Source organism: Rhinoderma darwinii, chromosome 2 (assembly GCF_050947455.1).
Source record: "Rhinoderma darwinii isolate aRhiDar2 chromosome 2, aRhiDar2.hap1, whole genome shotgun sequence".
Lineage (NCBI taxonomy): Eukaryota > Metazoa > Chordata > Amphibia > Anura > Rhinodermatidae > Rhinoderma > Rhinoderma darwinii.
Window position 1 is genome coordinate 206,942,761 of NC_134688.1, and position 72,089 is coordinate 207,014,849.

General features: G+C 42.9%; 1 long non-coding RNA gene across 1 annotated transcript; it reads left to right on the plus strand.

Annotated features, from left to right (window-relative positions):
* Positions 1-17,508: 17,508 nt before the first annotated feature.
* LOC142740949 (uncharacterized) lies at positions 17,509-40,698 on the plus strand. Its single transcript, XR_012880934.1, has 3 exons — positions 17,509-17,586; positions 37,050-37,286; positions 37,569-40,698. It is a non-coding gene; the product is annotated as an uncharacterized LOC142740949 (long non-coding RNA).
* The last annotated feature ends 31,391 nt before the right edge of the window (positions 40,699-72,089 follow it).

The window sequence follows — 72,089 nt, forward strand, 5'->3', positions numbered from 1 at the left end:
CGGCTGACAGATTTTACATTAGTTTAAAGTTAGGCTGGGTTTATTATTCTGCGGAGATCCAATTGCAAGTTATTGTACACCTAACTTACATACAGTGATTTTTATATAGTATGTGATTCCTTGATAACTTTGATCACAGTCTGACTTTGGGAGGTCATTCAGTTGTTCCTGTGCTAATGACTGAAAGAGAATTTCGTTTACTGTACATGCGATCCCCACAGTTTAATTTGTCTGACTACACAAATTGTTAATATACCAAATTAATATACAATGTTACGATGGCAGAAATTATCATCAATTGAAATTGATAGCGTCATTTACACAATGATTATTGTAAGAGATTGTCTGGATTTGAAACCCCTCATTTAAATACCTTAAAAGGGAATTCTGAATTATTAGAGCGGTATATTATTCAAGGCCCTCAACGCGATGCGAGAGCAGCTACAGGGAATGTTCCTCTGTCAGGAGGACCTGGTACATTCATGCTTTACACAGGGAGAGCATTGATTTCAGTGGTTCATTATCTCCCGAGTTGTGGCACTGCAGGGGAATTGAACCCTTTCTGATAGATTCCCCCACAATTTAGAACTGAACAATGTGATCATCAGGCAAACCCTTCAAACAAAAACGGATTGTTCAAAGAGGACAACCCCTTTAATTGCATTGCATTAAAAATCCTAACAGGCTTATACAAACATGAATATTTTTTTAGAGGTTGTAACAATTTTTTTATTTTTTTTATTTTTCACAATGCGGGTCCCGCTGCAAAATCCGTTGCAGAATTACTACTCCCATTCACTTCAATGAGAGGTCTGGGTAGAATCCACCTGAAGATCAGGCAGGATGCTTCTTTTGTCTGCTAGCTGAAAAAAAATCATAATTTTTATTTTTTTAAGACATTAAAAGTGTTATAAGTTTTGCAGCAATTTTTCACATTTTCAAGACAATTTCCAAAACAAAATTTAGGGACCAATGCAGTTCTGAAGTGGCTCTGAGGGGGAATATATATTAGAAATCCCTATAAATCACCCCATTTTAAAAACGGTATACTTTTAAGTATTCAAAACAGCATTTGATAAGCTTATTAACCCTTTACGCGTTCCAAAGAAGTTAAAGTTAAAGTGGAGGTGAAAGGTAAAAATTTCCCTTTTTTTTGCAGATATTTAGATTTAATATTTTATTTCTGTAACACAGAAGGTGTTAACAAAGAAACACAACTCAATATTTATTAACCAGATTCTGTAGTTTTTATATATATATGTGATTTGTGGCCCTAGTGTAATACCTGACTGAAACAGGCCTCAGAAATGAAGTAGTGCCTTGTGGATTTTAGGAGAATCACTTGAAAAAAAAAAAAAGCACACAACAGCGCAGACATAGGGCATTATCCCACGTTTGAATGTCATAAAATAAAACGTGTCAAATAGTGCTACCTGGGGATGTCATGCTAGGTGAATAACATCCCTGTAGACATGGTCATGGTACTGTAGAAATCCAGAGAACTGCAAGCTACATGTCTATCCGGATACAAAGCACTTGTCCGGATTCAATTGGTAGCGGTATTGTAGTATTACACCTATTGCCATGCATAACACTGAAAACAAGAGAAAGGTTTGAACCAGAAACAAAGGACTGTTTTTAGCTATTTTCACCTGGCAATAGATGTAATACTACAATACCACTACCTTGTGGAATTTTTGGGCTTCCTGTTTGTTAGGTTGTTATCTAGGCACGATTATCCGTTTGCAAAGGCCTTGAGGGGACAAAATATAAGAAACACACCCAAAAACCTTTTTTGGAAATTATACTCCTTTGGTATTTCACAGATTTTATTAGAATTGGGCCATGAAAATGATAAATTACCTTTTTTTTCCAAGAAGACGTAGTTTTTGTTTAAAATTTTCCCTTTTTACAAGGGACTCTGGAGAAAAAAACAACCTAAAAATTGTTACGCAATTTCTTCCGAGTATGGAAATACCTTATATGTGTTTGTAAACTACTGTTTAGCGACACGGCAGTGCTTAGAAAGAAAGGAGTGCCATTTGGCTTTTGGAGCACAGATTTTGCTCTATTGGCTTCTGGTCACCACATCTTATTGGCAGAGACCCTGAGGCACCAGCGCAGTGGAAACCTCCCCAGAAATGACCCCATTTTCAAAACTACACCCCTCAAGGCATTCATTAAAGGGTGTAGTAAGCATTTTGACCCGACTGGTGTTTTCTAGGAATGCACGGGCCGCAGAGGGCGCAAAATATAAATTGCAATTTTTCCACAGATATGCCATTTCAGTGCCCAATATGTCTTGTCCAGCTTGTGCCATTGTGAAGACAGCTCTCTAATTATTAGGCTGTGTTTCCTGGTTTCGAAACACCCAACATCTGGCGCTAATCTTTTTCCTGAACATACAACAGGGCTCAGGAGCACTATGCACATTTGAGGCCTAATTTGGTGATTTACACAGCGTTTCCCACAATTGCAGAAGCTCTGAGGTCAAATAGTAATAGGAAACCCCAAGAAGTGACCTAATGTTGAAATCTACACCCTCAAGGTATTTATCAGGGGGTGTAGTGAGCTTTTTGACCCCACATATGTTTTCCAGAAATAAATGCGCAGTGGATGGTGCAAAACTAAAACTGCCTTTTTTCCAAAGAAATTCCACTTCAGTGCCAAACATGTTATGTATGGCGTGTGCCACTGGAGACGCATATCCCACGAATTGTTAAGCAGTTTGTTTGTTAAGCAGATGTGAGTTTACGTCCATATATGTGGACGTAAACAGCTTTTGGGCACTCTGCAGGTCTCAGAAGAGAAGGAGCGCCATTCGGCTTTTGGAGCACAGATTTAGCTTGTTAATAGTTTTGTTTAGGGTTTTACTGGTATTTTAATTTATAATGTGAGGGAATATGTAATCCGTGGGGGGGGGGGGGCTCATCAGGACATAGTAAGTTGGTATAATAATGGGGTAAATAATTAAAATATGAACCCCTTTCCAACATTTGTTGTAACTGTACGTCATGAACGGCAAGGTGTTGCCGCAATATGTCATACAGTTATGACAAGCTGATTGCGCAGGCTCAGAAGCTGAGACCACGCCATCAGCCGCAGGTGTCAGCTGTATATTACAGCTGACACACTGCTGTTACGGCAGGGACCTGAGCTAGCGCCAAGCCCCATCATTAACCCCTTAGATGCCGATGGCTGCTGTGGCAGTCGAAGACCTAACAATGGCCTCCAGGTCTGCTATGTATGGAGGCCTAGTAGGCCCTACGAGAGGCAGAGCCTAATAGGCTTGCTGTCAGTGTAAAACAGTCAGTTCTAAGGCAATGTATTAAAATAGAGATCAGAAGTTTAGTGGGACTACATTTTTTCTTTTTTTAAAGTAAAAAAAAATTATTAGAAAAGTAAAAAAATGTTTAAAAACAAGCCCTTATACAGTTCCATTGACAGAGAAGCAAAAAAGTTATGGTCTCAGAAATTGCTGCTAAAATAACAAGCCTTATTACATCCTATAAAAATAAAAGGATGTTCAAATAATGATGCCAATATAAAGTAGCCATATGAGAAATGTTAATTAGTAACTATTTTGTGTGGTATAAATATCTGTCTTACAAGCAGATACATTCAAATTTAGAAAAATTTCCAAATTCTTTAAAATGTTCTCAAAATTTGGTGTTTTTCACAAAAAACAATGAATTCATCAACCAAATTTTACCCCTGACATAAAGTACAATGTGTCACGAGAAAAAAATCTCAGAATCGCTTGGATAGGTGAAGGCATTACACAGTTATTACCATATAAAGTAACACATGTCAGATTTGAAAAATGAGGCTCTGTCAGGAAGGTCAAAACTGGCAGCAGCGGAAAGATGTTAATAATCCATAGATGTGTTGTACAATTTAAAGCAATCCTTTATGCACAGGTCAAGTTTTTCTGGGGCAGGTGTCCTACTGATAAATGGTAACGATTCTAATACCCCTTTTGTTACACACTCTGCACATTTGCAGTTTGGGAAATTTTGCTGGGGAAGTGTTGTCCTGGTACAACACGGACGCCCTCACTTCCAGCAGATGTGCTAGGGCCCCCCACCCCCTGCCTTGATAACCAACTCTTGAAGCAGATTTTTTTTTTCTTTCTGGCCAGTACAGGGATGTTTTTTCATCACTGCCTGAAGGGAACCATAACTTTGTTTTATTTTTTTCATAGACGTAGTCATATGAGGGCTATTTTTCGCAGGACAAGCCTTACTTGTTAGGGTATGTTCACACGATGAGAGGCATTTACGTGTGAAAAGACAGACTGTTAACAGCTGCCTCGTTTCACACGTAAATGCTCCTCCTCGCATTTTGCGAGCCGTCTGTGACGCTCGTAAATCTTGAGCTGTGCTTCATTGAGTTCAATGAAGAACAGATCAAATTACGTGGCAAAGAAGTGCCCTGCACTTCTTTGCCGAGGCAGTCCATTTACTCGTCGTCGTTTGACAGCTGTCAAACGACGACGCGTAAATTACAGGTTGTCTGCACAATACGTCGGCAAACCCATTCAAATGAATGGGCAGATGTTTGCCGACGTATTGTAGCCCTATTTTCAGGCGTAAAAGGAGGCATAATACGCCTCGTTTACGCCTGAAAATAGGTCGTGTGAACCCAGCCTTATTGGTACTATTTTGGATATATGTGACTTTTTTTGGGAGGCAATGTGATAAAAAACAGCAATTGTGGCATAGTTTCTTTTTCGTTTTTTTTTTTATGCAGAATTTACTGTGCAGTATAAATAACATAATATTTTTTATAATACAGGTCGTTACGGAAGTGATAATACCAATTATGTATAGTTTATTTAGTTTTTTCTATGGGAAAAATGAAGATTTTTTAAATTTTATTACTTTAAATCTTATTTTTCTAAAACATTTAGTCCCACTAGGAGACTTGAAAGTCTGAACCGCAAATCGCTGTTATAACACACTTACGTAGTGCAGTGTATTATAACTGTCAGTTTTACACTGCTTCTGGCAGGGCCTAATTGGCTTCCGTCCGTACATGGCAGATCAAGAGGCCATTGTTAGGCATCCGGTTGCCATAACAACCCCGTCCACACATCACAATCGCATCCCGGGGGCTGAGTGGGTATGAACCACTTAGATGCTGCGGTCAGAATTGGGTGATTTCTCCAGGATCGGAGCTAGCTCTGATCTCGGCTGTTACAGAGTGTCTGCTGTAGAATATAACGGAAACCCACTGTTAAGGCCTCACTCACACGAGCGTGGCGTTTTTGCGCATGCAAAAACGTGGCATTTTGCGTGCGCAAAAAACACTTAACAGCTCCGTGTGGCAGCAGCATATGATGCGTGGCTGCGTGCTTTTCGCGCAGCCGCCATCATTATGACACTCCATTTGGATGTTTGTAAACAGAAAAGCACGTGGTGCTTTTCTGTTTACATTCATCCTTTTGACAGCTGTTGCGCGAATCACGCAGTTCGCACGGAAGTGCTCCGTGCGGCATGCATGGTTTTCACGCACCCATTGACTTCAATGGGTGCGTGATTCGCGCAAAACGCCGAAAGAACGGACATGTCGTGACTTTTTTTCAGCGGACTCACGCTGATTAAAAATCACGCACATGTCCGCACGGCCCCATAGACTAATATAGGTCCGTGCGACGCGCGTGAAAAGCACGCGCGTTGCACGGACGTGATTCCCGTTCGTCTGAATAAAGCCTAATGGTGAGGGCTGTACTTGTTGTGTGGCATGAAGCCTTTATTATTACAAAAGAGTAATTACATAATTACAGACAATAACAGAAAATCACTGAGTGCTGAGGTACACAATTTAAAATAGCTGAATGTACCACATATTTTAAATTCTAAAAGTAAAACACTGTATTCATGTGAGAAGAGCCCAAGAGAACCAAATTTAAAGAAGTTTTAACTGCTGATTCATCACATTCTACTCCAAGTGTAAGGCCTTGTTCACATCAGCGCCGGGTACCGTTTGGGGTTTCCGTTTATCCATTCCATCAGAGGAACAGATGAACAGAAAGCCAAATGGAAACTAAAGCTTCCGTTTGCATTACCATTGACTTCAATGGTAATGCTTCCCTTTCAATTGGTTTCCGTTTGTGTCTGTTCCGTAAGTTTTTTTGAATGGAAACAATAGCGTAGTCGACGACGCTATTGTTTCCACTAAAAAAATATGGAATCCCTATGGAATGGAAACAAATGGAAACCATTTGCAATGGAAGCATTACCATTGAAGTCAATGGTAATGCAAAGAGAAACTTTAGTTTCTGTTTGGCTTTCCGTTCATCCCGACGCTGATGTGAACAAGGCCTAAGAGGTAGATCCCCATTAGCTAAATTGTATGGTAAAACAGCTATTTATTGTATGTACAGATGTAGCCATCTTTAGCTTGACTTTTAACGCACTTAATACACTTTGTCAAGAAACTTTAACTTGACCTTTTCCATGGCTTTTGTTGTGTGATTTCACGCTGCAGCAAGTTATCATAGTCAAGATAAACTTGGCTACATCTGTATGGGTATTTATAAAGGCATTTGTTCTGTTGATGGGCCACTGGACTCCCGTTACTATGGTATCTGTGACACAGAGGCAGTTCAAAATGGAGTCAGATCTCTTGGTCAATCAACACGGTGGTATTGAAAAATAACCAGTCCTGTGGTGGCAGGTCACAGAGAGGTGTGGCTCTCTGAGCACATTGTTATACGTATTTGATTTAGTGACCAGTCCTGCGTTGCCACATCATGAATGACATCATAACCTCACCCCCTGGCTGGGTTAAAAAACCCAGTGCCCAGAACCAGAAAGGGCAGTCCTTCGGCGGTGAGACCAGGAGGCCCGAAGATGCCAGAAGACCTGAGGAGGGCCAAAAGAAAGCCAGAAGAGCCAGAGGACCTGAGGAGGGCCAGAAGAGATCCAGAGGAGGCATAAGAGGCATGGAGACGATGGTAATAGGACCGAAGCAACAGCTCCAGCAGAAGAAGGCCAAGATATAGAGAGCCATTTGAGACAGGAAACTCGGTCCCCCAGAAAACCCCCTGGCCAATAGGAGAGCTGCCTACAGAAAGTTCCACCCCCAAGCAGAGGAGGCAAGGGAAATTCTTTCTGTTATGATGAAATTGTAAGAGGACCTAAAAGAGCACTATGGCTTAGGAGTTGAGTTGCGACCGAAGCCTGTGTCCAGGCTAATAATAGCCTATACATAAACTGCCAGTGAGATGGAACTGCAGTCATTACCTGCCTGTGGATGACAGTTGGAGCCATTGGGAGTCAACCAAATTACCTGTGGATGACAGTTGGAGCCATTGGGAGTCAACCAAATTTCCTGTGGATGACAGTTGGAGCCATTGAGAGTCTACCTATCTTTGTGTGAATTACATTTAAACCTGTGTGATGACCTCTGTGCGGGCTGGCGTGGTGATTGGCAAACAGTGAGGAAATATCTGCCTGCTACTTGTGGATTATAAACCCGTGAGGATCCATCTGTGGTATTACCTGTGGATTATAAGGAGACCTCCATATTGGATTGTGAATCACTTGTGAGTATATACTGTATGTGAAGATGAGAAGAAGATAGATAGATAGATAGATAGATAGATAGATAGATAGATGATAGATAGATAGATAGATAGATAGATAGATAGATAGATAGATAGATAGATAGATAGATAGATAGATAGATAGATAGATAGATAGATAGATAGATAGATAGATAGATAGATAGATAGACTTTATTTATCCCCGCAGGGAAATTAGTTGATTATTCGCAACTCCAAAATTTACAAATACACAATCACACATGTACAAACATTACCATTACAAAAACAACAAATGACACATATAAATAACGAATAAAATATTATAAAAATAAATAACTATTACCCTTTTAGCAAGGATATATTGTAAACTACAATTGCAGTAGGCATAAAGGAGCATCTGAATCTCTCCTTACTACACCTAAATGAAATAGAAGACGATGACTAAAACAACTGCGCTGCTCATCCAGAATATTATGTAACGGATGTGACACGGCCAACATAATCGCACAAATCTTCCCCAAAGTTCTTTTCCTCAATACCTCTTCAAACAACCGTGCCCCGCCAACCATGATAGATCTTTCTTTTTTAATCACCTTATCAAAAATAGACACCGACTCCACTATCTCCGGTTTCCTACATAGGTCAATAATTGTTTGCTTAGTTTTGGGGATATTTAGTTCCAATCCGTTTCGAGTTCTCCAATTTACAAAATCTGATATCAAATACCTATATTCTTTTTCTGTGCCATCGTTTATGGCCCCCATATCTACAGTTTCATCAGAGAACTTCTGTAGATGACAATTTTCGGAACGATACCTAAAATCTGCCGTATATAACGCAAATAAAAATGGCGATAGAATAATTCCCTGAGTCGCCCCAATATCACTTATCTCTATCTGTGACATACAAGAGCCACAATGCACATACTGAGGGCGCCCCCTCAAATAATCAAATATACAATTTGACACTCAGTGATTAATGCGCACGCTCGCCATTTTATTTTTTATTAGTTCCGCGTCTTATTAAATTAAAGGCACTTAAAAAAAATCAAAAAACATTACTCTAATTACCACCCCATTAATTTCTAAATGTATCTATATCATATATATATATATATATATATATATATATGTATATATATATATATATATATGGTTGTGTATTTATTATAGGTGAACGTGAGTTAAAGTTGTCTACTAATGATATGTGGTCATTTACATGAATTCTGTTCAATGATATGTTATAATACTTGTACAGCTATACATTAATCTTGGTATTTTTAATTAGTTTAATTAAAAATATATTTATTCAACCATTCTATACATTTAGAATAAAAAAGTTTGTATTGGTTCATCCTCCATCTCTAGTGTCGTAATTTATTTGACTCTGCGTTTTCGTTTTTTATGCAAGTATTTCGAAAACCATTTACGTGCAGAAGTAGTAGAGGTAAGCTTGTCATTTAGCATAGCAATGATTAAAGGGGTTGTCCAGGAATATAAAAACAAGTTTGCTTTCTTATAAAAATAGCACCATGCCTGTTCTCAAGTGTGCCATATTCACAACTCAGACCTAGTCAGTACAATGGAGCTCAACTGCGATACCAGATAAAACCCATAGAAAGATGTGGCGCTGTTTTTCTAATCATTTACAATCCCTTTAAGGATCCTGTGTAAATTGAAATTTGTAACCTATATCAACTAAATCATGTATTTATATTTTGGAACCTTTAGGCTCTATGCACACGATGTGTATTATGTGCGACCTTGCCGCGCAGATTTGCTTGCTGCAAATCTGCAGCGTAATACAGTACCAGGATAGTCAATGAGATTCCAGGAAATCTCATGTACACTCTGCAGTATTTTTCGGGATGGAAATTGTCCTGCGGTGCGTTTTTTAGAATCCACAGCATGTCAATTTGTCTTGCATTTCTGCCTTCTAATTGTATCTGCCTAGGGCAGTGAAAAATTGCTCCAAAACACGCAGCATGAAAACACGCCGAAAAATGTATCAAAACTTAAAAAACGCTCCAAAAAATGCATAGAAAAATGCATAATTAGGTGCGGTTTTTACCTGCGAATTTCCTGCGTATTGCTGCTGTTTTGCTGGGTATTTTCCGCAGCAAAATACGCAACGTGTGCATGTAGCCTTAGGCTACATTCACACGACAGTGAAAAACGGCCGCGTGACGGACGATTTTTTTTTTAACGGCCGTCACACAGTCGTTTTTAGAACAATGATGTTCTATGGGTGTATTCACACTGGCATTTTTTTAACGGACCGTGAATATTGGCCATCAAAAAATAGGACATGTCCTATTTTTGGCCGTTTTCACAGCTAGGCGGCACCCTTAGAAGTTGATGGATCTGTTTTTAACGGCTGTCAATACATGTAACAACAGTTAAAAACATATCTGTGACATGGGGGTTCAAGAGGCAAGGGAACTATTGGTTCCCTTGCTGGCTATCGGCGGCGCGATGACACATACTCACCGATGCAGCACCGTCCTCTTCAGGTGTGGTCTCTAGTCTCACTGGTTCTGCAAAGGCATCTGTGTGGCATCATATACAGGGGGTCTGTGTGGCATCATATACAGGGGGTCTGTGTGCCATCATCTACATGGGGGCTGTGAAACAATCATGGCATTGACCTTCCTTTGGGTGTTTTCAGGGGGTTGGGACAAAAAAAGTCTGACAAATGAAATTCATCAGTTTTTTTATCGGCCATGAAAAACTGATGCAAAATGGATGTCAAACAGCCATTAAAAACGGACTGGAAATGGATGAAAATTTGGGCACTCACTGATGCAAAATGGCCATGTAAAGGTCGTGTTCATGTAGCCGACCTAAATGACATATCAGCAACTCAGAATCATCTTCTCTTTCTGAAAAAGAAATAGGGTTATTGTTGTCCAGTGAAATATGTTTTTGAGAAGTCTTGAGATTCGATGTTTTACCATAGTTTGTATTGTATGGCTGTTATTTATGCAACAAGCTAGCGGTAAACACGGTAAAGTTCCTGCAGAATTTTCTCCTAACAGCTTGTGAATGTTTCATTTTTAAATGCAAGTAGATTAACCTTTCCATTTACAGAACAGATAATACCATCTTAGACTGTGCTGCCAGAATTAACCTTTCCTGTTGATGCTGCATTACTCGCAATGTTAAAGGAAAATCCACATGCAAATAAAGAAGACTTTTTGTTTTTTTTGGAAGACTTTATTTTTGGGATTTTGTTATAATAATAATAATAATACAGACTAAGCATTCCTCTAATGACTTATCACTAGTAAGAATTGAGGAGTTTTGAAAACAATTACTTTGTCTGCAAATCGTACATGTCTTGGGAAAACGCCTTGACCAGATGTCATTCCATGTGTGTCCATCATCAGGGGCGGATATACAATATGTGCAACCTGAGCGCTGCACAAGGGCCCTGCTGGCAAGGGAGCCCATAGCTACCTTAAAAGAAAAAAAATAGTGGTTTCCACTGTGCTCCTTTCTATACATATCACAATTACTGGTGAGGGATTTTCTGGAAAACCATGAATGAGGTGGTCTATGGCTAGCAACCTGCCATAAAATTAGCAGTTGTAATCTTGCACAGGGGCTCTCTCTGTTTGGGATTTTACATGTGGATTTCCAACAGGTGAGATACTGTGACATCACATCTGTGTTTCTGTCAGTTGAGCTGCTGTGACATCACAACTGTGTTTCTGTCAGTTGAGCTGCTGTGACATCACATCTGTGTTTTCATCAGGTACGCACGCTACTGTGGCATCACAAGTGTGTTTCAGCTGATATGGTATCACAAGTGGGTTACTGTCAGGTTAGCAGCTGTGAGATCACAAATGTCTTTCTGTCAGGTTGCAAAGTTACATAGGTTGAAAAAAGATACCGATCCATCAAGTTGAGACCTGTTGTTGCAGGACAGACTATACTGTCAGAATGTCAATATTCTCAGACTGACAGCCCGGAAGTTGACAGGCCCATATTAAATTAACTCGGACTGCCAGCCTTCGTGGTAGGAACCTTAATGCAGTCCAGGGGACTTGCGACTAACAGGATCTACAAAAGAGTAGTGGAAACCTTCAAGAAGTGGGCGATAAATCAGGGGAAACTGAGCATGAACCTTCAGTGGCTGATATTCTTTCATTTTTTCAGGCCGGATTTGACCTGGGGTTAAAACCAGGCTCTCTAGCAGTCCAGATATCAGCTTTGTCAGCCTGGTCAGGAAAGTCTTGGGCTAAAGAATCGCTAGTGAAAAGATTTATGAGAGTGACTAGAAGACTCAGACCAAAGGTTTTAGAATCATATCCTAGTTGGAACCTTCCTTTGAGCCTTTACTGGATCTGGATCTGAAGATGCTAACATACAATGTGTTATTACATCTGCGAAAAGAATAAGCAACATCCAAGCGTTGGCATGTAAAGAACCGTATATTTACTTTTTTCCAGTAACAGTTGTATTAAGGACTCTACCAACTTTTCGCCCGAAAGTGCCATCAATGGCAAATATTAATCAAGAAATATGTTTACCATCATTTTTGACAGAAGAGCCAGAAACTTCACTGCACAATCTACCCACCTTGGACGTAGGTGGAGCGCTACAATGATATGTTGAAAGGACTAGGTCCTTTAGGAAGGTGGAGAATTTATTTGTGATGTTTTTTCCAAAGAAGAAAAGATTGAAAGCGTCAAAAGCTACATTAGCCAGATGGCTAAGGGAGACTATTATCCTTTCTTATAAATTAGGAGGAGAGCCACCGCCTTAGAAAGTTTGCGCTTATTCAACTCGTGTTATGGTAGCTTCGTGGGTGACGAGAGGAAGGTTTCCGTTGGAGAGGATTTATGCAGCAGCTTCATGGTCCCAACCAAACACCTTCATGAAGCATTATAAACTGGACATTGGGGCTTCAGAGGAAGCAGCCTTTGGACGAACAGTTTTGACTTCATGTTGCCCACCCATATAATCTTGCTATATCCCATTGGTGTCTGTGCTGCTGCATAGGACGACCAGGAAAGAAGGAATTATACTTATGCTATTCTTCTTTTCTTTAGTCCAAGCACCAGCACAGCCTTTTTTTGTTCCCTCCCATTACATTTTTTTCTTGTGTAACCTAAAATTCTGGTATTCTTTTAAAAGACACAATGAGGTGGGGCTTAGGTCCCATGATATAGTTAGTTTAATTAATTATTTTATTGTTTTCTTGTCACCTGTCCTGCCAGCTGTGGGGAATTAACCCATTGGTTTCTGTGCTGCTTGAACGTAAGGAAAGAAGAATTGCTAAGAATAATTCCTTCTTTTTTAACTTTTATTTTTGTCCCACTAGGGGACTTGAAGACTTGCAGCACTGATTGCTTTAGAATACATTACACTACCTAGGTCCGTTTGACACTGGCAGTGACGTAATAAGAACCCTATCCGGACCAGCCGGAGGCACATGTACTTGCAACTGGGGATTCAGTTGCCACTGATCCTCCATGGACCCCTTAGCCCCAGCATCACTTGTGTTATAATACATATCTCCAAGCAGAAAGACAAAACGACAAATAATTGCTTAGACTGCTGGTCTTAAATGACATTTCGGCTATTTAGGGGATTTTTGTCCTGTCAAGCCAGTCGCCAGCGTCCTTAAGGGATGTAAAAAATGAAATTTTCTGTTGGTCAATAACGCGTAATTTTGCAGGGAGAATTTAGTATCAGCGTTTTTAAGCCTTTTCTTGATATCCTGGAATTTTTCACTTTGTTTTTGTGTAACTACTGAATAATCTAAATATATGGAGATTTCAGAACCATTCATTCTTGTTAACTACAAAGTTGGACATTTTCTCATCAACATCTCCTTATCCCTGTAACAGAGTATTTTAGCTATAAACGTATCGGATGTCCCCCGACTACTGGAGGCCAAGTAGATATACTGTGTGCTCGTTCCACGCAGAATAATTGTGATACCGTCTCACTTCCAACAGTGTCCAGCAACCATTTATCGACAGAACTAACACAGTCACTTCCTTCTGTTCCCTACGGTATTCCTATAATCCTAATATTGCCTCGGCGGTCCTGATCCTCAATGTCCACCACCTTTTTATTAAGTCTTGCACACTCAGATTTTGTTTCTTTGATCTCCATCATAGTTTTAGCAAGATTATCCTCTACATCACTAATCCTTTTTTCAGCCTCTCTCACCTGATCTTATTCATATCGTCCTGTATAAGACTGATACTGTCACTTTTTATATCAGCTATTTGTGGCGTTATATTAGTTAACGCTTCTTGACAACTATTCACAGCAATTAATATCTCAGCCCAAATAGGGTTACACTCCTCTGTGTCCCCCTGAGACCCACCCAACGCCCCACTTCTCTTGGCGCCATTTTGCTTTTGAATTCCTGCAGAATTTAGGAATTTTTCCATTCTCCCCGCGTTCTTCTCAGCTCAGAGTGGAGCCTCAACCTCCGGATTTTGTTTTGTCCCAGCTAGTTCCTCTCGTTTCATCACCATCATAACAAATTTTCCTTAAAACAAATTTCCAGTACTCTTAAATTATTACGGTGTATACGATGGACACATAGGTGCTTGATGTATAGATATACTTTATAACATCCAAAATATGGACTGTGCAGAGTCTTTATATGATTTGTCGCTCACACACTGTACGCAATCTAAGCAATGCTTGATATAATGTATAATTCCCAGCGTATGCATTATGCACTGTTTCCAGACTTGAGGTATTAATTCAGAGCGGCCAGAATAAAGATCATGCAGTCACTTGATATATAGTATTACTTTAGAGCATCCAAAATATCCAATTTATGAGAACTTGTCCACAAACGGACAACTGATGACCAATTCACATGATTGGTGGGAGTCTGACACCCAGAGCCCACACTGATCAGCTGCTCCAGCTGCCTCCTGACGCCGAATTTATGAAGGATATTCAGTAGCCGGATCCGGAAACTGATAGCTTCAACTACTGCAGCTCGGTCGCTATTCTGTGACCGGAGCCACCTGCTTCCGGCATGGATATCCGGTGCTTGGAGGCAGCCGGAGCAGCTTAACAGTGCAGAGTCCAAGTGTTGGACCCCCACCGATCAAATACTGATGACCTATCCTATTTTATTGATTTTACATGTCCACAGCATCCGCTGAGTAGTACATGAAGTATCGTATTACTTTAAAGCACCCAAAATATAGAATGGTCTCACCCAGTCAGTAGCCGTGTGAAGGGTGTTCAGTGGTATTCTTCTTGGGTGCTCACAAATGAAACCTGGCAGCTCTCATGGCAATTGTTCCACTCCTCCTCTTAAACTGACAGGGCACTGCACAGGGTCTTGGTATTCAGCCTCGTGAAAAAAAATATGCCGCCATTCATCCACTCTGCTGAAGCGTCAGAGGCTTGCTGTAGGGGGCCTTATTAGGGTGTGCAGACACTACTTCATCCACGGCATTTACCTGCTTGGCACTCTGAACTCAGTGTCCAGGATTCAGCGTCTGTTCCTCCCATACTCTGTGACGCGGGTGTTCTGGGTGAAATTACGTCACACGCGTCTACGTCATCACGCTACAATGCTCCCCCATACTGAGGGTATGGGTGACAATGAATTTAATAACATATATAAATAGGGAAGCACTGTTCTCCTTATAAAGTAAATAATTCTATCTGCATGCCGCCACTACTAGGGGGAGCTAGCTACATATAGATTTATAAATTAGTATTGAATTTAATGGGATGAGATGTATAAATGTGTATGTGTAAGGTGGGGACGTGGGAGGTGTATGGCCCCTGCAGGTGTATCGTGTCAAAGCTGGAATGTTGCATGAGATTGTTTGCAAAACTCAATTTTACTCAGGCCGGATTTATGAGCACTACCGGCCACAGCAGGAAAATACAACAGTTCATCTCACTATGAGAGGCTCACAATTTAGACATGGCTCGGGCAAATGGATGATGGCTTGCTGCTTGTGTGTCGCGGACAGAAACAAGAACGCCCCTCCCTGATTTAGGGTTGGTCTGTCAATAGATGGCCTAGTAGGTTGTAAATGTCTGAGTACTCTCTCTCTCGCAAAGCAGCCCAGGACACAGTGACAGGACACTGTTAGCGGGAACACGGCCATGTTATATATTATGAACCGCCTCAGCATTACGATGTGGAATAGTCACGCTGCATGTCATCACCCAGGCGCATTGCTGGAGAGGGTAGGCGGGGCATGTGCCCCGGGCGCAACTAGCAGGGTAGGCCGGGGGGTGCCGACGCTCTGGAAAGGGCTCCTCCAGGAGCAAAATCACCGGCCAGAGAGTTGGCAAAGCTCTGGCTGGGGATCTCACTCCTACAGGGACCTCTAATGGTGCTATATACAGGGAGGGGGAGTGTAGCGCTATCTACAGGTGGGGAGTGTGGCGCTATCACTGGGGAGGAGTGTGACACTCTACTGGGCGTAAGTGTGGCAATATCTACAGGGGGGCTGTGGGGCTTTATCTACTAGGGGGAGTGTGGCACTATATACAGGGTGTGTGTGTGTGTGTGTGTGTGTGTGTGTGGCACCATCTACAAGGGGGGGTTGTGGCACTATCTAGTGGGGGTGAGTGTGGCACTATCTACAGGGGGTGTCTGGCACTTTCTACTAGAGGGGGAGTATGGCAGTATCTACAAGGGGGGATGTGTGGCACTATCTATAAGGGGGGTCTTGCACTATCCACTGGGGTGAGTGTCGCAATATCTACAGGGGGGCTGTGTGGCACTATCTACAAGGGGGTCTGTGTGGCACTATCTACAAGGGGGTTGTATGGCAGTATCTACAAGGGGTGTGTGTAGCACTATCTACAGGAGGGCTGTGTGGCACTATCTACAAGGGGGGCGTGGCACTATCTACAAGAGGAGGCTGTTCATTATGTCACCATATAGTCTCACTAGCCTCAGTTATACAATTTGTGAGTCAGACTCTTTAATTTATTTTCTTTTAATTTATTGTTATCAGAAATACAATAAGTCCCCTTTAAAGGTGGGAATTCTCTCACCACATGTTACACCTGCAGGTAGCTGCAGATAAAACTATGACGGGATCACAGCGAGTCTAGGAAGCAGTCACTTATTATTTGGCAATCACTTCTTCTGCCAGAGCCCTTCATACAGCGCCGCCCATAGACACATGGCTACCATGGGGGGAACAAGATATGTATTACATTATCAGTACATGCTTTAATACTATAGACTAACATGGGAGAACCTCTCCAGGACTTACTAGACCCAATGACATGTGTCTCCTGAGGAATTCCTAAAGAAGAGCTTACCAACGTAGAAGTACCAATTCTGAACAGATTACTACCCACAGTTAAAACTGGGAGAGACAAAACCAAAATTATTTATAATCCAATTACATTTCTGAAGCCAGTGATCTCACTAACACTGACTGACATTGCTCCCTTGAATCTGGCAATTGGTACATTAAAAAAAAAAACAGCTCTAGATATGGGACCCCTCACCTAAAACGTCCCCCACCCCAAAGAGCACTAGATCATAGACCTGCCCCAATGTCACGTTGACACCTGTGTCGTACAGCATTATGGTCTTGGCTTCAAAAGCAACAAGGGCAACATCTACATGAAGCCTGTATGTTCTTCCCAGTCTTTACTTGGGTTTCTTCCGACATGCCAAAAACATACTGGTAAATGATTTGGTTTCATATGAAATTTGCACTGGTATAGTGTGTGATACGGGGTACAGAAAGTGATGCGGGTGACTATATTCTCTGTACATCACTGCGTAATATGTTGGCACCAAATACACACGAAAAATAATAGATTATATAAATCTACATTATTTTCTATCACTTCTACACAGAACCCGCACAGGATCAGTAACGGTGCTTTAATTTGACCTCATAATGCTAGTGACTGTGCGGGATTCTCATGTATCACTCATCCCCATAGCAACTATAGAACAACCCCAACCAACCGGCAGCTGGAAGCATCTGGAGAGGGGCGCTCCTTATCTATTCCTTCTCATATAATATCCCCATCATTTCTCTATTATGGCGGGTAAGATCTATAATATCTATTGCCTTGACAGGGCAAGTCATAGTGCCCTGCCAATAAGTGCCTTTCATAGATACAAGCGGTGCGATGACGCCTATTAAAGTGAGTGACATTATCTACAGGGGGGCTCTATCTACAGGGGTCGGCTCTATCTACAGAGGGGGCTATGTACAGGGGTGGGTTATATGTGGAGCACTATAGGATAGGGGGAGATATATGTGAGGCACTATATACAGTGGGGCTATATACAGAGGTGGGCTATATGTGGAGCACTATAGAGGGAGCTATATGTGAGGCACTATATACAGGGGTGGGCTATATGTGTAGCACTATTTATAGGGGGAGATATATACAGGGCACTATCTACAGATGTGGGCTAAAAGAAGACCACCTCCAACATCCAGAAGTTACCACCCAACACAGAGAAGGAGATCCTGGCTAGCAGCTAGAAGAAGATTCTAGCATACACCTAGAAGAAGAGACATTGTGAATTCTGCTGTGTCCATAATACCAGAAAACCCATGATGACTGAACAGTGAGGAGAGAGCTTATATGTTACTACTGGCTATATGCTACCAGGGTAAAGGAGCAGTAGTGGCTCCAGATAATACTAAGACATATGCAGAGAAGTGTGGTTGGATCCAGCGCTGGCAGAGGTAAAAGGAATCTTTTTCCAAGTTTTATTCGTTCTTGATTAAAAAAGGGTATTCAATGGCGTATATAGTATATCTTGCAATGAAAAAAATGTGAAGGTAGGTAGCCTACGCGTTTCGGATGGTGTCTCCGTCCTTATTCATGGCTTAGAATTCTAAGGTGCTTTGGGACACCTCAAGGTTCTTCTGAACCTGTGCCCAGACTGTGCACAGTTCCCGATGAACGACATCTACCTCGGAATTGTTGGAACTACCAGGTGAAACGGAGGAGAACTGTGGATTAAACCCAAAATTACAGAAAAAGGGGGAGACCCCCGACGAGTTACTGACCGGCTTAATAAGGGAAAATTCGGCAAGGGGAATGAAGGAGACCCAATCATCTTGACAGTCAGAGATAAAACACCTTAAATATTGTTCTAGAGACTGATTAGTCCTCTCAGTTTGGCCATTAGTTTCAGGCTGGAAGGCCGAGGAGAAGGACAGATCAATCTCCAACTTTTTACAGAAGGCTCTCCACAACAATGAAACAAATTGTATCCCTCTGTCAGAAACAATATTGACAGGAACCCCATGGAGACGCAGGATGTGTTTGACAAACAAGGTAGCTAACATCTTGGCATTGGGTAGTTTCTTGAGGGGTACAAAGTGGGACATCTTGCTGAAGCGGTCTACTACAACCCACACCACCGACTTGACTTGGGATGGAGGCATATCTGTGATAAAATCCATGGAGATATGGGTCCAAGGTCTCTGGGGAATGGGCAAAGAACATAGTAAGCCCGCAGGTCGGGACCTGGGAGTCTTGGACCTAGCACAAGTTTTACAATCGGCCTTAACGTCTTTAAGCAACCCAGGCCACCAATAGGTTCTAGAAATGAGGTGTTTGGTACCCAGGATGCCTGGATAGTGCAGAGTCATGATTCTCCCTGAGTAGCCTTAGGCGGAATTGCAGGGGAACAAACAGCTTGTTCTCAGGAAGGTTCTCGGGAGCAGAACCTTGATCAGCCGCAATTTCGGAGGCTAAGTCAGAATCAACAGAGGATATGATTATACCTGGGGGCAAAACATAAGCAGGATCCTCCTCAGGAGGAGGGCTGGCCATGAAGCTAAGCGACAGTGCATCAGCTTTAATATTTTTAGACCCAGCCCTATAGGTGACCACAGAGTTGAATCTAGTAAAAAAACAACGCCCATCGAGCTTGTCTCGGGTTTAGCCTCCGGGCAGATTCTAGGAAAACCAGATTCTTGTGGTCGGTAAGGACCCTTACCTGGTGCCTAGCCCCCTCCAGGAAATGGCGCCACTCTTGAAAAGCCCATTTAATGGCTAAGAGTTCGCGGTTGCCAACGTCAAAGTTACTCTCAGTGAGGGAGAACTTCCTGGAGAAGTAGGCACAGGGACGGAGATGGGTAAGACCCCTGGTACACTGGGAGAAGACAGCACCCACTCCCACCTCGGAGGCGTCAACCTCCACGATGAATGGCTCCATTTGGTTAGGCTGAATCAGCACAGGGGCAGAGACAAAGCACCTCTTTAGGACCTCAAAAGCCTGAACCGCCTCCGGAGGCCAGTGGCGGAGATCAGCACCCTTGCGAGTAAGGTCCGTAAGAGGCTTAGCGATGACCGAGAAGTTAGCAATAAATCTCCTGTAATAATTAGCAAACCCCAGGAAGCACTGTAAAGCCTTCAGGGAGGCAGGTTGGACCCATTCCGCCACAGCCTGAACCTTGGCAGGGTCCATGCGGAATTCGTTAGGAGTGAGGATTTGACCCAAAAATGGCATCTCCTGCACCCCAAACACACATTTTTCAGTATTAGCAAAGAGTTTGTTTTCCCTAAGGGCCTGGAGCACCTTCCTGACATGCTCAATGTGGGAGGACCAGTCCTTGGATAACACAAGTATATCATCAAGGTACACTACAAGAAATACCCCCAGGTAGTCTCTTAAAACCTCATTTATGAAATTCTGGAAGACCGCGGGAGCATTACACAACCCAAAGGGCATGACGAGGTATTCGAAATGATGTTCGGGCGTGTTAAACGCAGTCTTCCACTCATCTTCTTCCCTGATTCTGGTAAGGTTATAAGCCCCCCGAAGATCAAACTAAGAGAACGATTGGGCCCCCTGAACCTGATTGAAGAGATCAGGAATCAAAGGAAGGGGATATTGTTTCCTTACAGTGACCTTATTCAAGTTCCGGTAATCGATGCACGGCCAAAGACCACAATCCTTCTTCCCTACGAAGAAGAAGCCAGCACCTACCGGAGAAGTAGAGGGGCAGATGTAACCCTTGGCCAGGCTTTCCTGGATATATTCTCTCACGGCTTCACATTCAGGACAAGAGAGATTAAATATCCTACCTTTAGGGAGCTTAGCTCCAGGTACCAAATCGATTGCGCAATCGTACTCTCTATGAGGAGGTAACTCTTCGGAGGCTTTTTTAGAAAAAACATCAGCGAAGTCCTGAATAAACTCAGGTAGAGTGTTCACCTCCTCAGCGAAAGAAACCAAATTAATAGAAAAACAGGAAGTCATGCATTCATTACCCCATTTAGTAAGATCCCCAGTATTCCAGTTAAACGTGGGATTATGCATCTGCAACCAAGGAAGGCCTAAAACCAAATCGGACGATAATCCCTGCATCACCAACACAGAACACTGCTCCAAATGCATGGAGCCAACCGTGAGTTCAAATACAGGGGTATGCTGTGTAAAATAACTATTAGCAAGTGGAGTGGAGTCGATACCCACTACCGGGACAGGTTTAGGCAAATCAATTAAAGGCATAGCTAGAGACATAGCAAATTCCACAGACATAATATTAGCAGAAGACCCTGGGTCCACGAAGGCACTGCCGGTGGCAGACCTACCCTCAAAAGAGACCTGAAAGGGAAGCAAGATTTTATTAGGCTTCATATTTACGGGAAATACCTGTGCGCCCAAGCGACCTCCCCGATGGTCACTTAGGCACGGAAGTTTTCCGGCTGCTTATTCTTACGCCTAGGACAGTCGTTCACTTGATGCTTGTCATTCCCACAGTAGAAGCAGAGACGATTCTTCCTGCGGAACTCTCTACGTTGTTGGGGAGACACGGAGGCCCCCGAGTTGCATAGGTTCATCCGAGTTTTCCGTGGAAGTTTGAAGCAACGGAACCTCTGGAGCCATCATAGGGGAGTCAGAGGAAAAGGCACAAAATTGCTCGAGTCGTCATTCCCTGAGACGTCGGTTAAGATGTACCGCTAAAGCCATAACCTGATTTAGAGAGTCCGAAGAGGGATAACTAACTAACAGGTCTTTCAGGGCGTTCGACAGACCCAATCTAAACTGACACCTCAGGGCAGGGTCATTCCACCGAGAAGCTACACACCACTTCCTAAAGTCAGAGCACTACTCCTCAACGGGTCTCTTACCCTGACGTAAGGTCACCAGATGACTCTCGGCAAAGGCAGTCTTGTCAGTTTCGTCATAGATGAGCCCGAGAGCGGAAAAAAAAAATCAACAGACGAAAGTTCAGGGGCGTCAGGAGCCAAGGAGAAGGCCCATTCCTGGGGGCCGTCCTGGAGCGGGGACATAATTATACCCACACGCTGGTTCTCAGAACCTGAGGAGTGGGGCCTTAAACGGAAATAGAGCCTACACTTCTCCCGGAAGGAGAAAAAAGTCTTCCGGTCCCCTGAGAACCGGTCAGGCAACTTGAGGTGGGGTTCTAGAGGTGAGGTGGGGGGCACTACCAGGGTAGCATCACGCTGGTTGCACCTCTGAGCCAGGTCTTGGACCTGTAGGGAAAGACCCTGCATTTGCTGAGCCAGGGCCTCAAGGGGGTCCATAGTGTGTCAGGGACCAGGGTAGAAAAGGTATATGGGCCTGTGATTATGTAATGATGGGGTAGGGAGACAGACAGGTGAGCCCTAATCTACCTGCCACTCAGTCCCTGCCTACTTGCACGGCCCGTCCTAGGCGACGGCGTACAACTGGACGACGGTCCATACGCTCAATAAGTGCACGACAGACCAACAGACAAGGGTACACAGAAGCTAAGGGAAATGGGGCAGTTGCCCACGGCAACACCGTGAGCAACAAGAGTAGTGAACGAGCCGAGTCAAACCAGGAGTGAACGAGGTACCAAAAGCAGAGCAGGAGAGTAGTCCGTAAAGCCAGGTTCAATTTGAAGCAGAGGTCAATAGTATTAGCAGGAGCAGCAGAGCCAGGAAACCAGACAGAATCACAGGCAAAGGAGGAGCAGGAAATGAAGGTATAAATAGACAGAGGGCGGGAGCTAGCTCCGTCTGGCCAGGCTGTGATAGGTTCTTCCACTCCTCAGCCTCAGTGGTAGCAGATCGAGTTACTCTAACAGACCTAGGCACAGATGCAGGCTGATTAACCACGGGCGTCGACAAAGAAGCTGTGTCAGGCAAATCCATTACAAATTGTCCCTTGTTTGTAGTCAGTCCCCTTCCAGGCTTTAGATGTGTTCTATAGTCCTATTCTGATAGGGGTCTCATATGTGGCGCTGCCAGAGCCGTCAGCCGATACGGCGTTCAAATTAAGTACAGAGTTGTAATCTTCAGTAGCAGCAGCCAGTCCACAGCTATCCTACACTCCACCTCCTCCTCACATGTATGACTAAGCGGCAATTAGATACCGGAGCACTCTCCCGACATCTCTCTCCAGTGAGTATACCTCCTCCTCTTTGCACAGATGATTGAGCCACTGTAAATAAAAAAGAAATATTATACATAATAGCCAGCACAGTTTTTCTAAGGACAGAAGTTGTCAGGCCTGGACAGAGGGGCAGATGAGGATTTAGTGTTTTTGGGCTTTGCAAAGGCATTTGACGTTGTCCCTCATAGACACCTAATGGGTAAAATAAGGTCTATTGGTTTAGAAAGTAAAGTTTGTAATTGGCTTGGAAGGACCGCATCTTGAGGGCTGGGATCGCTATTATACAACTTATTTATTAATGATATAGAGGATGGGATTAATAGCACTGTTAATACAATATTTTTGCAGTTGACACCAGGCTATGTAGTATAGTTCAGTCTATGGAAGATTTTCATAAATTACAAGCCGACTTGGACACACTTTTTCGAGCATCCACTTGACAAATTAGATTCAATGTCTATAAGTGTAAATTATGTCTTTTAGTCATGGAAAGAGATGTCTAATGGTGACATAATAAATAAAGTATATAAATGGCCCGTACAAAAAAATTATGGTGAAAACCTGTTCCATGTAAAATCCCCTTAGAAGACAAGGGGCACTCCCTCCATCTGAAAAACAGATTCAGGCTTAGATAATTTCTTACAGCAAACAAAATCCACACTTACCTTATCTATAGAATTCTTGTATGAACCTTTATCCAGTCTGATCACCACATGGGATCCGGAGGGGAATGTTTCCTTTTTGGGCAGATATGAGTTTGTTTTTTTCCTTCCTCTTCAGTGGCGTAGCTATAGGGGTCGCAGCGGTCGCAATTGCGACCGGGCCTCGAAGCCTGGGGGGCCCACGGCCCCCCCCACCACATTTTCGTGAGGTTACTTATGTAAAAACGCTGCATAAAGGACCTTTAATGACGTCATGCCCATGTGACCTGATTCGCCTTTGAGGAACAGAAGCCACGCCCACCGATCAGGTCCTTCTACAACAGTATAGCAGCAGCAGAGTCGGCAGAAGAGAAAGCACGTCCACCTCTCAGGTCCTGGTGAGCGCTTCCTTAACCCCCTCTCTCCCTGCATCCCTCATTGTCTCTTCTTTACTTGTCTCTCCTGACCCCAACTCCTGTAGGGTTTGTTACGTTTTTTAATTCACCATGCGTTTTGCTGCGATTTTCGTAATCGCGGCAAAAATGGCGCGGTTTTGCCGCGATTATGAAACTTGCAGGAAACCACACCATTCATATCACAAATTCGAAGATTGCTTAAAAGTAGTACAAGATGCATAAAAACATTAGGCTTAGGGTTTATTCAGACAAACGGGATATACGTCCATGCAACGCGCGTGATTTTCACGCGCGTCGCACGGACCTATATTAGTCTATGGGGCCGTGCAGACAGGTGCGTGATTTTTACGCAGCGTGAGTCCGCTGCGAAAAACTCACAACATGTCCGTTCTTTGTGCGGATTTCGCGCATCACGCACCCATTGAAGTCAATGGGTGCGTGAAAATCACGCGCACCACACGGAAGCACTTCCGTGGGACGCGCGTGATTCGCGCAACAGCAGTGAAAAGTATGAATGAAAACAGAAAAGCACCACCTGCTTTTCTGTTTACAAACATCCAAACGGAGTGTCATAATGATGGCCACTGGCGTAGCTATAGGAGTCGCAGCGGTCGCAATTGCGATCGGGCCCCGAAGCACAGCCCCCTGCACCACATCAATAAAAAGTTACTATAGTAACAGACTTTACTTACCTTCCTGGTTCCGGATCGCAGCGGAGGTCCTGACGTCAAGCGCTGTGCGCAGCGCATGATGTTACAACGCTATGCGCCGCGCACAACATCGAGAGGACAGAGCTTCCACCGCGGCTGAAGAGGAAGGTAAGATTAGTAGCCCTGACTGGCGGGGTCCGACTCCTGGGACCCGCCAATCAGCTGTTTTGAACGGGCCGCAGCACTTGTACGAGAGCTGTGGCCCCTTCATTCCGGTCACACTGTGAATCGGTGTCGGCCCCTGTGGCCCCTTCAAAACAGCTGATTGGCGGGTCCCGGGAGACGGACCCCGACACATCAGCTATTGATGGCCTATCCTGAGGATAGGCCATCAATGTTTAGGGACTGCACAACCCCTTTAAGCCTACGATGTAGCAGGCTTAGAGGGCCCATTAGACAGGATCACAGATTGTGTGATACTGTCTGCTGGGCCCTGTATCTAAGCCAATCACATGGTAGGCTTAGATACATGGCCCATGTGTGATCCTGTGTGATGGGCCCTGTATATAAGCCTACCACACTGTAGGTTTAGATACAGGGCCCCAGCACACAGTAATCTTATACTGTATAAGATTACTGTCTGCTGGACCCTGTATCTAAGCCTACCTTGTGGTAGGCTTAGATACAGAGTCCCACAGACAGTATCACACATGGGCCCTGTATCTAAGCCTAACACGTGGTACTAATCGGTTTTTTTGTGTGTTTTTTACAGGTTCGATCGTTGGACTACGTCGGATTCCAGGACTGCTTCGATGACGGCTTTTTTTTGGGTTTTTCTTTTTTATTTCAATAAAATATTTTTTCTATGTCTTTGTGTTTTTTTTTTTAAACTATATTACTACCGCCTTAGTAATGGCCGCCGGCTTATTGACAGCATCCTTTGCTAAGGCGGGGCTTAGTGTTAGCCGGTGCAGAGGCTAACACTAACCCCCATTATTACCCCGGTATCCACCGCCACCAGGGGTGCTGGGAAGAGCCGGGTACCATCCAGTACTTGACCATCTGTAGTGATGGTCGGACACTGGGGTGGCCGCAGGCTGGTATTATCAGGAGGGGAAAGGCCAAAAACAGTGGCCCTTCCCACCCTGGTAATGCTAGGCTGCTGCTGCTTTATTGTATCTGGCTGGTTATGAAAAATGGGGGGGACCCCACGTCATTAAAAAATAATAAAATAAAAAATAATTGGAAAGAACGATGTCCGGTCCCCCCCCCCCCCAATTTTCATAACCAGCCAGATACAACACAGCAGCAGCAGGCAGCATTACCAGTGTGGTAGGTGCCACTGTTTTTGGCCTTCCCCAGCCTAATACTACCAGCCTGCGGCCGCCCCGGTGCCTGCCTGTCACTACAGATGGTCGGGTACTGGTTCGTACCTGGCTCTTCCCAGTACCCCTGGTGGCAGTGGGTACCGGGGTAATAATGGGGGTTAGTGTTGGCCTTTGCACCGGCTAAGATTAAGCCCCGCCTTAGTAATGGAGGTTGTCAATCAGCCAGCGGCCATTACTAAGGCGGTGATAATAAAGATTAAAAAGATGCAAGCACATAGAAAAAAATATTTTATTGACATAAAAAAACAACCCTCATTAACGATTTTATTGAGAATAAAAAAACGCTGTCATTGAAGTCCTCGTATCCGAAGTCCAACAACCGAACCTGTAAAAAAACACAAACACACAAAAATAATTAGTAACACATAAAAAAGCAAAATTATTATTCTTACCTTTCCTGGGTCCAGCGCTGGAGCCGCAATGTCAGCGTGCTGAGTCTTGTATCTAATCCGATCATGTGTGATACTGTCTGCTGGGCCCTATATCTAATCCTATCATGTGTGATACTGTCTGCTGGGCCCTATATCTAATCCAATCATGTGTGATACTGTCTGCTGAGGCACTGTATCTAATCCTATCATGTGTGATACGGTCTGCTGAACCACTGTATCTAATCCTATCATGTGTGATACTGTCTGCTGGGCCCTATATCTAATCCTATCATGTGTGATACTGTCTGCGGAGCTGTGTATCTAATCCGATCATGTGTGATACTGTCTGCGGAGCTGTGTATCTAATCCTATCATGTGTGATACTGTTTGCTGGGCCACTACATCTAATCCTATCATGTGTGATACTGTCTGCTCAGCCACTGTATCTAATCCTATCATGTGTGATACTGTCTGCTCAGCCACTGTATCTAATCCTATCATGTGTGATACTGTCTGCTGAGCCACTGTATCTAATCCTATCATGTGTGATATTGTCTGCTCAGCCACTGTATCTAATCCTATCATGTGTGATACTATCTGCTCAGCCACTGTATCTAATCCTATCATGTGTGATACTGTCTGCTCAGCCACATATCAAATCCTATGTGATACTGTCTGCTGAGCTACTGTATCTAATCCTATCCATAGTTTATAGGGTCGTAGTGCTATAGATATGCTATGCTGTCTCCTATACACGCATTTTTTTTTGGGTGGACACATATGTATTGGGGCTATTTCCCCTGACATTTTAAGTCCTTAGTGACGCCTCTGGCTGCTAGTGCTGCATTGTTGGGTCACTTAGGAGACCCAGCGATGCAGCTGAAAGCTGCGGACCGTCGGCCAAATAGAAGTTTGCGGGGGGGGGGCCCAATAAGAACTTTTGTATCGGGGCCCATGAGCCTTTAGCTATGCCCCTGTTCCTCTTGATCAATAGCAGGAATAAAGTTCTAAAATGTACCCCCTACCCCTTACCTTCATCCACATCCTCTCCGATGCTTGATGGTTAAACTTGATGGACATGCGTATTCTTTCAGCTATGTAACTATATAACTATCTAAATGGAAATAATCATTCCTCCTTCTTATAACTCTGCTTCTTTATGTTGTTGGGTTAACTACGTGTCCACAAGATGACAGTGCCCAGTTGTGAATGTGACCTCTGTATCCGCCACAGCTGTACCACTGCCTGTCTCCTGCTGTATAATACCTTACACTTCCAACGATGATGACGAGGATGATGATAATAACAATAATAATATAGATTATTGATCCTGGGACTTAATCTGATTTCCAGATATTGATTTAGGGAAAAAAACAAAAAAACAGACAACAGCTATAAGACAAGAGCTAAATGACGTGCCTTGAGTTGCCTGATGAGCCTGTCATGTGACTTAAGGTCAACTTTCTTCGTCCTTCTATACAAATAGTCATCTAGATCTTCCCTTACATTCATATAGTGAGAAAAGTACTCAATTCTAAATTTGTTATATATTTCTATAAGCTTAAAACCATATGTGAGGTCCAGTAGTGAATATAATTTTAGTGTGCAACATGTAGAAATGAAAAATGGTTGGCACTGCCTTAGCTTGCAATGTCACAGACTCTGTGCTTCAGCTCGCTGGGACCTGTAGTTCGACAGCCTTTGTTTGGCTTTGCTCAGTGCATGTTGAAGTTAGTTTCAGCAAATGACAACATGTAGAAAAGAAGACAGCACGGCACTCACCATTTGCAAAAGGTTTCTCTTTATTCCAAGATTGAGGCAGGCAACACGGGATTCAAAAGACAACAGAGCCATGGAATAAAGAGAAACCTTTTGGAAATGGTGAGTGCCGTGCTGTCTTCTTTTCTACATGTTGTCAAAATAATTTTAGTTATGGAGTGAAAGGGCAGAGCAATACAGGCCCATTTATAAGGAACAATTCTATCCCAGTTATATTTATATTCAGATACAGAAAATTATTTTTTATTCTAAGAATGCTTTACATAAAGTGCATCATCCTGATAAACTCCTAATGTAAATGGGCCTTTACAGCAGCTACCTGACTGTGAGAAGGGAACAAAGCTACTTATTCAGATCCAAATAAAACATGCAATGCAATAATAAAAAAAAAAAAATGGTATAAATCTACTAAACAGAACAGGCTATTTACAATCATTTTAAATTAAATTATTGTCTGTGAAGAGTTATACAAATGTTTCTGAAATTCCTTCTTCCATGACCTATTTAAACAACAATAACCTTAGTGATATACTTGATCTGTTATGAAGGCGTGTTGTGTAGATGTGATAGGGACTGGTCAGTTTAGGATTTGAAAAAGTAGCTTAATCCACAAATAAGAAAGGAATTGTATTTTGTATTAATAGAGATTGTATGCTCCTTCTCCTTGGTGCTGTTGATAAAATGGTACTTCCTTCATCTCCCTGTAGGGTTTGGCACAATCGAGCAGGGGTGGCGCGGTTAGTAAAACTGTGTTTCCTTCCTGCTCCCTGTAGGGTTTAGTGCCACGAGGGGGTGGTGCTGTTTATATACCAGTGTTTCTAGCCCACTCCCTGTAGGGTTTGGCACAACTGGGTGAGGGGTGATGCGGTTCATACAATGGTGCTTCCTTCCTGCTCCCTGTAGGGTTCGGTGCCACGGGGGTGTGGGGGTGGTGCGGTTGATAAAACGGTGCTTGATGATAACTTCCTGTAGGGTTTGGCACAACCAGGGCAGGGGTGGCGCGGTTAATACAACGGTGCTTCCTTCCTGCTCCCTGTAGGGTTCGGTGCCACGACGGGGTGGGGGTGGTTCTGTTGATAAAACAGTGCTTTCTTCCCACTCCCTGTAGGGTTTGGCACAACTTGGGCAAGGGTGGCGCAGTTAATAAAATTGTGCTTTCTTCCTGCTCCCTGTAGGGTTTAGTGCCACGAGTGGGTGGGGGTGGTGCTGTTTATAAAACAGTGTTTCCTTCCCACTTCCTGAAGGGTTTGGCACAACCAGGGGAAGGGGTGGCGTTGTTCATACAACGGTGCTTCCTTCCTGCTCCCTGTAGGGTTCGGGGCCACGAGGTGGTGGGGGTGGTGCCTTTGATAAAATGGTGCTTCCTTCCCACTCCCTGTAGGGTTTGGCACAACCGGGGCAGAGGTGGCGCGATTCATACAACAGTGCTTGCTTTCTGTAGGGATCAGTGCCATGAGGGGGTGGGAATGGTGCTGTTAATAAAACAGTGCTTCCTTCCAATTTCTTGTAGGGTTTAGCCCAACCTTGGCAGGGACAACCCAGTGCTTCCTTCTTGCTCCCCGTAGGGTTCGGTGCCACGAGTGGATGGGGGTGGTGCTGTTGATAAAAGGATGCTACTTCCCACTCCCTGTGGGGATTGGCACAACTGGGGCAGGGGTGTCACGGTTCATACAACTGTGCTTCCTTCCTGCTCCTTGTTGGATTAGTGTAAGAGGGGTCGCTATCAGTAATTTCTCATGCAGTCACAGTGTGGAAGCCTCTAATAGAGCCCAGTATAAATATAGACAGTAGTGAATTAAGAACATTGTGGGCCCTGGTCATGTTATACCCCCTTCCACCTATTAGTAATATCACAATATGTAACTTATGGCTGACCCTTGAGCTTCACATGCATCACTGATCAAACAGCACTTAAATATTCACAGCCCTAGAATTTTTATTTAGCTGTAATATCAGCTTTATTGTAAAACTGGCCATAAGAAATTTATTATTATATTTCTATAGTATAGTAAAGAAAACAGCATACACGTGCCATTACATATCCAAAGTACTTCTGTGCAGCCTAACCTCCCCGATAGAGCACAGTCATCTGTACATTGTAGCGCAAAGCTATAGAAAATTCACCCCCAATCCATAGCACTATAGAGCAAAATAACCCCTTCAATGTAAGGACAAAACATGACTGTTCCAATATTTTAATGTCATATGCCCCATAGTAGTGCACATATATCCACATAGCATAGTGTCTCCACTGCAGTGGAATAATAGTGTCTACATAGCAGTACTAGAGAGTAGAGCTCATGTATAAATCTTGAACCCATGACCCATACGGGTTTATGTATGAAACAAATGTACCCCGTATTTTGACGAAATTACTCAGGCCCCTTACTGTAGTACTGACTATATCCCCCTGATGGCTGCCCTGACTACAACATTAGCTGTGATATATAAGCTGGCATGGATGCAAGGTGGTATTATGAGTGAGTTGAATAGTAGAATTGTGACATTTAAGTAAGACAACTTATATATAGCTTAGTAATGCTCCACAATTTATTAACTTGGAAATAGACTGATAATATATCATATCCAGCATTTTATTTTTATTTATCTTCATTTGCTGTATTTTCAGTTGTTTCAGTTTCTTTTTACCTTCTGCGGTATATGAAAGAAAATCTCTGATTGCTACCTGGAAACCATAAACAAGCAGGCTAGCTGCTGCTGACTATGAAGCCAATATTAAACAACTGTGGAGATTTAGTGTTATTAAGATATAGATAAATAGAAGTTTGCATGCAGTAAACGACTTCACATATGGTTTCAAGCTTTAAAAAGAAAAAAAAACTGAAAAATTATACATCTAAACATGTACAAGTGCTGGGTATTCCGCTCATCTGGTTCTTTCCTTTTCTGGGCTCTCCTGTCCTAGGATTGTGGGGTGTTATAATAACTAGACATGATAGATTGGGGAAGGTGAGACTGACGATTGCCTAGGGAACTCAAACCCTTGAGTATACCCACAGCATACTGACCCCATTGTCAGGTCAGTCACCACCCCAAGGTATAGAGCTTGTTATATGCTGATAGGTGGGGGGGGGGGGTGAATTGTCTATGTGTGACCAGAAAGGGTGGGTTCTTTGTTCTCCTAGAGGGGGAGGGGTGTGGGCTTATCAATATGCTGGCAGAGATGGAGGGAAGGGCAAGAGGGGGAGGGGTGTAGGGTTATCGATATGCTGGCGTAGAGGGAGGGGAGGGCAAGAGTGGGGGGTTATAAATGTGCTGTAAGAAGGGAAAGGGTCCCTGGTGTGTGAGTGAGATAGGGAAATTAGATTGTGAGTGACTATAATCTATGTATAGAAAAGTCTTTGTAGCTGGTCTGGGCTCCCGCTGTCTGATAAGGGTCCTAAATAAAAGTGCCCCTGTAGAATCTCACAATGTATAGAACGGCCAGACAACCCCCTGTAATGTATGAAATATAACAATTCTCTACATGTTTTTTGTTTAATATACGAATCTCTGAATCTGTTTCCGCAGCTTTTGTGGATATTTGTTATGATAAACGGTTCCACTTTTCACTACATATTCTTATTGTTTGTGTCTTTTTTTATATCGGTGATTGAGTGTTGGGCTATGTGTGTAATAGAAAGCGAGAGTAAAGTTATTTTAATCTGGCACTCAATAGTCCAGAAATTCTGATAATCCGGCTCAAACTGCAACATAATCTGAAAACTCAGAAAACAAAAAGCAGCAGACTGCAGAGGGAGAACCTATGATGAGACTCCCCGAGGTCATTCTCCTAGAGGATTTCTACCTCTACAAGGAAGTTTTATAAACTTGTCTAATTGTCATCTAATAGTACAGAATTCCTGATAACCTGACATCTGTCAGGTCCCATTAATGTTGGATTTTTAGAATAATACTGTTCTGAGAGTATTACGGGAGCTCCAATTCACTAACAAGTCTTATATTATAAAATGTGGCTCCCTAAGCAGGGGAGGGGTGTAACAAGGAACCATGAGGCCCAAGGGAAAAACTTAGAATAGGCCTCACTCCAAAGATGATCATCACAAGTAGCAAGTCTGTTCAGGAAATTGAGTGTTATGATTATTATGGTTTTCAGTCCCTGTAGGAGCACAATAAATCTCTGTCACCCCCTCCATCATACACAGTGAACCCCAACTATTTCTCACCTGTATAGGCAGTTTAATTTGGAGGTGGTCCCTTAGAAGATGGCTGCTTTAAGGTGACAGTTGGCCCCCTACCTACTAGGCCCCTGTGCAGCTGCACTGGTTGTTCAAATGGTATGTCTGCCCCTATCCTGCTACCTTGGTAGTTATACGCTTGTGACCAGGGGCATATGCCAAAAGCATTAAGCCCTAAAGCAATGCTCAGAAGGAGCCCCACCTCCCAATGTACTATATATTTATTAAAGGTAACATCAGTAACTGTTCTTCGATCGAAAATTCTGTGCCGATTAATTTCATAATATATCTGTATGAAGGGCTTTGCTTTCTGATACGATTGCTGGTATCAATAAAACAAACAAGTCCCTCTAGCCCCTTCCAGAAATAAAACGCATTCAACAGAATCTTTGTCGGATGAGATCGGTCACAACTTTATTCTAAATAACCTGTAAACGCTTCAATGTAAATGGCAGTATGCAAACCGCCGGACTCCCAGGGAGCAAGTCTGCCTTCGATCCCCCACTCTCCACTATATTTTTAAATGACCGTTGCTGTGGCTTGAAATATCACTTCCAGTGCCAACATTAAGGAAGCAGGGCAGATTCAAGCTTTTCTGCTGCCTGAGGAGCCCCCCGGATCTTGATTGACATTCCCCTGGCTGTTCTACATCACTAGCAGCCTCCTCCAACTCTTGCAGATGCGCAGTTGCCTTGTACTCCCCTGTGATGCGCGGTGTAGCGATGAAGCCGGGAAGAGTACACCTCGCTGCACGGTGCATACCCAAGTAGTACAAGGCAATGGTGCAACCGAGAAAGTTGGAGGAGACTGGCAGTGATGTATGAAAGCCAGGGGGATGTCAATCAAGCATGGAAAGATGGGTTTGGAGGCAGGACTATGTTACTCTTCAGGATAGCGTCACCACCCCATGAACCTTTAATGAGTAATTAGCATACAGCTTGCGCCGTTTTAAAAGTTGATTTTATAGATTTTGCTGCATCGGAAAAAAACATACAGGGGAATATTCGGAAATAATGTCAGGTCATGTATTACTGCATGGTTGCTGTTCAAGGGGTTAAAACTACCAGGCAGGTTCCCATTAAAAATACAATGAATTGACAACAATTCCATCTGCCCTGCAATTGTGTTATTATAAATATGTCCTATATAATTAGAGCTCCTGAACAAAGCTCTTACATATATACAGTACCAGAACCAGGCTCAGTACATAAATACAGCAACAGAAACAAGCTCAGTACATAAATACAGCACCAGAACAAAGCTCAGTACATAAATACAGCACCAGAACAAAGCTCAGTACATAAATACAGCACCTGAACCAAGCTCAGTATATAAATACAGCACCAGAACAAAGCTCAGTACTTAAATACAGCACCAGCACAAACACAGCTCAATTTGGTGCAATCCCTGCCGTATACATTTGTACGGCATAAAACTACAGCTCCCAGCATAGCCCAAACAATGGTAAGGATATGCTGGGAGTTGTGGTTTCGTTAAAAAAAATATATCATACCACCCTTCATCTCGCTGGTGACGTCTTCTCAGATTCTTGTTGTTCTTTTTCTATTTTCTTCTCCATCCGGTCCAAACCTCTATGTTGACCTCTCCCAGCCATAGTCCATTGCTGCAGTTTTCCCTTCAGATGTCTTCAGCTTCTCACTTTTCAAACATTTCTGCACTTATAAACGAAGATAAAATTGTTATGGTGCCACACACTACTCCCCTAAATATAATAGTGCCATATACTGCACCTCTAATTATTATAGCACCAAACACTATCTGCCTGATTATAACAGCACCATACACTATGTCCCTGATTATAATAGCACCATAAACTGTGTCCCTGATTATAATAGCAACATACACTGTGTCCCACACACACACACACACACACACACACACACACACAGTGCCCCATGTAGATAGTGCCCCCCCATAAAGCCCCCTCTAGACAGTGCCCCACATAGAGTCCCCTGTAGACAGTGCCTCACATGTAGCCCCCTGTAGACAGTGTCCCACATAGTGCCCCCTGTAGACAATGCTCCACATACATAGTGCCCCCTATAGAGCCTCCTGTAGATACTGTCCCCCATAGAGCCCCTGTAGATTGTGCTCCCATAGAGCCCCCTGTAAATAGTGCCCCCATAGAGTCTCCTGTAGATAGTGCCCTACATTACATAGATCCCCCTGTAGCAGAGGCGTAACTACTGCCGTATCAACCGTAGCGGCTGCTACGGGGCCCGCGGCATGAGGGGGCCCATGTCGCCCACCGGCACGGGCCCCCACCATGGCCGGAGGCTCCGCTAGCAGCCGTTATGGCTGCTACAGCGCGACGCCACTGAACTCTACGGCAGAGCAGGGAGGTATCTCCCCGCTCTGCCATTAAACAAAAGACATGTATCCCCTATCCACAGGATAGGGGATACATGTGTGATCGCTGGCAGCGATAAGGAGAACGGGGGACCGAAAGTCCCCTGAAGTTCTCCATCACAAACCTCGGACTTCCGGGGTCTGTGTCGGCAGCTCCGTAGAAATGAATGGAGCGCCGGTCGCGCTTGTGCGCATGCGTGACCAGCGCTCCTTTCATTTTTATTGAGCTGCGCAGACTCCGGAAGTCAGAGGTTAGTCATGGAGAACTTCAGGGGACTTTCGGTCCCCCGTTCTCCCTATCGCTGCCTGCGATCACACATGTATCCCCTATCCTGTGGATAGCGGATACATGGCGTTACCTACAGGGGGGGGACTCTGCATGGCGTTACCTACAGGGGGGGGACTCTGCATGGCGTTACCTACAGGGGGGGACTCTGCATGGCATTACCTACAGGAGGGGGGACTCTGCATGGCGTTACCTACAGGGGGGGGACTCTGCATGGCGTTACCTACAGGGGGGGACTCTGCATGGCGTTACCTACAAGGGGGGGACTCTGCATGGCGTTACCTACAGGGGGGGACTCTGCATGGCGTTACCTACGGGGGGGGGACTCTGCATGGCGTTACCTACAGGGGGGGACTCTGCATGGCGTTACCTACAGGGGGGACGACTCTGTATGGCGTTACCTACAGGGGGGACTCTGCATGCCGTTACCTACAGGGGGGGAATCTGCATGGTGTTACCTACAGGGGGGGGACTCTGTATGGCGTTACCTGCAGCGGGGGGGACTCTGTATGGCGTTACCTACAGGGGGGGACTCTGTATGGCATTACCTACAGGGGGGGACTCTGTATGGCATTACCTACAGGGGGGGACTCTGTATGGCCTTATTTACAGGGGGGCTGTAAAAAAGGCACTATCTACAAGGGGGGGTAAAATAAGCCCCCTGTAGATAATGCCCCACATATAGTTCCCCTATAGATAGTACCCCACAAATAAGCCCCCTGTTGATAGTGCCCCACATATACCCGCCTGTAGATAGTGCCCCACATAAGCCCCCTGTAGATAGTGTTCCACATATAGCCCCCTGTAGGTAGTGCCCCACATATAGCCCCCCTGTAGATAGTGCCCCACATATAGTTCCCCTATAGATAGTACCCCACAAATAAGCCCCCTGTTGATAGTGCCCCACATATACCCGCCTGTAGATAGTGCCCCACATATAGCCCCCTGTAGATAGTGCCCCAAATATAGCCCCCTGTACATAGTGCCCCACATATAGCCCCCTTGTAGATAGTGCTCCACATGTAGCCCCTCACACTTTTAACATAAAAAAACTTTACATACTCACCTGATCCCGTTCCCGCGCCGTCCTCTTGCAATGCAGACCTGCTCTCTTGTGAGCAGGTCTGCTGGGGCTGAACGACGCAAGATGTGTGATGATGTAATTGCGCCGCTTGCATAATTAGAAGGCACTGAATAGCAGGGCAAGGCATTCTGCCCTGCCAATCAGCTCCTTTCTACGACGGAAGCGGTGCGATGACTTCATCACACCGCTTGCGTCATTGAAAGGAGCTGATTGGCAGGGTGCCGTGGTCTTCCCTTTAACGACGCAAGTGGCGCGATAACGTCATCGCGCCGCTTACCTCATTGAAAGGCGCTGAACGGCGGGGCAAGTAACATGCTTTATGCATGTAATTGTGTCTGCGTTCTATAGACGCAGGTACAATTATAGTGCAGGAGGGGGTGGCGGTGGCTGGTTTCCGTGGCGCCGCTGCCCCCTCAGAGAGATGCTCATCTCGCCTCATGGACAGTGCGGCCCCTGTAAGGAAGGAAACACAAAGGATGTGTAAAAAAAACACACATTTAACAATATTTTAATTTTTTTTAAAAGGGAGGGAGGGACGGTGAGACAAGTGACACCTCCAGGTCTCTGCAGGGAATAGGTAGAACTATGGTCGAGAGGTAGAGGATGGTAGTCTATGGGTGACAGATGTCTGACCGATGGCTTCAGCAGAGGTATACTTTTTTTTCTAGGCTTTTTTCACATCTGTGTTCGGTGTTTGCTTTGCTGTGTCATAGGATCAGAACAGTGAAAATACTGTAAGCGTCATATCTGACAGCGCCAGATGGAACCCATTGACTTTAATGGGTTCTGTCAGGTTTCTGTCACTTCGTCGTTTTACTGGACTATATAGCGCAGGACAGGATCTCACATGTTTGTTTGACATCTCGTGCTCTACATCTCGGGTTATGTCGGATTTAGAGAGAAAGTAAGAAGGACACTTCTATAACATATCTGCCACATCAGAAAAAATTATTTTCTTTTTCATCTAGAAAGCTGGATGTGATCAGCCAGGACCATTTCAGAAAAGAAAAAAGGAACAACAGTCAAATGATGGCAGCTCCAATCTAATGTTCTGATTCTCCAGCATAATCATATAGAGAGACAAAGAATATAAAGATGATGTATCTGTCATATCTTTAAGCTCTGCAGTATCCTATGTTGTACAATATGACATATGAACAATACATTACAGAAGACTGCAGTAGTATGTGGCACCATCATCATTGGTAGGTACAATAATTGGTGGCATCTGATCCTGGTGGATATAGTCAACAAAATATGAAAGAGGGTGATTAAAATGTGGCAGATAATTGAAATGTAGGTGAAATATCGTATATGGCAGACAGTATTTACAGGTAGGCAGAGTTATATGTGTGTACATGTACCATGTATGACCCTCCAGTGCTAATATATAATAAGGCGTTACCAAGAGAACAAGAACTTAAAGAGTCTGATGTAAGCGCTTGGTGATGATAGAGTTAAATATTTTTTTGTCTCGTTATTCACAGGTTGAGGAACTTTGTTGTGTTAAAGATTCTGGTGATGTGTCAGTCAAGGTGCGTACGAACTTCACGCAGCCTAGAGAAAGAGATGGGCAATCAAGAGCTGAGCAACACCAAACAGATACATCCTGGAGGAGACAGGAAACTAAATATAATGCAAGTGAGATGGAAAAGACTGTGGGACATCAAACAGGAGAGAAAACACAAGATGCTGGAGAAAAAAATCCAAAAAAAGAGATGTCTAATAAGTCGAAAAAATAAACGTAATTAAGGGGAAATAAAGAGTTCCAGTGTAGAAAAAAAAAGAGATAGACTGGAAGATTTACCTGAAAATAGACATGGGGCTGCATATACGTACAAAGATGTAACATGGGGTTACTGGAGTGGTTCTCCTTTAAAAAAAAATAACAATCTCAAACAAACTGAAGGTTGAACAAGATATTTTACTAAACACATCTGTTATTACAGTGGCACATACGCATACGGTTTCTTCCGCTTTATGAGGCAAGACAAGCGTAATGGCTACAACACTGAAACGTTACTAAAACAGTCAAATTAACTTTTTCTCACAAACTATTCACATTCACAGGTCTCTGTCTATCTTTAAGAGACAACCCCCAAAGTGTGTTTCTTCACACAACTCTCTGGCTTCTCCACAGCTTTCCCGCCTCAATATCAGATGTCACTTTTCTCCTATTCGCACCCTCTATATGCCTTTCTGCATCTTCCAGCCCTAATCTTCCAGTCCCTTGTCAATCAATAACTTCAATCCCACCATCCTAGGGCAAATTTACTACAGGACACTGTCTTCCAATATTTTACTGACCATGCCAGATGGGAACTTCTATAAAGAGGACTCCAGTTTCTGCCCACGTCTCCTCCTTCACACTTCCAGTCACTTCAGGATCCAGGTAGCTTATTCACTAGGGCCCTACTGCCTACTCCAATGACTATACAATAGTCTAGCCTTTCCCAGGAGTACAGTTACGAGGCAACGTTTCATGCCTCCAGAGCTATTAGTCCCATTGTAGCTTCCTTCCAGGTCAACCGGTTCAGGAAATACTATACTCTTCTACTAGGCCCACAACAGACTTCTTCCGGGTTTGAATACAGTGCCGCTCATTTCCTCCTGGTCCCTACTCCAGGGCTGTGTAGCCCTCAGCAGACTCGTCCAGAACTACCTCTCCTACAAGTAAAAATACTCTGCCACCAGCAACGTTTAATTGACGGCCTGCTTGTACTAGCCAGCACACCCTCCTCCACGTCCTGTCTTTCTCTGTACTAGACTTTTTGTGTAGTCGGATAAGTAAAAAGGAACTGTCAGCTCTCCTGTATGGTGTAGTAAAGTAGACCTGTCAGTGCTCCTCTGTAGTGTAGTGTAAAGGATCTGTCAGCTTTCCTGTGAGGTGTAATATAGAGGATCTGACAGCACTCCTGTGTGGTATACTAAAGAGGATCTGTTAGATCTTCTGTGTGGTGTAGTATAGAAGAGCTGTCAGCTCTCCTGTGTGGTGTAGTATAGAGGAGCTGACAGATCTCCTGTGTGATGTAGTATAAAGGATTTGTCTGCTTTCCTGTGTGGTATAATGTAGAGGTTTTGTCAGCTCTCCTGTGTGGTGTAGTATAGAGGATCTGTCAGCTCTCCTGTGTGGTGTGGTGTAGTGTAAAGAATCTTTCAGCTCTCCTGTGTGGTGTAATATAGAAGACCTGTCAGCTCTCTTGTGTGGTGTAGTATGGAGGACCTGTCAGCTATCCTGTGCGGTGTAGTATAGAAGGCCTGACAGCTCTCCTGTGTGTTGTAGTATAGAGGATGTCAGCTCTCCTGTTTGATGTAGTATGGAGGATCTGTCAGCTCTCCTGTGTGGTGTAGTAGAGAATCTGTCAACTCTCCTGTGTGGTGTAGTATAGAGGACCTGTCAGCTCTCCTGTGTGGTATAGTGTAGAGGACCCGTCAGCTCTCCTGTGTGGTGTAGTATAGAGGATCTGTCAGCTCACCTATGTGGTGTAGCATAGAGGAACTGTCAGCTCTCCTGTGTGGTGTAGTATAGAGGATCTATCAGCTCTCCTGTGTGGAATAGTATAAAGGATCTGTCAGCTCTACTGTGTGGTGTCGGTCATATAGAGGATCTGTCACCTCTCCTGTGTGGTGTAGTATAGAGGACCTGTCAGCTCTCCTGTGTGGTATAGTGTAGAGGACCCGTCAGCTCTCATGTGTGGTATAGTATACAGGATCTGTCATCTCACCTGTGTCGAGTAATATAGTGGATCTGTTGGCTCTCCTGTGTGGTATAGTGTAGAGGACCCGTCAGCTCTCCTGTGTGGTGTAGTATAGAGGATCTGTCAGCTCACCTATGTGGTGTAGTATAGAGGATCTGTCAGCTCTCATGTGTGGTGTAGAATAGAGGACCTGTCAGCTGTCCTGTTTGGTGTAGTATAGAGGACCTGTCAGCTCTCCTGTGTGGTATAGTATAGAGGACCTGTCAGCTCTCCTGTGGGGTGTAGTATAGAAGATCAGCTCTCCTGTGTGGTCTAGAATAGAGGATCTGTCAGCTTTCCTGTGTGGTGTAGTATAGAGGACCTGACAGCTCTCCTGTGTGGTATAGTGTAGAGGACCCGTCAGCTCTCCTGTGTGGTGTAGTATACAGGATCTGTCATCTCACCTGTGTCGTGTAATATAGTGGATCTGTTGGCTCTCCTGTGTGGTATAGTGTAGAGGACCCGTCAGCTCTCCTGTGTGGTGTAGTATTGAGGATCTGTCAGCTCACCTATGTGGTGTAGTATAGAGGATCTGTCAGCTCTCCTGTGTGGTGTAGAATAGAGGACTTGTCAGCTGTCCTGTGTGGTGTAGTATAGAGGACCTGTCATCTCTCCTGTGTGGTATAGTGTAGAGGACCTGTCAGCTTTCCTGTGTGGTGTAGTATAGAGGATCAGCTCTCCTGTGTGGTGTAGAATAGAGGATCTGTCAGCTCTCCTGTGTGGTGTAGTATAGAGGGTGCCCCATGCCCCATGGACAGGTGTGGTGCTGTTTGTAGAAAGCAGCCATGTTTATTAGTCCAGTACAATTTATGAGACGAGTTGTACTTTCTGTATCTACTATTTTGGGATATGTATGTGTTAGGGCTTAATTGTTATTAATTTGTTGTTAATTTAATTGTTTTTTAATAAAGGGGATAAGAGGGTTATTACATTTTATGTCAACAATATAAATTGTATAATAAAACGTTCTGTAACTTTTTAGTATACTTTGTGTTTCAATTCTTTACTATTTTCAATATCTCTGCCTGCTGTCAGTAAATGGGAATATTTTTGTTTACATCCATACAGACCAAGTTCTGCTCACAGTTTAAAGTGTAGCTAAATGTTTGACAAACTTCTGACATGTCATAGTGACATGTCATAAGTTTGGATTGGTGGGGGTCCGAGCACTGAGACCCCCACCAATCACTAGAACGAAGCAGCTGATGCGTTCGTGTGAGCGCTCAGCCGCTTCGTGTCTGTTCGGCTTTTTCCAGAAAGCCGATGTATCGGAATACGGGTTCATAGACTTTTTATTAAGTCCGTACACTATACATTTATTTCCGGAAAAAAGGCGAACAGACACAAAGCGGCTGAGCGCACACACGAGCGTTTCAGCTGCTTCGTTCTAGCGATTGGTGGGGGTCTCAGTGCTCGGACCCCCATCAATCCAAACTTCTGACATGTCACTATGACATGTCAGAAGTTGGTCAAACGTTTAGCTACACTTTAAAGTATAATATAATTGTATAGAGTCTGGACAATCCTGTTTAATCCAGACAACCCCATTTAATCGATGTGCCTCGTTGTATATAGCCCTGATACATGATGCATTGCTGTATACAGAATGTTTCCATCCACTGTGGTCCCTGTCCTAGAGACAATCCAATATTCCTTACTACAGATTCAAATGTGCACGCACGCAATGTTTGGTTTTGCTTTGGAGAGCAATAACTAGAAAGACTGCTGGCTTACTGTGTGCTGCCTCAAGTCCTTGACACACACACAAGCAATCGCAGGCATTTACATGTGACCGGAATGGATTGTTGTCATCCAAGTGTGAATAAACTTGCCATGTTCCTTTACATCTGCAGTGGTGAGACCAAATGAAGCAGCTGTGCAGTAGACTAGATGTGTACTCCATTAGCTTGTGTCTGAGATTACTCATCCTAAGGCTTCACAGAGTTCAGTTAATCTTCCATATAGCACCATCTCCACTGCATTAATTCCATTTGTCATTAAAGAGGCTCTGTCACCAGATTTTGCAACCCCTATCTGCTATTGCAGCAGATAGGCGCTGCAATGTAGATTACAGTAACGTTTTTATTTTTAAAAAACGAGCATTTTTGGCCAAGTTATGACCATTTTTGTAATTATGCAAATGAGGCTTGCAAAAGTCCAAGTGGGTGTGTTTAAAAGTAAAAGTCCAAGTGGGCGTGTATTAGGTGCGTACATCGGGGCGTTTTTAATACTTTTACTAGCTGGGCGCTGTGAAGAGAAGTAACATCCTCTTCTCTTCAGAACGCCCAGCTTCTGACAGTGCAGATCTGTGACGTCACTCACAGGTCCTGCATCGTGATGGCCACATCGGCAGCAGAGGCTACAGTGGATTCTGCAGCAGCATCAGCGTTTGCAGGTAAGATCGACTTACCTGCAAACGCTGTTGCTGCTGCAGAATCCACTGTAGCCTCTGGTGCCGATGTGGCCGTCACGATGCAGGACCTGTGAGTGACGTCACAGATCTGCACTGTCACAAGCTGGGCGTTCTGAAGAGAAGTGGATGATACTTCTCATCAGAGCGCCCAGCTAGTGAAAGTATTAAAAACGCCCCGATGTACGCACATAATACACACCCACTTGGACTTTTACTTTTAAACACACCCACTTGGACTTTTGCAAGCCTCATTTGCATAACTACAAAAATGGTCATAACTTGGCCAAAAATGCTCGTTTTTTTAAAATAAAAACGTTACTGTAATCTACATTGCAGCGCCTATCTGCTGCAATAGCAGATAGGGGTTGCAAAATCTGGTGACAGAGCCTCTTTAAGTAAACATTTAGACCCTTTTTAACTGCTGACATAGTATATGCCATTACTACCTTTTAGTAAAGGGCATTCCATAGTTTGACTACTCCCAACTGTAAAGAATCTCTTCCTATATTGATGTCTAAATTGCCTTTCCTCCACATGCAGTGGTCCCCTTGAAAACAAGCCATGATTAAGGACGCTGCTGTCGTCTGAAACGCGTAAGCAGCGTGCATACTCTTTATCCACCCTCGCACTTGGAAAATTGTTCTCATTTATTAACATTTTTCTAAATAAAATTGGAACTGTGTTTCATTTTTAAACAATTCTCTTTATCGTTTTGGCGCTGGATTTTTCCCTTGTTCTCCTGTTTGTCCCCTGGTCCTTAGTTGAGTCGTTGTATAGAATAAATCTAGTGCTCGCTCTTTGTATTATCCACTCATATACATGTTAATAAAATCACCTCTAAGGGTATGTTCACACGGCCTATTGTCATACGTAATTCGGGCGTTTTACGCCTCGAATTACGCCTGAAAAGACAGCTCCATTATGCCTGCAAACATCTGCCCATTGCTTGCAATGGGTTTTACGATGTTATGTTCAGACGAGGTGTAATTTTACGCGTCGCTGTCAAAAGACGTTGCGTAAATAGATGCCCGCAAAACAGCTCCAATTACGTCCGTAATGGACGCCGCGAAAAACGCGAGTACTTGCAAAAACTTCTGAAATTCAGGAGCTGTTTTCGCCTGAAAACAGCTCTGTAATTTCAGACGTAATTTCTTAAGACGTGTGAACATACCCTTTTTTCCAAGCTGAACAAGACCAATTTTTCTAGCCTTTCAGTGTAAGAGAGACCTCCCATCCCATTTAATAATCTAGTTGTCAGTCTTTAAACCTTCTCCAGCTCTTTTAAATGCTACAATGTGGAGCCCAGAACTGAATCCCATATTTCAGGTGTTGGCTTACAATAGATTTATAAAGTGGTAGTATTACATTTGAAAAAAATCTTATTTGCTTTTGCAGCTGCTGCTTGATATTGAGTACTCCTGTTTAGCTTACTTGTAACCAGAATACCTCATCCTTCTCTTGTTCTTTTATCTCCAGTTTTATTCCATTCAAAATATATGCATTTATACTATTCCTGCAGCCTAGGTGCATTACTGAACATTTATCAACATTAAAATGCATCTGCCATGTGTTTGCCCAAGCTGTCAGCGTATTTATGTCGTTCTGTAAATCCTATAATCAATCTGAGTTTTAAGTATTCTACAACATTTTGTGTCATCAGAAAAAACTGACACTTTACTTTCATTCCCATCTACAAGGTCATTAACAAAGAGATCAAAAGGACTTGGGTCAAACACAGATCATTGTTGTACTCCACTGCTGACTTTAGTCTATTTTGAGTATATACCATTTACAACGACTCTTTGTTTTCTGTCCCTTAACCCCTTCCCGCCGCAGCCCTTTTTCAGATTTTCATTTTCGTTTTTTCCTCCCCACCTTCCAAAAGCCATAACGTCTTTTTTTTTCCGTCGATATAGTAATACAAGGGCTTGATTTTTGCGGGATGACTTGTAGTTTTTGTAGCACCATTTATTTTGGCATATAATGTACTAGGAAACGGGAAAAAAAATATTTGTTTGGAAGAAAGTGAAAAAAACAGCGATTCCTCCATGGTTTTTTGCGCGCCGTTTTTACTGAATTTACTGTGCAATTAAAACAACATGTTAACTTTATTCTCTGGGTCAATACGACTACGGCGATACCAAATATATATTGTTTTTTCTATATTTTACTACTTTTACAAGTAATAACCTAAGTGTAAAAAAGAAAATGTATTTTGTGTCGCCAAATTCCGAGAGTCACAACTTTTTTATTTTTCTGTCGAGTAAGTCGTATGAGGGCTTATTTTTTGCAGGATAAGCTGTCGTTTTTAATAATACCATTTTGGTGTAAATGCGACGGTTTGATCACTTTTTATTTCATTTTTTGTGGCAGATTAGGTAACCAAAAAATAGAGATTCTGGCGTATACAATTTTTTTTTGTTTACGGCATTCACCGTGCAGGTTAAATAATTATATATTGTAATAGTTCAGCCTTTTACGGACGCAGCAATACCAATTATGTTTATTTATTTATATTTTTACTATGCTCTAGGGGGAAAATAGGGAAAGGTTTTTTTTTTTACTTTTAATATAAAAAATATTTTACACAAAAAAAAAACTTTATTTAACTAATTTTTACTTTTTTTATTAGTACCCCTAGGGGACTTCAACCAGCGATCGTTAGATCGCTTGCACGATATAATGAAATATATAATGTATTGCAGTATATCGTGATTCTGACAGGCAACTATTAAGCCTATTACTTGTTAAGGATCTGCCAGGCACAGCTTCTGTATCCACGCCCATAGGTAATCAGTCTGCACCTGCTTCTATGTCTGGGAGACTGACTCCATCTTCCACCACTCAGGATGGCAGGCTTAGGAGTGGGAGAGCCTATCATAGCCTGGCCAGACGGAGCTAGCTCCCGCCCTCTGTCTATTTATACCTGCCTTTCCTGTTCCTCCTTGCTTGTGATTCTTCTCGTGTGGTTTCCTGGCCCTGCTGCAGCTTCTTGATCTATTTGATCCTGCTTCATATTGACCCTGGCTTACTGACTACTCTCCTGCTCTGCGTTCGGCACCTCATACATTCCTGGTTTGACTCTGCTTGTTCACTACTCTCCTGCTCTGCGTTTGGTACCTCGTACACTCCTGGTTTGACTCGGCTCGTTCACCAATCTTGTTGCTCTCGGTGTTGCAGTGGGCAACTGCCCTTTTCCCTTGTTTCTGTGTACCCTTGTCTGTTTGTCTGTTGTGCACTTATTGAGCGTAGGGACTGTCGCCCAGTTGTACCCCGTCGCCTAGGGTGGGTCGTTGCAAGTAGGCAGGGACTGAGTGGCGGGTAGATTAGGGCTCACTTGTCTGTTTCTTTACCCCGGTCATTACATAATCACAAGCCCTATACCTAGTCTACCCTGGTCCCTCACACTACTATGGACCCCCTTGAGACCCTGGCTTAGCAAATGCAGGGTCTCTCCTTACAGGTCCAGGCCCTGGCTCAGAGGGTCAAACAGCCTGATGCTACCATGGTAGTGCCCCTCACCTCACCTCTTGAACCCCACCTCAAGTTGCCTGACCGGTTCTCAGGGGACCGGAAGACTTTTCTCTCCTTTCGGGAGAGTTGTAGGCTCTATTTTCGCCTAAAGCCCCACTCCTCAGGTTCTGAGAGCCAGCGGGTGGGTATAATTATGTCCTGGCTCCAGGAAGGGCCCCAAGAATGGGCCTTCTCCTTGGCTCCTGACGCCCCTGAACTTTCCTCCGTTGATCTTTTCTTTTCCGCTCTCGGACTCATTTATGACGAGACTGACAGGACTGCCTTTGCCGAGAGTCAGCTGGTGACCTTACGTCAGGGTAAGAGACCTGTTGAGGAGTATTGCTCGGACTTTAGGAAGTGGTGCGTAGCTTCTCGGTGGAATGACCCTGCCTTAAGGTGCCAGTTTAGGTTGGGTCTGTCGAACGCCCTGAAAGACCTGCTAGTTAGCTATCCCTCTTCTGAATCCCTAGACCAGGTTATGGCTTTAGCGGTATGACTTGACCGACGTCTCAGGGGACGACAACGTGAACGTTTTTGTGTTTTCTCCTCTGACTCCCCCATGATGCCTCCCGAGGTTCCGTTGCTTCGTTTTTCAACGGAAGACTCGGAGGTACCTATGCAACTCGGGGCCTCCGTGTCCCCCCAACAACGTAGAGAGTTCCGCAGGAAGAATGGTCTCTGCTTCTATTGTGGGGATGACAAGCATCAAGTGAACACCTGTCCTAGGCGTAAGAATAAGCAGCCGGAAAACTTCCGCGCCTAAGTGATCATCGGGGAGGTCACTTGGGCGCACAGGTATTTCCCGTAAATATGAAACGTAATAAAATCTTGCTTCCCTTTCAGGTCTCTTTTGGTGGTAGGTCTGCTACCGGCAGTGCCTTCGTGGATTCAGGGTCGTCTGCTAATATCATGTCTGTGGAATTTGCTATGTCTCTAGCTATGCCTTTGATTGATTTGCCTAAACCTGTCCCGGTAGTGGGTATCGACTCCACTCCTCTTGCTAATGGTTATTTTACACAGCATACCCCTGTTTTTGAACTCCTTGTTGGCTCCATGCATTTGGAGCAGTGCTCTGTACTGTTGATGCAGGGATTATCGTCCGATTTGGTTTTAGGCCTTCCCTGGTTGCAGTTGCATAATACCACTTTTGACTGGAATACTGGGGATCTTACCAAATGGGGTAATGAATGCTTGACGTCATGTTTTTCTGTTAATTCTATTTCTCCCCCTGAGGAGGTGAACACGCTACCTGAGTTTGTTCAGGACTTCGCTGATGTTTTCTCTAAGGAGGCCTCCGAAGTGTTACCTCCTCATAGAGAATACGATTGCGCTATCGATTTGGTACCAGGAGCTAAGCTACCTAAGGGTAGGATATTTAATCTCTCTTGTCCCGAACGTGTAGCCATGAGAGAGTATATCCAGGAATTCCTGGCCAAGGGTTACATTCGCCCCTCTACTTCTCCGGTAGGTGCTGGCTTCTTCTTCGTATGGAAGAAGGATGGTGGTCTTAGGCCATGCATTGACTACCGTAACTTGAATAAGGTCACTGTAAGGAACCAGTATCCCCTTCCTTTGATTCCTGATCTCTTCAATCAGGTTCAGGGGGCCCAATGGTTCTCTAAGTTTGATCTACGGGGGGCGTATAACCTTATCCGCATCAAAGAGGGGGATGAGTGGAAGACTGCGTTTAACACGCCCGAAGGTCAATTCGAATACCTCGTCATGCCCTTTGGGTTAAGTAATGCTCCCGCGGTCTTCCAGAATTTCATAAATGAGATTTTAAGAGATTACCTGGGGGTATTTCTTGTAGTGTACCTTGATGACATACTTGTGTTTTCCAAGGACTGGTCCTCCCACATTGAGCATGTCAGGAAGGTGCTCCAGGTCCTTCGGGAAAACAAGCTGTTTGCTAAGACCGAAAAATGTGTGTTTGGGGTGCAGGATATACCATTTTTGGGTCAAATCCTCACTCCTCATGAATTCCGCATGGACCCCGCCAAGGTCCAGGCTGTGGCGGAATGGGTCCAACCTGCCTCCCTGAAGGCGTTACAGTGCTTCTTGGGGTTCGCTAATTATTACAGGAGATTTATTGCTAACTTCTCGGTCATTGCTAAGCCTCTTACGGATCTCACTCGCAAGGGTGCTGATCTCCTCCGCTGGCCTCCTATGGCTGTCCAGGCTTTTGAGGTCCTTAAGAAGTTCTTTATCTCGGCCCCAGTGTTGGTTCAGCCCAACCAAATGGAGCCATTTATCGTGGAGGTTGACCCGTCCGAGGTGGGAGTGGGGGCTGTCTTGTCCCAGGGTACCAGGTCCCTCACCCATCTCCGTCCCTGTGCCTACTTCTCCAGGAAGTTTTCGCCCACTGAGAGTAACTATGATATTGGCAACCGCGAACTCTTAGCCATTAAATGGGCATTTCAAAAGTGGCGCCACTTCCTGGAGGGGGCTAGGCACCAGGTAACGGTCCTTACCGACCACAAGAATCTGGTTTTCCTAGAATCTGCCCGGAGGCTAAACCCGAGACAAGCTCGATGGGCGTTATTTTTTACCAGATTCAACTTTTTGGTTACCTATAGGGCTGGGTCTAAAAATATTAAGGCTTAGCTTCATGGCCAGCCCTCCTTCGGAGGAAGATCCTGCTTGTATTTTGCCTCCAGGTATAATCATTTCCTCTATTGATTCTGATTTAGTTTCTGAAATTGCTGCTGATCAAGGTTCAGCTCCAGGGAACATTCCTGAGAACAAGATGTTTGTTCCCCTGCAATTCCGGCTCAGGGTACTTAGGAAAAATCATGACTCCGCTCTATCTGGTCATCCAGGCATCCTGGGTACTAAGCACCTCATTGCCAGAAACTATTGGCGGCCTGGGTTGCCTAAGGACGTTAAGGCCTACGTCGCCGCTTGTGAGGTTTGTGCTAGGTCCAAGACTCCCAGGTCCCGACCAGCGGGCTTACTATGTTCTTTGCCCATTCCCCAGAGACCTTGGACACATATCTCCATGGATTTTATCACCGATTTGCCTCCATCTCAAGGCAAGTCGGTGGTGTGGGTTGTAGTAGACCGCTTCAGTAAGATGTGCCACTTTGTGCCCCTCAAAAAACTACCCAATGCTAAGACGTTAGCTACCTTGTTTGTCAAACATATCCTGCGTCTCCATGGGGTCCCTGTCAACATTGTTTCTGACAGAGGGGTACAATTTGTTTCTTTGTTTTGGAGAGCCTTCTGTAAAAAGTTGGCGATTGATCTGTCCTTCTCCTCTGCCTTCCATCCTGAAACTAATGGCCAAACTGAGAGGACTAATCAGTCTCTAGAACAATATTTAAGGTGTTTTATCCCTGACTGTCAATATGATTGGGTCTCATTCATTCCCCTCGCCGAATTTTCCCTTAATAACCGGGTCAGTAACTCGTCAGGGGTCTCCCCCTTTTTCTGTAATTTTGGGTTTAATCCACGGTTCTCCTCCGTTTCACCTAGTAGTTCCAACAATCCCGAGGTAGAGGTCGTTCATCGGGAACTGTGCACAGTCTGGGTCCAGGTTCAGAAGAACCTAGAGGCGTCCCAGAGCATACAAAAAATTCAGGCAGATAGAAGACGTTCTGCTAACCCCTTGTTTATGGTCGGGGATCTGGTGTGGCTATCGTCAAAGAACTTGCACCTTAAAGTCCCGTCCAAGAAGTTTGCTCCCCGGTTTATAGGGCCGTACAAGGTCATTGAAGTCCTCAATCCTGTCTCTTTCCGACTGGAGTTGCCCCCGTCTTTTCGAGTACACAACGTGTTTCATGCCTCCCTCCTTAAATGCTGCTCTCCGTCCTTGGCTCCCTCGAGGAAATCTCCTGTCCCCGTTCTCACCCCTGAGGGGGTAGAATTCGAGTTGGCCAAGATTATGGACAGCAAGATGGTCCAAGGCTCCCTCCAGTACCTGGTCCATTGGAGAGGATACGGGCCTGAGGAGAGGACTTGGGTACCCGCCCGGGATGTTCACGCTGGGGTATTGGTCAGGAGGTTCCACATTAGTTTCCCCAATAAACCAGGTCCATCTAGAAAGGGTCCGGTGGTCCCTCATAAAAGGGGGGGGTACTGTTAAGGATCTGCCAGGCACAGCTTCTGTATCCACGCCCATAGGTAATCAGTCTGCACCTGCTTCTATGTCTGGGAATCTGACTCCATCTTCCACCACTCAGGATGGCAGGCTTAGGAGTGGGAGAGCCTATCATAGCCTGGCCAGACGGAGCTAGCTCCCGCCCTCTGTCTATTTATACCTGCCTTTCCTGTTCCTCCTTACTTGTGATTCTTCTCGTGTGGTTTCCTGGCCCTGCTGCAGCTTCTTGATCTATTTGACCCTCCTTCATATTGACCCTGGCTTACTGACTACTCTCCTGCTCTGCGTTTGGCACCTCGTACACTCCTGGTTTGACTCGGCTTGTTCACTACTCTCCTGCTCTGCGTTTGGTACCTCGTACACTCCTGGTTTGACTCGGCTCGTTCACCACTCTTGTTGCTCTCGGTGTTGCCGTGGGCAACTGCCCTTTTCCCTTGCTTCTGTGTACCCTTGTCTGTTTGTCTGTCGTGCACTTATTGAGCGTAGGGACTGTCGCCCAGTTGTACCCCGTCGCCTAGGGCGGGTCGTTGCAAGTAGGCAGGGACTGAGTGGCGGGTAGATTAGGGCTCACTTGTCTGTTTCCTTACCCCCGTCATTACATTACTATTAGGCCCCCAGGCAGCCGTAGCAACCATCACCCCCCCCCCGCGATCTCGTTGCGGGGGACGCGATGAGGTGTTGGAGGGGGTCACCCCCCTCTTTCTAACTATTTAAATGCTGCGGTCTCTGTTGACCGCGGCATTTAGCGAGTTAAACGAGCAGGATTGCGCTCGAGCGTGATGCCTCTAGTTACTCTGTGGTGTCGGCTGTAACAAACAGCTGACACCGGCATCGTATGAAGTGGGTTCACTCCGTGCGCCCGCTCCATACTTCCCCTACCCGACTTTGGCGCATGGATACGTCAAATGTCGGGAAAGGGTTAATCAAGATTTTACCCATGTACATACATGGTTCCCCAGTCACTGCCTCTGTAGCCTTAGTACAAGGCTGTTGTGAGGTACAGTATCAAATGCTTTTGCAAAATCCACATATATCATTACATCAGCCGCGTGACCAACATCCAGATTTGCACTTACAGATGTGTCTACCCTTAACTTTTTGAATTGCGTTGTTATACAATTTGTCATGATGCAAATTCAATACAAACTTGCACCATCCAGTAAAACGTATACATTAATGTATACATTTTTATGGTAGTATATGGATGATGGGTGGCCAACAAATGGCATTCGTCAGAGGCATGCGTCACAGCCATCCAGTAAAAAAACGTATGCGTTAAACGTATATGTTTTTTAACATGGGTGTCTATGGCGATAGATGGCTGACAGAAGTTATCCCTCAGAGGCATCTGTCAGAGGTATTTGGTTTTTACATGTTTGTTTAGTATCTTTCACTACACATCTTGGGATATGTCATGTTTAGAGATAAGGCCTCCTAAAAGAAAGCGAGCATGTTAGTTAGGCATGACCTGTTTTTTATAAATTCATGCTGCTTATTAGATTATTTACCGCTATATACATTTGCTGTTTATCTATTAGAATACCTTTGAATATTTTACATACCACAGAACCTAGCAAAAACCCATATAGTAATGTAGGTCCGTGCACAATACTTAAATCAAAACCTATGTAAACAACACGCCCAAAAAAAAAAAAAGCCAAATTTCAATGTGTTTTTAATCCGTACATACATAGTAAGTTATAAAAACTTGAATGAATATATACCACATATGTCAAACTAATTGGATGATAGTTACCTATAGTTCCACCTTTTTACCCTTCTTAAATATTGGTAAAACATCAGCCGTCCTCCAATACTGTGACACTGATTCTGTTACAAAAGAGCGTAAGAAGATGAGATGCAATGGTATCTCAATTACCAAACTTAATTCCCTTAATACCCGTGAATGAATGTGCCACACAGCCACCCTACCTGTATATAACGCTAATACCCCCTGATGATAGCTCCACCCTGCCTGTAGATAGCGCTAACACAGCTTGTAGATAGTTGCATTGGGGCTCCCTCTAGGAGCGCAATCCCCAGCCAGAGCATCGGCTACGCTGTAGCCGGGGATTACGCTCCAGGAGGAGCACTTGACGTCACTGTCCATATATGGATAGTGATGCCAGGGGCTTCTCCAGGAGGGGAATCCTCGGCCAGAGCATTGGCAACGCACTGGCCGGGGATTCCACTTCAGGAAGAGCCCCTGACGTCACTGTCCATATTTGGACAGGGATGTTAGGGCCTTTAAGATGTTGGAATCCACGGCCAGAGTATCGGCAGCGCTCTGGGCGGGTATTCCACTCCTGGAGAAACCCCTTACGTCACTGTCCATACTCTCGTGAGATCATGCTGTGCTGTAAATCAAGCTGGGCTGGAATGAAGAGAAGTGTATGACGCTGATTAGTCATTTCTATACAACACCCACTTGGTGAATAGAAAAAAAACGCCCAGTTTGGCATTTATAAAAAAATTGCATAACCCGAAAATTTTATATAACTTGGTCACTAATAAATGTGTTTTAAAAAAACAAAACAAAAAAACAGTAGTTATCTTCATCAAAGCGCCTAATAGATTAGGTAGGAGATAGGGAAGTTATGAACAGGTGATAGAGCCTTTTTAACTCCCTAAACTCCTGCTGTTTTTCTAGTGATGCCTGTGGCATTGGTAGTTTCTGAAAACACTACCATGGAGGTCCTGGACTTGAGCTTCTCTCCTCATTTACCTAAAATAATTTTTAAGGACCTGTCATCTCCCACTGACTTTGTAGTTGGTACCCATGTGTACCATCACCATTGGGTCTTCCCCAGCCCCACAGCAATCTGTCTATCCGATCTGCAATATAATGAGCACTCGGTAGACAACACTGTTTGGAATTCACGGACTCCTGACAGATGACGCTGTCTGTCCACCTGATAATAGAATCCCCTACAAACAGCATATGTTTGACCTTTGCTGTACTCTTATTTCCATCCATTCTACACCAGCCATCCTCCTGGTTGCTAAGAGCAATGCCCTGCTGTATTAATGCTGGCCCTGGACTTGCATCCCTAATATCAGTCAAACAGGCATATTTACTACAGTGTGCAAGTTCAGGATAAGCCTACTTTTTCCCCTTAACCCTTCTTTTAACTGTTACCCAGCTACTGCTCTCTGGGTCCTGGGCTTGCCCACCTTTACCCACCCTGCGCTCGCTGGCCCTAGTGTTTTCCTGCTCAGTGAGCTATAAACTCAGTGAGCTATAAACTCCTCTCTATTTAGATGCAAAACCTGGGCTTCCAAATACACATGTAGGCATCTAGTGTGATATTCACACTCAAAGGGATGTTTAAGGCATGCATACATTGCACAAGACAGACACCTGGCAGCATAACACTGCATGGAGCATGAATCATGGAGTTCATGAAACTTTGTTCCTGTTAGGTTAAAGAGGCTCTGTCACCAGTTTATAAGTGCCCTATCTTCTACCTAATCTAATGACCAACTGGGCGCTTTTTTTACTTTTTACCAAGTGGGCGTTGTAAAGAGAAGTGTATGGCACTGACCAATCAGCGTCATACACTTCTCTTCATTCATGCCGAGCTTGTTTCACTGTGACGCTGTGACGGGACTTCCTCCCACAGATCCTTCAACGGAGCGATGGAAGAGTCAACAGACATCGCCTCCAGCCGTGCCAGGACGTTTATCCGAATCTGCAGCGGCTGGAGGCTATGTCTATTCAGTCTTCCATCGCTCCGATGAAGAACCTGTGGGAGGAAGTCCCGTCACAGCGTCATACACTTCTCTTTACAACACCCACTTGGTAAAAAGTAAAAAAAACGCCCAGTTCGTCATTAAGAACTAATTAGCATAAATATAAAATTGTTCATAACTTGCTCAAAAATTTGAATTTTTCTAAATAAAAACCACTGTTGTTATTTACATTATAGCGCCGATCAGATTATGTAGGAGATAGGGCACTTATAAACTGGTGACGGAGCCTCTTTAACTGCTGTGACATCACAAATATTTTTCCTTCAGGTAAGCTGCTATGACTGCACCAGTAGATTTCCATCAGGTACACTGCTGTGACATCACATTTGAAAAAAAAAACAAAAAAACCCTCTCCCGGTCCTGATCTCCTATTCATCTTCTACTACGTAGGTGTATGTATATTGCTCTGCATATTATATGTACCTAGGACTGCACTTTATATTTATTATATTATACTTGTGTGTCCATCTGTGCAAATGTATCATGCCTAGCACCTGCCCAACAATATGTATTTATGCACTTTAGCCGTATATGGGATCTTTTTGACCATTTTAACATCTGGGGGGCCATTCTGCTTTTATGTTCGGATTCCATCTCTGTTCGAGGGTCCATGTCATTTTAGTGTGTATAACTGTTATATGTTTTTTCTGTGTCTAAATTGACTTTAATAAAGACGGTTTGTATTTTTTCAAATACTTGGTCGTGACTTGCTTTTTTTTCTGGTTTTGTTATATTAGTCACTAGGACCACTAGTATAAATTGGGGCATTGTTCGGTTTGTGACATCACATTTGAGTTTCAGCCAGGTCTAGAACTGTGACATAACAACTGGTTTTCAGTCAGGTTAGCTGCTGTTACATCACATGTGGGTTTCAGTCAGGTAAGCAGTTGTAACATCACAAATGTATTTCTATTTTGTGAGCAGCTATGACACCACACATGTGTTTCCATCAGGTAAAGTACTGTGACATCACACGTGTGTTTCCATCAGGTAAAGTACTGTGACATCACACGTGTGTTTCCATCAGGTAAAGTACTGTGACATCACACGTGTGTTTCCATCAGGTAAAGTACTGTGACATCACAAGTGTGTTTCCATCAGGTAAAGTACTCTGACATCACGCGTGTGTTTCCATCAGGTAAAGTACTGTGACATCACACGTGTGTTTCCATCAGGTAAAGTACTGTGACATCACACATGTGATTCCATCAGGTAAAGTACTGTGACATCACACGTGTGTTTCCATCAGGTAAAGTACTGTGACATCACACATATGTTTCCATCAGGTAAGCTGCTGTGACACCACACGTGTGTTTCCATCAGGTAAAGTACTGTGACATCACACATGTATTTCCATCAGGTAAAGTACTGTGACATCACACGTATGTTTCCATCAGGTAAGCTGCTGTGACACCACACGTGTGTTTCCATCAGGTAAAGTACTGTCACATCACACGTGTGTTTCAGTCAGGTAAAGCACTGTGACATCACACGTGGGTTTGAGTCAGGTAAGCAGAAGGGAAATCACAAGTGTGTTGCATTCAGATAATCACAGGGGTGGACATACCATATATATCATCAAATTAGCAGTTGGAAATCAAGATATTCTTATATTGTTATTGCTAAGGGGCCCTCTATTGATGGTGCCCGCCCCTGTCCAAAATACTATATTGGTGATCTATAAGGATCCAGTTAGCATTGTACAAGTATCATCAAGGCTGATCGTGGTCTCAGGGAATTGGATTTCTGATGACACTAACAGATAGAATTGAGCCAGAAGTGATATGGGCATGCCCAGCTATCCTCTAATGTTACCTACTATTTGAATAATGAGACTGAAGGTACTCTTTAGTACCTTTAGGCCGTGTAAACGAGCGCCGATCAAATAGACAGCTCATTGATCGGTGCTCGTTTGCTCTTTTCACAAGAAACTAGTTTGGGGACGAGCGTAAGTTACTCCGATCGCTCGTCCCCATTCATTATTATCATGGCGGCCGCACGTCCCCCTGCTTACACAGGAACAACGATAATATTTTCCATTTTCAAAACAATACGATTAGCAGATGAACCAGCGTCTGCTCGTTCATCTGCTGTTCGCTGCCCTGTTTACACAGGGCGATTATCGGCAATGAGCATTCTATGAACAAGCGTTTGCCCGATAATTGGCCCATGTAAAAGGGCCTTAAGGTCAAATGCCAATATCAGTCAGTGTTGGACCAGTTTTATAGTAACAAACTCCAACTGTGGAATGAATCAACTTTCCGAATGATTTATTCAGCTGATTATCTGTTTATTACTGAATGATGAGCCCTGAATCAATCATGTCTTGAAAGAATACTCCAACAATAAGAAAAGAAAATGTGCTGTGCCCTGGGTCAGCACTTGTGTTTACATGTTACCTTTGTTCGACCTTGTGTTCTGCTGAAGACAAAACTCTTGCACAGGCATTAACATGTCAGATTGCTGGAAGTTAACAATCTAGCTATCAAGGCAGTGAATCTCGTGCCCAGTTGACAATGAGTCCATACTACTAGTACTACTACTGAGGTTCTTTAAAGATCATATCTCCCCCACTCTGATAGTAACTGCATAGTTAATATGATAAGCCTTCAGGATAGGATTACATATACAAACCGCACTTAAAAAGCTTTTGTCAAAGATTTTTGTTTTACTTGCGGATATTTATTTTATTCTATGTGAGTCACTTTCCAGCATAACTTGCCAAGTAGCAATCAGCCAGGAAAGGAGTTTCCTGAATAAAATCCCATTATGTCAATCACACAGAGTTACATGTTAAACGCAGATACCATTAAATAATGTGTGTTACATTCCATTACTAAATTGTGATAGTCAACACGCGGGCTCCTTTGTATTCACATATTTCCCTGATCTCATAGTATGATCATTTATGGCCTATGGAGTTGTCCCATTTGCATGTAATTGTTTACCCAGATCATTGTTCTGCACATATTATGGCTACTGTAGCTTTATATGCATTTAAGAAGACCAGTAACATTGATCTTATAGGAAAGCTTATACATAAAAGACTACAAACAATTTGAATATGTGTAAATGTAGCACAACCTACATCTTCTGCTATTAGCCGGATTTTAACCCCTTAGTGACCAGCCTATTTTATAATGACCAAGCTATTTTTTAAGTTTTTTCCATTGTCTCATTCAAAGTGCTATAACTTTTTTATTTTTCTGCGTCGACATAGCTGTATAAGGTTGTTGTTTTTTTGCGGGAAAAGTAGCATTTTTTTAATAGCCCCATTTTGCGGTACATGTAATTTATTGATTAACTTTTCTTAACTTTATTTGGGGGGGGGGGGAATAGAAAAGAAACAGCAATTTTGACACAATTTTTTGCGTCCTAAATCTATGCCGCTTACCGTGTGGTATAAATAATACAATAACTTTATTCAGCGGGTTGTAACGATTGCAATGATATCAAATTTATATAGTTTTCTTATACCACACAGTAAAAACACTTTTTTTTCAAAATTATTTGTTTTTTGTGTCTCCATATTTGAAGAGCCATGACTTTTTATTGGTACCATTTTGGAGTACATGCGACTTTTTTCTCACTTTTTTATAAAAAAAATAATTAACCCCTTCCAGACATTTGACGTATCCATATGCTAAAGTCAGATAGGGGAAGTATGGAGCGGGCTCACGGAGTGAATCCGCTTCATGCGATGCCTGTGTCGGCTGTTTGTTACAGCCGACACCTCAGAGTAACTAGCGGCATCTCGCTCGTTAAATGCCGCGGTCAACAGAGACCGCAGCATTTAAATCTTTAGAAAGACGGGGCGACCCCCTCTAACAGCTCATCGCGCTCCCCGCAACGCAATCGCGGGGGGAGATGGTTGCTACAGCTGCCTGGGGGCCTAATGAAGGCCCCCAGGTCCGCCATCTTTGTGCACCTATTAAGCCCTGCCTCTGGCAGGGCTTAATAGTTGCCTGTCAGAATCACGATATACTGCAATACATTAGTATTGCAGTATATCGTGCAAGCGATCTAACGATCCCTGGTTGAAGTCCCCTAGGGGGACTAATAAAAAAAGTAAAAATTTGTTAAATAAAGTTGTTTTTTTGTGTAAATATTCAAAAAACCCCCCTTTTCCCATTTTCCCCCTAGAGCATAGTAAAAAATTAAATAAATAAACATAATTGGTATCGCTGCGTCCGTAAAAGTCTGAACTATTACAATATATCATTATTTAACCCGCACGGTGGACGCCGTAAAAAAAATTGTAAACTCCAGAATGTCTATTTTTTCGTCACCTCATCTCCCACAAAAAAATGAAATAAAAAGTGATCAAACCGTCACATTTACACCAAAATGGTATTATTAAAAACTACAGCTTATCCCGCAAAATCATACCACTTAATCGACGGAAAAATAAAAAAATTGTGACTCTCGGAATTTGGTGACACAAAATAAATTTTCTTTTTTACACTTAGGTTTTTACTTGTAAAAGTAGTAAAATATAGAAAAAACTATATATATTTGGTATAGCCGTAGTCGTATTGACCCAGAGAATAAAGTTAACATGTTGTTTTAATTGCACAGTGAATTCCAGAAAAACGTTGCGCAAAATACCATGGAGGAATCGCTGTTTTTTTAATTTTCTACTCCACAAATAATTTTTTTCCCATTTCCTAGTACATTATATAGCAAAATAAATGGATCTACGAAAAACTACAACTCGTCCCACAAAAATCAAGCCCTCATAGTACTATATCTACGGAAAAATATAAACGTTATAGCTTTTGGAAGGTGGGGAGGAAAAACGAAAATGAAAATCTGAAAAAGGGCTGCGTCGGGAAGGGGTTAAGGCAGGATTCACAGAAAACAGCAATTCTTGCATTGGTTTTTATTTTATTTATTACGACGTTCGCCGAGCAGGTTCAATAATGTAATAACTTTATATTTGGGGTCGTTACGGACGCAATATCAAATATGTGGAACTTTTTTTTCCTTTTTTTTTTTTTAAATAATAATAAAGCATTTTGTAAGGGGTAAAAGTGGGTTTTTCATTTTTTTTCACTTTGGATTTTTATTTATTTACTATATTAAACTTCTTTTTTTACTAGTCCCACTAGGGAACTTCACTATGCGATCATCCGATCGCTTTTATAATACACTGCAATCCTTCTGTATTGCAGTGTATTACTGCCTGTCCGTGTAAAACGGACAGGCATCTGCTAGGCCATGCCTCTCTTGTATGGCCTAGCAGGCATTAACTAGAGGCAGACCTGTGGGCCTTTGTTAGGGTGCTGGTGGGGTGAGAGAGTGAGTTCCCTCCCTCCAAAACGCACTCGCTATTGAGCGCCGCATCTGAGGGGTTAAACGGGCGATATCAACATGGATTTAACTGCTCATGTCGGCTTTTATTTATTCCGATGCAGCGCCGTAAAAAGGTAATTGCATTGGAATAAAGCCTGTTAATGGCCGCTGTAAAAACACTAATGGGCGGTCACTAACAGGTTAAGGGCAGCAGTCAGAAACCTAAATTTGTACTCTCCCTTTAAAAAGAAAAGCTTACATTTGGTAATATTTTTACACACAGGCATATCCAAGTGTGCACCCTGACAAACTACAATATTCCCTACCATGAAATGTCGAAAGTTTTAATTAGAAAATTCTATATGAAATAATTTTCACAATATTTTAGATGATATTCATCTATTAGATAATCCTGCCATTTATGGAGAAGATTGTATAAAGGTCCTTGGCGCTGTTCTCCCCAGCTCCATCAGAATAAAATAGACACCATTTATGGCCTCTCTGCCCAGGTGCAGAGAGCAGAAGTATGTTGACGCATATGGTCTTAGAGACAGGACATCATGGTCATCTCCTCTCTTCATTGACAGTAAATGGTACCAAGGTTTGGTGGATGGCACCAGAGAGAACACCCACTCTAATTTTTTTTTTTACTTCTGGCTGTCCTCATCTATTAGGTGAACTTCTCCCACTTGAAATGGGAGCAGTTTTGGCAAGAATATATAAGGTGACCCTTTGTTTTAATTTTTTATCATGACAGAGAGACAGCCGCGAGCCACCCGCAAATCGCGGGCTGAGCACATGGCCGCGGCCATTATTTTAAATGAGCCTGGACTGCAGAACACAGCCGTAATAAGGCTTGCCCGTTCTTTCTGTGGTCCGGGCTCTGGGGCCATGCACGGACCATGAAAACCACGGTAGGGTGTGCATGGCCCCATAGGAATGAATGGGGTCGCAATTCTCCCATGGATTTTCGCGGGAATTGCGGCCGCAAAAGCACGTTCGTGTGCATGGGGCCTTAGTTACACAAGGGGAAGTGGGTGAAGGGGGTATTAGAATTTTGTTTCCCCTTATTGATCCATTGAAAGGCAAGAAAAAAACATAAGACCTGAGTCAATCTGCCATAAAATGGAAAGAAATACTTCTATCTCACTTTACAGCAACATATTTATCATTATTAATTAGATTATTATTATTATTATTATTATTATTATTTAACCGATTAAGTACCAGCCTCTTTTGGGCTGTCAAGACCAAGCTAAATTTAATTTTTTTTGTCGTCACATTCCAAGAGCCAAAACTTTTTTATTGTCACTGTAGCCATATGATGTACTGTAATTTCTGAGAGGAGTTGTAGTTTTTACTGGCACTATTTTGGGGTACGTATCATTTATTAGTTAACTCTTATTCCTTTTTTTGGAAGGGGAATGGAAAAAAATTGCAATTCCATCATTGTTTTCGTCTTTTTTTACACTGTTTACTGTGAAGTATAAATAACATGTTAACTTTATTTTACGGCGATACCAAATCTATATAGATTTTTTTTGTAATACTTTTGCACAATAAAAGCTAGATTTATTAAAAAAAATTATATCATTTTGGTCAGGCTGTATTCGTACCGGCCCATAGAATAAAGTTAGTATGTTATTTATACCGCACCGTAAACAGTGGAAAAAAAAATAGCAAAAATAAATTATAGAAAGAGATAATTCATAAAAGTTAATACATTATATGTACCCAAATATGGTGGCAATAAAAACTACAACTCATCCTGCAAAAAAACAAGCCATTATACAACTACGTAGATTGAAAAATAATAAGGTATGGCTCTTGGAATACAGTGACACAAAATATATGTTTTTGTGACGCAGCATTCTAAATGCCATAACTTTTTTTATTTTTCTGTTGACATTGCCGCATAATGACTTGTTTTTTGGGGACCGAGTTTTTAACGTTACCATTTTGGGGATCATATAATTTATTGAATTAAGTTTATACGTTTCTTTAGGGGAGAATCGTGTGCAAGGCAAATCCGCCATCTTTTTTTGTTTTGTTTTTTACACCATGCGCTATGCAGTAAAAATAGTATGTTGACTTTTTTCTATTACGATCGTGGCAATTCCCCATATGTTTTTTTAAATTATTTACTATTTTTAAACAATAAACTTTATTAAACCTGATTTTCCTTATTTTTTGTCCCACTTGGGGGTTTGCAGCTGCGATAATTTTATTGCTTGTATAATGCTTTGAAATACATCGTTTTCCATAGTTGTCTTTGGCAATACCTGGGGGCATTTGTTAAGCCCCGGTTGCTATGGAAACACATCACCACTCGCGGGGGCTGATGGGACAGAGAGGGAGCTAGCCCTCTGTCAAGCTCTTTAAATACTGCGGTAGCTATTGGCATCTAATGGATTACTGGCCGGGATCTGGAGTTTCTCTGGTTCAGCCGTAACAGCAGGAGCCTGGCTGACATTCATCTTGTCCGGCTGTCAATGATCGTACATTTATTTAATGGCAGCTTCAATTAAGATTCTCCATGACATACATGTATGTATGTTGTGGAGGCTTAACAGGTTAATATTAGGCTCTATTATTGAATGGAAGGGGAAGAAGGGAATAGCATGTGATTCTGCGACCTCCAAACGCAAATATCACATTAAAAAAACTTTATTAGCATATGAATATACAACAATTCTTATAAGATTGTCCCATGTGGGTCAGTATAATTGTGAGTGCAGGAGACCCCCTTATACCGCACTACTAGAGGCAAAAATAAGCAGATAGGTTTAAAACACTCTCTGACTGGGGCACAAATGCAGGTTGAATTTGTGTTTGGCGACTAGGTTAAATAAATTCACGGTTATCAAGGATCTACACCTGTTTGGTCGCAAGCTTAGATACAAAAAAATATTTGCTAAATGTGAAAAATCTACTTATAGTAATCTATTGGATGATTCATTAGGCATGCCTGCAATACAGATCATGACAGAACAGGAAAGGGAGGTTGTTAGGTATCTAGAAGAACTTTTGTCAGAAAATATTAATCAAGGAGCCATTGACAACCTGTACTCCAGTCCTAAAAAAACCCATCTCAAACCGAAATCCACTGCTATGCTACCTTTAGACACCTGTCCAGCTGTCAAAGTTTTTGTGGATCTGGTGAGCAAAGATATTTTGTCACTTCCAGACCACACATCACATGACAATATCTCGCAAGAAGAACATAAGGCACTTAGAGAACTTGGGGCATGGGAAGATGTGGTGTACAAGCAATCCGATAAGGGTGGCGATGTTGTCATTTGGCCTAAGGACCAATATGTACATGAGGCCAAACGACAACTATTGGATACATTTTTTTTATAAACCTCAATGGGGAGACCCCACGAATCATTTTGTACAAGAATATAAAACAGTGATTGAAGAAGGGTTCAACTCAGGAGCAATCACCCTTAAAGAAAATAACTTTCTATCTGTTAAGGACCCCAAAGTCGCCAGTTTTTACTTGCTTCCCAAGATCCATAAGAATATGGACAGTCCACAGGGAAGGCTTATTGTCTCTAGTGTAGGAAATCTCATAGAGAAATGCAATATCTGGTTTGACCAAGAACTCAGACACATTGTCTACCAGCTTCCTTCCTACACCAGAGACACTATGCAAATTTTAAAAGAAGTGGATGGCATTAATCTGAGCCAAGACGAGATGTTGGTGACCTGTGACATGGAGAGTCTTTACACTAGCATTGATCATACTAGAGGATGTGCAGCAGTGGATTTTTTCCTCACTAGAGATAGAAACTACAATCCGGTTAGAAACATTTTTGTCCTTCGAGCTCTCAGATTCATTTTGACATGCAACTATTTTCTATTTGATGATCGATTTTACTTACAAGTGCGGGGAACTGCCATGGGAGTGGCAGTTGCTCCAACTTTTGCCATCTATTTAGGCTGGTGGGAAGAAGTCATGGTGTTCAATGACCAGATGAGGAATTTCACTGACCATGTCAATCTTTGGCGGCGTTATATAGATGACATTCTAGTGGTTTGGAGTGGTACTATTTCCAACCTACAGTATTTCATTTGCCTACTTAACAATAATGACTTTAATCTCAAACTGACATTGGATTTTGATCATAATTCAATACCTTTTCTGGACATCAGAATATATTGAGATATAAAAGGAGAGCTCAATACCGATCTCTATAGAAAAGAGACTTCCACTAATACTCTGTTAGATGCTGAGAGAGCACACGCATTTAATACTATCAAGGGGATCCCCAAAGGGGAATTCCTATGTTTAAGATGCTATTGCTTGACATTGTCAATCTTTAAATAAAGAGCTGCAGAACTTAAATTAAGACTACAGATGAGAAATTACTCAAACAAGAGCATTAAAAAAAAGGATACAACACAGCAATCTGAACTAATAGGGAGGATCTCTTAACCACAAAGAAAAAGAACACAGACTTTCCCTGCCAACCCAGATTCATCACAGACTACCATGATGATTGGAATAAAATGCTTGACATCATGAAAAAACATTGCATGTTTTGAACACAGACTTGGATCTTAATAAAATCTTGGGTGGCAAGGTTGCACCGGGGTATCGCAAAGGAAGGAGCATATCCAATATTCTTGTTTCGAGTCATTTATCCCATACAAACATCAGGTCAACCACTTCTACACCAGGAATTTTCCCTTGTAAGTTTTATGTAAGGCCTGTAAGATCCTAAGAACCACCAAGGAGTTCTCAGATGGCTTTGGCAAGAAATACACTATTAGGGAGCATATTAGATGTACATCTGAGGGGGTAATTTATTGCCTTGAATGCCCATGTGCCCTTAGATATGTGGGTAAAACTTGAGGATTCGAATTAGAGAGCATATCGGCTCCATCACAAACTATGATAAGAATGAGAGAGAATGCCGGGCCCAAAACAAGCATTTCACTCCAACACCGATTGCCAGACATTACAAGCGAAACCATAGTTTGGATTAGACAAGTCTAAGGGACTGGGTATCAACTTAAACTTGGCATCAGGGGAGGTAACTTTGATGAAGCCGTCCTGAAGAGGGAGAGCCAATGGATCTTTCAGATGAATTCCATCAATCCCTATGGTCTTAATGAGAGCTTCAATTTTGGCTGCTTAATGTAAAAGAATTGATCATCTCATACACCACATTTATAATATCGAATTATCTGCTATAAATTCTTTTGGCCCTGTTTCTGTAGATCAGGATTTATTAATAATTGCTATAGGCAAGGATTATATGTACAGATGTTAGTGAATGTCTGTTTCAGGATTTACCATCTTCATGTTTGCCCATTCCTGAAACTAAATCTAATCATTAAGCCATAGACATATCCTGATCGTATTAAGCACAATGCTAAAATTGATACCCATATTTATTGGCATTTGAGGATCCTTCTCTTCTCCTCTTTCTGTTTATCAATTGATTATATGAAAAAGATTTTTGTCAATATTTTTGTTCATATATTCTTATATTCCTTATACTCATATTATTTGTTGCTTGAGTTATAAACTGTGAATTCAGTGACACCTCACTGTATTTGTGATTAGTGATATCAATATTGAACTTTTTACAAGACATTGTAGCAAACTGGCCTTGTTCTCACACACTGAAACATTAGAATTTGTCAACAATAGCCCCATTGGCCCTTGAGGATGTCAATCAAAAATTTACTTATTTAAGGGCTGTCAAACTGGCGGTCACCACCCCTAGAAGAAGCCGGAATGTCGGCAAAAACACGCGTAGGGTGTTTAGTTTTAATGTTCCACATGTTGGAGTCCTTCGAGCAATCTACAGAGCTAGCAATCAACATCTATCTCTATCCTCTCCCCGCCCAGTCCTCCCTCGCTATCTCCACTATTTGCATCTGCGGGGCGAGCGAGAGGCAACTCAGCAGCGCTCACTGTCAGGTGATCTAACATCACTGACAGAGCAATATAACCAGCTACACACCTCGAGTATCTCACTGTTACATAAGCGGCTCACGTCAGTGAGACCAGCTCTGGAGCTCACTCGTCCTGCCGCCTGTCACTTTCTCTGCTGCAATCAGCGGTGCAGAAGAGAGGGGATATAACAAGGTTTACTGTCTTGCATTTGATGTGGGGTGTGTCGCTACAATGACACCTCCTATCCTAGTTCTACACACAATTATCAATGGTCACCCTGCTGGCCCAGTTCTCCTGATCAGAGAACCTCCAGCTCTTTAGCCTAGAACTATCATTTATTTATATAGTTTGATATCACTGCAGGCAGCTACCAATACTATTTAGGGACTTACATTAATAGCAACAATTATCTTGGCTTATTTAGATTCCATTCCCTACAGTATAAACATTATAAGGACAATCGTAGAATAATCACATGAAGTAGTGTTGGTAGGCAATGATATAACGGTGACCACTGCTTCTGGCTCTGTTAGAATGAAACAATCCTATAGGCTTATTTTTGCCTCTAGTAGTGCAGTATAAGGGGTCTCCTACACTTAGAATTATACTGACCCACATTGGACAATCTTTTAAGAAGTTTTGTATATTCATATGCTAATAAAGTTTTTTTATTTTATATTTGCGTTTGGAGGTTGCAGAACCACATACTATTCCCATATTCCCTTTCCATTCAATATTTGTACTTGTGGCTGCTTCCATTTAATCTATATGTGGTAATTGAGAGGGTAACTGCTCTATTCACAACTGCACTCGGATTTCCATTATTCTGTTACGTCATAGGAACAGAATAACGAAAATAATGAAATTGCCCAATCCACATAACGAGTACCATGGAACCCATTGCTATTATGTCTGGCATTTTTGACTGAATCTGCGATGAAGACTCCTAAGGCCCCATGCACACGAACGTAGAGTTTGTCCGTAATTGCGAACCGTTTGGGGAAAGGTGTTCGGGCTGTAGAAAGCCTCCGCAAAAGATAGGACATGTCCTATATTTTGCTTTTTGCGGACCATGCTCCCATATGGGAGCATGGGTGGCTGACCGCAGCGGCCAGCGGCCGGCCGTGCCCGTAATTGCGGACCGTTTATAGGCACAGCCGAGTGCAGGGTGCCTAACAGAGCCTCCAAGGCAGATGTGAGCACAGCCTAATAGTTATTTTTTATACAGTGGTTCTCAACTTCAAGACCTACTTACATACTATCAATTTTCCCTTGCTATGCCCAGACTTTTACTTATGAAAATAAATTTTAATGTTTCAATGAAAAAAGAGGTATACATTAAACTACTATTTGCTAAAAATGTATCACTTGGTAAAATCTGCGTGTTTTTTTCCCCAAATTCAAGACACTTTAGCCTTTATTACTAATCATTTCTTTTAACTATATTTTATCAAGTGGAAAACTTTCTTACATCTATATTGCATCATTAAAATATTTTCAAAGTAATACTAAGCAACATATAATAACTATCTAATATACTCAGGAAAACCTAGTCATAGCCAGATGGTTAATGTTGTCTCTTATTCTCCCATGGAAATAGAGAGTACATCTCCTTTTCTCACACAGTCGCTCAATAAAATCCGATTTGTTCCTCATGTGAATTTGTCCAACGATTGTCTGAATGTTATTAGCATATCAGAGGCCGAGTCTTTGTGGGAAATGTCACTTTCAACAATAGACGTTACTAAGTCTCATTGTCTCGTCAGAACCAGCAGAGGCAGAAAGAATGATGATTGTATCTACCAAGCAGATGTTCACATCTTTCAATGGCCCCTGACTTGTGCTTTAGTAGAAACATGAAGGCTGACCCTTTATGAATTGATTGGATGACCTTAAACATGCATTTACCAAAAAGTAAAAAAGGAGCCCAAAATCTGAACATTCCACTTTAAATAGCAAGTGAGTTTAATCTGTAGCACGATATAATTAACTCAGTCAAAGGATTCCATTAATACATAATGCTAACTATTCAGGACATAAGAATATTACATTGCAAGCATAAATACAGTAGAAATATCCCATTCTTACAATAATTTTTTAAGAGTATAATAACCACTGCTCCATTCTTTAGAACCAAATCTAGCAAACCGAATAATACCCCGAATGATACTAGTGGTCCTAGTGACTAATTAAAACTAAACCAGAACAAGAAACAAGTCACGACCAGGTGTTTGAAAAAATACAAATAATCTTTATTAAAGTCAATTAGACACATGGAGACAACGTATAACACTTAGACATAATAAAATGCCATGGACCCTCGAACACAAACGGAATCCGAACGTAAAAACGTTCGGATTCCGTTTGTGTTCGAGGGTCCATGGCATTTTATTATGTCTAAGTGTTATACGTTGTCTCCATGTGTCTAATTGACTTTAATAAAGATTATTTGTATTTTTTCAAACACCTGGTCGTGACTTGTTTCTTGTTCTGGTTTAGAACCAAATCTACAATCAGGATGAGTGTAAGTATAAGGCTGGGTTCACACTGAGTTTTTTGACGCGGAAACCGCGCTACAAAACTCGTCAAAAACGGCCCGAAAATGCCTCCCATTGATTTCAATGGGAGGTGGAGGCGTCTTTTTCCCGCGAGCGGTAAAACCGTCTCTTGGGAGAAAGAAGGGACATGCCCTATCTTTGGGCGTTTACGCCTCTGACTTCCCATTGACATCAATGGGAGGCAGAGAAAGCGTATTTCGCTGAGTTTTATGCCCGCGGCACTGAATGGCCGGGAGAGGAAAATCTGCCTCAAACTTCCAAACAGAATTTTGAGGCAGAATATCCGCCTGCAAAAAACTCAGTGTGAACCCAGCCTAATGATCCAATAAAAAAATTACATTTGTTGTTTGTGGTTAAAACCGTTGTTTTCTACTGATGCAGCTCGGGCAGCTGCCATGCCCTTTGCCACAGGAGTCTTTCGTCCAAGTGCAGAGTTACTTTTTGGAGACATAACTGGTCTAAAAGGGGTTCAATTTATGAGAATGCTGAAATCCAGCATAGGTAAAGTGTAGTATAGGTAGAGTCTGATCGCGATGAATAAAGAAAGATGGCTGGATTGTTATGGAAACCCGGTATAAAACAATAATGAATGGGTTGTTATGGGAACCTGGCCTAAAACTGTGTATGTCAGTTAAACCTGCGAGATTCTATTGGCTAATACGGGTCATCTGATGTGATATGGAGGACGACCGTTGATGTGGAAGCCAGTGGTGCCATATTTGCTTTTGTATTGCAATTTTTTGTGAATATGTCAAGAACGGTAGGTCCTTAATTTATAGTATTACATTTTATATATATATTTACGTGTATATATATATATATATATATATATATATATATAGAGAGAGAGAGAGAGAGAAACATAGACCTCAATAAAGCAACGTTTCGGTTCAACAGGAACCTTTCTCAAGCCATTGCTGTTGAACCGAAACGTTGCTTTATTGAGGTGAATAAATCCACTTTTTGCTTTCATCTATTCTGAAGTCCTGGTGCCGTTGCTGTGGTCTATGTTTCTCTCTATTCTCTTGGGGAATTGATTCACCCCCAGGTAACGAGCACATGGCCTGAGTTTTTGGAAACCATTGGAGTGCTGTGTTCATCTACCATTGGACGGTATATATATATATATATATATATATATATATATATATACACACTACCGTTCAAAAGTTTAGGGTCACTTAGAAATTTCCTTATTTTTTAAAGAAAAGCAGTTTTTTTTAATGAAGATAACATTAAATTAATCAGAAATACACTCTATACATTGTTAATGTGCTAAATGACTATTCTAGCTGCAAACGTCTGGTTTTTAATGCAATATCTACATAGGTGTATAGAGGCCCATTTCCAGCAACCATCACTCCAGTGTTCCAATGGTACATTGTGTTTGCTAACTGTGTTAGAAGGCTAGTGAATGATTAGAAAACACTTGAAAACCCTTTTGCAATTATGTTAGCACCGCTGTAAACAGTTTTGCTGTTTAGAGGAGATATAAAACTGACCTTCCTTTGAGCTAGTTGAGAATCCGGAGCATTACATTTGTGGGTTCGATTAAACTCTCAAAATGGCTAGAAAAAGAGAGCTTTCATATGAAACTCGACAGTCTATTCTTGTTCTTAGAAATGAAGGCTATTCCATGCGAGAAATTGCCAAGAAACTGAAGATTTCCTACAACGGTGTGTACTACTCCCTTCAGAGGACAGCACAAACAGGCTCTAACCAAGACAAGTACATTAGAGTCTCTAGTTTGAGAAATAGATGCCTCACAGGTCCTCAACTGGCAGCTTCATTAAATAGTACTCGCAAAACTCCAGTGTCAACGTCTACAGTGAAGAGGCGACTCCGGGATGCTGGCCTTCAGGGCAGAGTGGCAAAGAAAAATCCATATCTGAGACTGGCTAATTAAAGGAAAATATTAATATGGGCAATAGCACATTATTGTACCTCTATAAGGTACTCATCTCACTCAATAATGTGCCAATGTTGCCTGCCTTGCACCACAACTTGTGTAAACTGAGATTACTCTACCTTGCCATTTAGGAGGTTTGTGTCTTTATCATCACTGCTAGAGAAGGACAATATTTTGTATTTAACTTTTAACTGCAGAGAATTGCTGAAATAAAAAGAAAAAAAAGACACAAATCATTAACCGGTTCCCAACCGCCGGCTGTGTATATACGTCCAGCAGTCGAGGTCCTTAAAACCCGCGCCATAGAGTATTGCCATAGAGCCATGTAGACATCTGGGTGCATGTGTGTCGTTTACTTGGGAAAGAGATGGCACATGGGAAGAAGACAAGCTTACGGAGAAAGGGTGAGGCTTTGGGCAATGTTCTGATAGGTAACCTTGGGTCCTTGCCTTCATGTTGATGTTACTTTGACAAATACCACCTACCTAAACATTGTTACAAAAACGCTGCTTCATAGCAATGGTATTCCCTAATGACAGTAATCTCATTCAGCAAACATTTTTCAGGAATAGTTTAAGGAACGTGTCACAGTTTGAGGTGTTGACTTGGCCTTCAAATTCCTCAGATCTCCATCCGATTAAGCATCTGTGGGTTGTGCCGGGAAAAAAAAATCCATGGAGTCCCCACAACTCACAAGACTTAAAGGACCTGCTTCTAATGTATTGGTGACAGATACCATAAAGCACCTTCAGAGGCTCAGAGTTGTTTTGGCGACACAGTGTATATATGTGTAAGTGTATATATATATATAGAGAGAGAGTGAGAGAGAGAGAGAGAGAGAGAGAGAAAGGGAGAGAGAGAGAGAGAGAGAGAGATTAAGTAATAAAAGCTTGTGTTTTACATGCTTTAGCTTACTCTGTAGAAATGGTAATCCTGCAGTATCAATGTCACAACCCGGACACTTGGTGAAAGTATTCTTGTAAGATGAAGAGCACAAAAAGTATTCCAGTTTATGCAACTTTTTTACACATGGTATGCCCCACGCCAGAAGATGATGACAGTGGAGGGGGAAGGAGGGAGACTTGCAGTTGGGAGCACTCTGTTAAGCTGCCACCAAAGAATCTACAATGTTAACGAAAGACACGGGCACCCATTAAAATGAGTGGACATCCATTACATGGCATTAGGCATTCTTGCAGTCTTTCAGTAAAAAGAGTTGATTTTTGGCATTAGGTAACACTTACTGAGGAAACCTCCTCTAAAATCTAAAGGGGAGTATCAAAGCAAACAACCAGTTCAAGATTACACGCAGAGAATTTATCCTTCAGAAATCTACCTATCTCTGTGGTGAACGTTGTCTAGACTATAGCAAGAGGTAAATGACACATATTTTAAGGCTAATTCCACCTTTCTCTAAAAGTTTAATATTATATTTCACTTTATCAAACTAAATTTGTCTACTTTTTGGGGTAAAATTCTAGACTTTTCTCTTTGCTTTATATGTATTGCCTGTGTTAAAGCACCTTTACTCTGGACCCCACTCTATTAGCCAGAGCAGGAAACTGCTAGAAAATGTATGGTAGGAGAAATATGTGGCCTCTAGCTTATCCTAGGGGCAGCTTCCTTATGAGATGGGGTTGTCGAGCTGGGATAACCCCCTTTACTTATAATAGAGAGTAGTAAAACTCGAACATACTAATAGCACCAAAAGTAGGAAGGCAATTATACGGGATTGGAACTATTATACCAAATATATTTTTATATATATATATTGTATATTGGAGGAGTGTCTGGGTTTCTGGAGTGGAAGAGAATAGTGGAGGTTCCACTCCGTCTTCAGGACCGTCCAGGGTTTGGGCTGCCTTAGGAGTCTCATTAGGTGCCAGATGAGAAGGCACCTTTAAGAAAGGTGTGATCTATTCCCACAATGTTCCCAGTCTGAGGAAGACAGGTATTGCCTGCCTGTGGGAGTCAGAGGTTCTGGTAAGAACATATGTTTGTTGTGAGATGCTGGGCAGAAGGCCTTTCACCCTGATATCTAGGGAAGCTGTATGTCTAGTTAGAGGCTGGACGGCCTAGGGTTTATTTTTGAACTGTTTTGTAAAACAGTTTTTCCTGTATGAAGACAATAAAGCTGGTTGCAGCCAGTTTCATACTGAATCCTCTGTGTTGGAGTGAAAATTCTTAAGTGTGCCAACCATCTTACACTGGAGATGGCGATCCTGTGAGCTAACTTACCCCAAGTTGTCACAATATATGTGTGCGTGCGTGCGTGCGTGCGTGCGTGCAATTATTCATTGGGGATGCAAATTATTTTTGTATTTGTGAGGCAGCTTCCAAAAATGTTCACATTGTTGCCTAGCAACAGGCATAGAAGGAAGAGAGTGACTATGCTGGATCTCACATCTGACTTATGTAGAGATCAGCATGGTCACCTGTCTGCATGTACACTGGTGGCACATCCTGATAACACACTGCAAGCCCTTGCATCCAAAGGAGATGGTTGGCAGTTCTCAGCGCAGGAAGGTGGAATAACAGGTCAGTATGGTTGTTTTTGTATTTTCCTAAATGTTCAGTTAAGAAGTGGGGACAAGGAGGGGTGGCAGCAGGAGATGTTTTGTCACTTGAACGTCAGGGTTGATAAAAGTAGAACTGTGTAATTATGCTTCCGGTACATAACCAGTAGAATCATTTACATTACAGCAATGAGTTGTGAGCATAATGACGTATAGAAATACATCTTTTTGACTTGACTTTCACAGTGTTTAACTTTCACTCTGATTTCTATTTCCAGATGTTCTTGCTTTCACATTTAGC